This window comes from Vanellus vanellus (assembly GCF_965231255.1).
Source record: "Vanellus vanellus genome assembly, chromosome: 2".
NCBI classification, from domain to species: Eukaryota; Metazoa; Chordata; class Aves; order Charadriiformes; family Charadriidae; genus Vanellus; species Vanellus vanellus.
In genome coordinates, this window is record NC_138906.1 from 52,188,347 (window position 1) to 52,260,435 (window position 72,089).

Genomic DNA, 72,089 nt, shown 5'->3' on the forward strand with positions numbered 1-72,089 from the left:
ACAGAACATCAGCATTGTACACAATCCAAGGATTCAGCCCAAATGCTCAGTCTCACATGTCAGGTGGCCCTAGCTAATGTTATTAAATACTCCTGTAGGAATGCCAAGACCATATCAATTTAAGGAAGGAACAAAAGCCAGGTCAAACAGAGTTAATGGCTACTCTTAAAGAATATTATTTAAACTAGCCCATGATGATGTTAGAAGTGTCAGGTAAAGGATTCTCAGGCAGACTAAAACAGCAACAGTTCACACACCAGCAGTGGGTTTACACTTGGTGAGTGATTTGTGGGGAGTAGAAAGGAGAGCATAAGCAGCTCTGCCTTTGCCTACCCTTGTAATTTTCTTTTGCCATGCAGAAAATGAACTGTCACATTGGCCTTTGTTTTCCTAGCCCAATTCTTTACATTCCTGGACTTGCAGACATAAATATCATCTTACAATAACTTTTCTTTTCAAAACTCCTCCCAAAGCAGGACTCTTTCAACATTCATTTTGTTGTTCCAAATCCCACCCATGTGAGTATGTAAATACTATGGCAAGCATTTCCCTTCTGTGCACACACAATCTTTCAAAGTGGTTTTGACTTTCAAATAGTTTAATCACTAAATGTAAAAATCTGTTCAGTTGCCAGACTGTAAAACATGCTACCTCACGGAATTGTGTGCTGTGTGTTACATAGGTCCCCCTCATACAGATGATCTAAACCCACATTCTTTTCCTAAAAGAAAAAAAAATCACTCATTTTTATATCTGCCAGCTCTTGCTCCCCTTACATTATCCAAGCCCTCCTAATACCTTCTGTTATGATTGAACCATCAGAATATACTCCATTGGGTTCAGTTTATCTTTATTCTGCAATGTCATAGTTTCATTTAACTGGTTTAACCATTCAGCTGTTGAAAACAGCTCTAGCAAAAAATCTTGATTATTCCAACTGCTTGACAAATTCAGTTCAAAGAGAGCTTTTAAATACAGCCAGTGTAACAGAAATCTCACAATCTCACAAGAGTGAGATTCACTTTACAGAGGTAACTAGATATGATAAATTTAATGATTATGATTAATTTCAATAGGACAATCACAAATAATCTGAATTCCTTGCCTTGGTATGACATGAAGTATATCTGCATTTTCTAGCCTCGATATTTTCTAGCCTAAATTTCATATGCTACTTTTCTCTGTTACAGATTTGCATTGTTAATATGCAAATACTGCACAGTTCCAAACCATAAAGAAAAAGGTGATAAACTTCACAATACCTATAAATGGAAAATTACTGTGTTTGTTATAGCCTGCATATGTATGCAGCTCTGCATATTTCTCTCTTGTCTAGTCTGTGCTGATATTGCACTGCATCCTGCATTTGGGATAGATATTCCTGCTTGAGATGCTAATATGGTTTGAACTCAGTGGGCGTTCTGGAATTTAAAAGCAGCAAAGCCTCAAAATGTCAGCCAAGTCCATGCGGAGTCCTATTCAGACGGGGCATGGCACGGCCTGGAGGTTTTTAATGACAATACTACCACAGATGATTGACTCTGCCTCTGTTCCTGGCTCATCCATCAAACCAATGAGCTCCTCCAAGAGAAGCTGGGTGAGGTGAGACTGATGCTCCTTGACAGGAGGAGGCAGGCAGGATTTTGAAGAAAGAACTATTTTTAACCATAGTCAGAGGGTTAGAAGGCAAAAAGAAAGGAGAGGATACACCTCAGGACCCCTTCTTCCTTTCCAAAGTGTAAATGTCGACTTCCAAGCCTACGTGTGACTGCATTTTAGACACACCTTCCATCTTTTGCTCAACTACCACAATCCACTTGAGAAGATCACGCACAAACAGGTAGCAGTTGGCACCCACAGCATGAGGTGACAAAGTAATATGTTGTGTTATGGGAAAATTTCTAGACGTAAAAATGGTTTCACCACCTGGATTCACATACAGGCAAACTGGCTGAAACCTGTAGAAACACAGAGGATCACTCTTACTGTACTGCACTGGCAAGAGGCTATGAAAAGGGAGAAATGGAAATCACCAGAGTGACACTCACATAAATGTTGTGTATGATTCTGAAGGCTTTCAGAGGAAAATTCAAACTTGCTTGAACTTCCAGTAGCTTTAAGCTGCATGGTATTGAAGCTGGGTCAGGACAAATAGTAGAAGCCTAGCCAAGGCCTTCACACTGGTAGCTTCTCAACAGCTTGGATGTAAGCTAGCCAATGTAATTATTTATGAATTTGAGATTTCAGCACAACTAATGCCTTGATTTTGTTTGAAAGCAGAAGACTGAGAAGAAGCATCTCTTAGGGCTTTTACTCCTACAAAAGCTAGAAGCATGACAAGAATGACACAGCTTTCAAGCATATAATATACAACAAACTGCAACTGCAAGTCTGTGCTTGGAAATTTAAATGGGAGGAAAAAAACGTTAGATGAGTCTTTAAAGCATAAGAAAACAAGAGCATCTTGGAAAAAGTACAGTGCTAATTAGAAAATATCTCAGTTCATGGAGTCTGGTTCTGATTTGCTATAAATAGAAGGGATTTTTGATCTACAGTAGTGCATGTTTTGTTATTCAGTTTTAGTTGGTGGTGGAAGAGAGAGAATTAGGACTTCTAATCTTCCTTTGTAACACTTTTGAAGGATTTGCCATGGAGGAAGTACTGAACATCTAACTGCACCTCAAGCAGACTGTGTCTTACCTACAGTTCTGGAAAATGATGTTTCAGTAGGAACCATGAGTTATCCTGACATGGTTTTTTTTTGGAAAACACCTGCTTCCCAAAGCTTCTGTCTGATAAGAACAAATGATTATTGGCTACAAACACTTGATTGGCTGCCCCTTAAAAGGCAAGTGTAGACTAAGGTGATTTATTCAGACAGAAATTAATTCTTAGGCCTGTGACCTAAGGCTATGCAGCAGAAACATTGGTCCTCGACTTGCAGTTGATAGTCACAGGATTGCTACAGCTCTTTAGCTGTGACAGGCTCAATACGTCATGATGGTACCTATTGAATGGAAGAGAGAAAAATGGCCTCTAACCCAAAAGTTCAAGCCAAAACAGTGCTAACCAGAACTTTGAGAACATGGGGCAATCATACCAGGGACTGGTAATTCATCTTGAGGATTAGGTTAAGAGATGCACTCACTTTGAATGTCTCCAAGATAGTGTTGTCTTCCACAGTTTCAATTTGTTAGGTTTTTCTTAAATATATCCCTGATCTATAAAAGCAAACTTTGTTGAAAGTCCTTTTAGTTCTCTTTTTTTGTTATTAACCACTCCCTAAATTCAGCATTTTTCTAAAATATTTTCACAGTGTTTTGCAGTGTTTCTCTACAGCTTTCCCAAATTTGCTTTCATTCTGGACATTGAGGTACATTCATCTTCTTTTAACCAATCTTCTTTTAAAGGGGTATCTTCTATCTCCATTTCAGACATAGGATTTTATCCATGCAATACCAATCCCAGTCTTGATCTCTGCAATTTATAACTGAGATCGGTGTTTTACTTCAAAACAATCAGAAAGAATTTCCTTAGTTTATACTTTGTTCTAGACAATTTTTATTTCTAGATAAAGACAAACAGCTTCATAGGGTCAACCTATATTTAAGTATAAACTAATTTATTTCTGTTCCATATTCTCATATTATTAGCTAGATTAGCACTGACAGACACTTTAGTCCTGAGGTTTGACCAGCTTTAGCCATCAGATCAACATTTGCATTGCACAGAGATCATCTCTGCAAGCAGAGATGAGCCAAATGAAAACCATTAGCTAATTAGAAAAAGGACACTTAGTTGTTCAGTCAGACTTCTCATGCACGCTTGTAGTTTAGGATCATCCAATAACTTCTATAACTCACATTGATTAGCCAAAGCTAACAAACTCTGCTCATCACTCCCAAAAGGCAGACCTGCTTGGGTTACAAATGCCTGCAACGGACTTGAGGAGGTTTTGCAATGCAGCAGAAGACACTGTCAGCACTGAAAAGTCCCAGCACAGCCCAGAGGGCTACTGTAGTCTGTAAAGGTACAAGAAGATGTAGGTTAGTGTGAACTTTAGATTAGGTGCTGCAGCCCAAGATAAGATTTTTGTCAGATACTGACCAAAAAATAATCAGTCCTTACTGATAAGAATTACTAGGCTTCCTTTCTTAAATTGACAGAAAGTTACAGAGAAATCATTTTATTTTGATTTAATTTCATATATTCACCAAGTTCATATTCATATATTCACCAATATTCCATAACACAAATACCACAGAAAAACTAAAATACCAATTTTTGTGATAAACAGATTCACAGTAAAAATATCTGTCGGGTAGATTAATATTCTGTAATGTAGGCAGAACTTCAAGCAGAGGAATCTTCCTGAGCTTTCATAAGAAAACGCTGCAAAGCTTGTAGTTCACATGGCTTTGATAAGAAATTCATAAACAGACTCTTTTCTGAAGTTGACCTTGTATTTACAGCTTTTTCAGAGGACAGTTTGGCATTTTAACAGAAAATTGAGTTTGCTATCATGTCACAGCAATTTTAATATGTTGTGTTCTGAATTAATACTCATGCTTGGTTTGTGATTTATTAAAACAAAAACCTAATTCTCTCCGTTATTTGGTTTTATTTTTACAACTATTACTATATGTTACATAGGTCATTTTAAGAGTCTGTAAAAAATTAATTTTTCTGGAGAATTTGAAATTAAAGCAAGTAAATTGCTTCCAGGAAATGTGTTTTTTGAAAGTTGTATTATTTTTCCTTTTAAAAAGAAATTACTGTATTAATTTCTTCAGATAGTTTTAGGAACTATGTGAAAAGGATTCAAGTGATAGCATATGGCAAAGAAATAGCTGCACTGCTGTGCATTGTGTATGTGGCTGCACTTCATCCAAGCCACTACAGGCCAGAAGTAAGGCAGCAAAATACTGTTCTCTCTCTGAGTGATAAGACCTATGTTTATTGTTGATGCCAAGGAATGGTATGCAGAGAGGCTCTTGCTTAGACTTAGTGCTATAACAACCAAGGCCAGTGTCCTCATTTGAGCAATACAGGACTAATTTCTTTTCTAATACTTGGGAAAACTGCACTTTTAGAAGACTCTAGTGTCTGAATTTGTGAAAATATTTACTTTACAGCCAGCTATGGTGTGTGGATTTCAAGGTCTCAGTGTTTTTGAGCTCGCCAGGTACAGGGATGAGGAGGAGCGAAGACCCAGGCAGTTGACCCAAGCTGGCCAACAGGGTTATTTCATGCCATCAGCGTCACATTCACTATAAATTAGAAAGCTTGCTGCAAAGTTCCCTCTCTCCCTTGATGGCTGCCATCCTGAGAACTTCGTGCCCTGGTGCTGGACCCCTGGGGCCTTCCCTTCCTCCTGAAGCCATCGTGCTCACAGTGTCTGACATTTGCTGTCCACTGCTGGGAGTGCACAGCTTCCTACTGATAGAATTGGCTGAGTATAATCTTTGAATATTCTGTATTGGTGTCGGGATCAATATTGGTTCTTTAGTTCTGTTAATGTTAATTATCTAATCTCAGTCTATTAAATCTGTTTATACTTCAGCTCCCGGGTTTCAGTGTTTTTCCCCGATTCCCCTTCCTGGGTGGCGAGGGGTCATCAGGTGATAGAAGATTGTCTAAACAACAACAAATTGTTATGGGTCTCTCAAACCATAATAGCCAGCTAACATTGTTATGTGGCCCGTTGGAGTGTCGGAAGTGGAAAAGCGTAGTGGGGTCACACCTGTGGGGTGGAGCGGACAGGACAGGTGACCCAAAACTGACCAACAGGGTATTCCATCCCATCTGCCTCATGCTCAGTATAAAAGCTGAGGGATCAAAGGGTCAGCTCTCTTTCTTCAATAGCCGGCATCCGAGGAGGACTGTGTCTGTTCATCTGCCTTTGATCCTGATCCTGAATGCATATCCGAAACCCAGTTCCCTTCTGTCACTGAGTCCAGTCTGGGACTTTCCCAGTGCCAGCCAGTGATGTGATCGTCATCCTGGGAGTTTCACAGAGTTTTGTATATATTTCATTATTTTCTTTTCATTTTATTATTAATATTTTCATTAAATTTGTTTAGTTCATTCTAACCTCAAAAGTCTCTTTCTCTCTCTCTCTCCCTCCTCTCCTTGAAGAGAGAGGGGGTGAAGAGTATCTGTCACTCACCTCAGTGGCCAGTCCAGCCCAAACCACGACAGTAACAACCAGGACAAACATAAGAAAGAAGGTAGCACGTGAAAAGACAGTGTTCTGACACATTTAGAAACAAACTAAAATTTTGGGGAAAAAAAAAAGGAGACTTTACGGAAATAAGTAACTGCATTACAACATTTACAGACGGGAGTTCTGGGGAAAAAACCCACCCTTTCCTCAGAAGTACTGAGTGTTTGCTTAATAGTCATCCAAATGATGAGTTAGCATTGTCCTGAATAGAAAAGTGCCAGTTTCTGTAAAAACTGATGAACAGCAGGCACAAGAAATGGAAATTATTAGAGAATAACAAACAGTGAGAAAAGACAGAGAACTTTACTACTTTTATACTTGGTGAAAGCACAAATTTAAATGGTACCTCACATATGGCTATTGTTTTAAGACCTCATCCTCTGGAAGGAATCAAAGAGGAAATGTGTTGCCTTAAACAGAGGGGATAGATACAATGGAAGCTATCTCTGAGTAACATTTTGAAGAGAGTAGGCAAAAAAAAAAAGATATAACTGTTGATGGTATTGCTGTTATAACAGACAAACAAAGAGGAAGAGTTCAATGCTTATGACATTCACAAATTTCACTACCTGACCCACCAAAAGATAATTTGTTTCAAATACTCAATTCTCAACTTAATGACATGATACATACAATGAAAAAAAAATAGACCATTTTCTCATTTTGGAAGCCAAGAAAGACTCAGGCAATTTAAACCTGTGATGAGTAAATTACATGTTTTTAGGGAAAGTATTTCTTCCCCAATTTGACAGCCAAGCCACAGCAAAAATTTCGGACTGATATGCAAATTGTGTTGATGCAATCACACAGGTTTTGCCTGAAAAAAAACCAAAGTTATGCGTAACTGAAGCTTGAAAACTAACTGGGCAAGCTTACAGTCATGACTGACATGCTACAGTTATGAACACTGGGACAGAGATGACATTTGGAAGGCATATGTTTCAAAACTGATGGATTCCCTAGGGTCTGGTTCCTGTTTGTGGCCATAATAATTTGGTCCTCTGCAGTGCTGCTTAATACTATACCTACACTACTGCTGCAGTCATCGATTCTGCATTTGTTGCCTGGCAAAAGCAGTAATGCTGCCTTTGACACTCTAATAAGCCGTGCGGAGAAACTTCCATTGTAGAACTATTTGCCCCTCGCTATAGGGGTCCAAACAACAAACCAGGATAGTGAGGTTTTAATAATATCATCATCATCCATAACCACTGTATGAATTTCCTGAGCTCAAACCAGAAGCTCTGCTAGCACAATCCTAGCTGGGCTGGTAAGGCTTCTAGCCAGAGAGTATGGGGGAAGCTTTTACATAGAGCAGAATGGCAGCTTCCCCCTTCCGATTCCGATTCCCACTAAAAGCAAGCCTGTTTTCCACCTTAACCCACCCTAAGCCAGCTGCTGGTACTGCTGTTGTAAGTGTATTTCTCTGGCATTATTGGCCATGGCTCGGATCAAAACTAAACACCGGGAGCACAGAAAGCTTCTGGGAAATCTTTAGTAGTCTCCTTTCTACACAACAGGGTGTCATGCATGGTGCTGTGATTTCTTTGAACTTCTCTAGCTTCTGTTCATTTTTCCCTTAGGATCCCCGAGAAGCAAGATGAAGGCTTCCTAATTGCATACCATCTTTTGAAGTTCTTCACAGACGTTAACAAGTACTCCCAGATCCCATTCTCCTCATTCTGGATTTCTAATCATAAAATAAATAATTGCATTACATGTATATTTCCTTGCTGCAAGACAGGGGTTCTTGCAGCCTGTATTTTGTGTACTTTCTGTAATAATCCACAAAGCCACAAATAGTGGCATACAGCTGAATCAGACTGGAGCTACAGATTCAAAATATCTTTTTTGCTGTGTACCTGTTACAGAATATAGTGACAGTGAAGGAAACAAGGAATTATGTAAATAAAAATCCATAAATGGGTACTGAAATAAGAGCTTTAAATTCTCAAAGATTTTAAGGAAATTGAATATCCCTTTTTTTTAACAGACTGAGAGTCTTGTGCATTCAAAAGAACTTGCCAGATACAGGGAATAATTTAAACAGACATGATATCATTTACCATTGCTTTAAATTTGCACAGTATTCTGGTGACTCTTAAAATGCTGACACCACTGCATTTTAAAAATACACATATTCAGCAGCTAGAAAGTATCCTCATAAAAAACAGCTACAGGAATAGCCTCATGTTCGTAGCCTCTGTAAGATGCACAAGCTATAAGCTCTTCTAAGAGAAATTCTATGATTAATTTGTTATGGGCTGTCATAGAATAACATGACAAGTAAATAAACACAAAGTTGCTAAGCATTTTTATATTTTTCTCTCAAAACAAACAGGCACAGAAAAACTGCAAATAAGAAGAAACACATTTCAAGTTAATTTGAGGTGCTACAGTAACAAAATATTATTTTCTCTCTTTCCCTTGATGACAGCACAAATATCACAAGCATCAAAGAGCTAATATTGATAAAAGTAACAGCAAAGATTTTGTCATACAAAAGATAGCTGGTCTACATTGCTACTTGGTGCCCTCAGTAACAATGACAATATTTTTTAAGTAGTTCATCATGCTATAGGTGAATATGGTGGCTTTAGCACTATATCTGACTTTCAGGAAGAGAAATCAAGTTCTGTGATACAGCTTTATTGAGCTATTAAGGCATAAATGGAACAAAGCCAAAGCAGTACGTTATATTTTTAAGCAGGAAGCCTTTCCCAGTGAACCTTTAAAAGTTAAAAAATGTTATGAAATAGTCACAAAATCTGTTGTCATCAAAAATGGTAACCTAAGACGTTCTCATCACAGTTTTCTTAAATTTTTTCCAGGGTTGAATCCTGCATCCAAAAAAAACATGTTACTGCATGCAGAAGACTGATAATTGAGCTGTAAAAAATGTCTTAAGAGGACTTCTTAGGAAAGAGTTTATTAGATTTCTGAGGGATTTAAATTCCCTGCTAACCATCTAGGAGAGGAGTGGTGGGACTACAAATGCCTATGCCTTTTTCTTACAAACTTACTAAACATCTTAGTGAACTAAAACTGCAGAAACATGATCAGAACTGACATATGTCAGCACCTGTTAGTTATGTCACCCGGTTCTGTAGGAAGCTGAAGCTTTAAAATCAAGTCATGATTTTGAAGAATGGTTTCAACTTCTTCCCACTTGCAAAATCTGCTCTGAAGAGTATGATGAAATTGACTTGAGCTCTTTGTCTAGCACTGGAAAACTGACTTCCAAGACCCTTTTCCAAGACCCTTTTCCAAGACTTCAAAAACACGCCCCTTAGCTGACTCTTTTCAACAAAACTCTTGAACATGAAATGAACTTCAACAGAATAGTTGCCAATTAGAACTTGGTGGCTTAGAGTGTGAGCCATTTCTTAGAGCTCACAAAGAACAAAGCCTAGGGTTTTTTTGAAAAATCTTCTCAACATTGTCATAATCTTGTATCATGGATGTTGTCACACAATATTGACACAACGCATTTTATAATGACCCCCCCAAACTGGATTTCACATGACTCACTCTTCCCTTCTCTGCTCCTTCATTCTCTCACACCTATGTTTAACAGAGGTGATGAGGAAAACTGTGTGCAGAGGCTGATCCTACTGTAGCCACTGACTCCTCTGCCAGCAGACATTCAGGTTGCTGACAGTAACCATTTCATTTGTTTAAAGAACCTTCTCCTCTCTAAATTTGCAGAACACACAATGGGAAGGGGTATCTTTTGTTTAAATACTTTCAGAATTAGAAAGCACAGATGTATGCAAAAGTATTTCACCTTTTTACAAGTGCAACCATTCAAATCCCTCTAGTATCATCAGAGACATTATAACTAATACTAAATAACCAACTGAACTACTGAACAATTAATAAAAGCAAAAGCTTGTTGATCTGTTTTCTAAGGTGTGGTAAGTTGGCAGAACCATACTACTACTATAGGAAAGTTGTCCATCCACATCAGCCTCCCAGAACATAAACACAGTGTGAAAGAAACATTATTTTCCCCTCCTCAGATGTAGCTTATCTGACTATGATGCTACAGCAAAGAGCATCTACTGGCCTGAGAAAAGTAAGCAAGACCTGGATTTTAGTCAGGCATCACATCCCGAAATAAAAGGCTTGGATGAAAAAAAAAATAAAAAAAAATCCTGAAGCATGTAGTTTGAAGCAATATGTTAGAAAAACCCTACAAAGCAGCTAGCTATTGATGCAAAAAACAACAACTCAACATACTATTCAAATAAGAAACTGTTTGTTTATGAAGACAGCAATAGAAAACTACTTAACAGTAATCACTTATTCTGACACTGCCAAATAGTAAATAAGTCAATGCAGAGAATCTTATACATAGTCCACACAACATAAAATCAAGTTCAATTTCAGCATAAGATCATGTCATGAAGTTGAATCTAAAGACAGAGCAATCAATGATCCTAAAAAGACTAAGCAACTCCTATACCCTGTCATAAAATTTCCAACCAGTCTGATAGAATTTTACTGATAAGGAAACAATTTTTTTCCAAGTACTTTCCTATGTTTCCTTAGTCCCTGAAATGCTTCTAGGTGACATTAGGAAACACCACTATGACCTTGAGAATGTTTTGTCTGACAAGTTATCATCAAATATTTTTGATGAAAGAAATGTCCTAGGGAGACAATGAACAAGAAAAGTATTCACAAGAGCAAAACAGAAATCAAAAAAGAACCGTGGGATATTGATTTCTACCTACAGTTTGTCCAGAAATTTCCAAAGGAATGCTTCAGCATTATCACTGCTTTACAGCTAGTGGAGAGTAGCCTGCTGTTTGCTTATTTCTATAATGATACACCACTTCCCCCTGCTGGTATTTGTGCTTCCTTTAAAAGCCGCTTCAGCTGCAGACTTCTCCCGAGTTACTTGCACCCAGCAGCCTTCATGGTTATCATGCCAAGTTATTAATCACAATCACATGAAAGCCGTTGCAAGTCAAGTTTTAACGTAAATATCCACTACTATTATAAAACTTATCAAGCCGTGTTACAGCGACCCACCTGTAAGCAAAGGGAGGCTTTGGCTGGTTGAGGTACAGGCTGCAGGGGCTGGGTTGTCCTGGAATGAGTTTTAAATTTCTCCCCTCACTCCATTTTGCCTGCAGAAGGATCACAAAGCAAACCCCCAGTGTTGCTCATCTCCTCGTCTGAGGTATGGGAGACACTGGCTACAGTAGTCTGTTATTTGGGTAACAGAAAGCAGAGTTCACTAACAAACAGATTTTTGTATAGCATCTGCGCTGCTTCCACAACTTATTAATGAAAAAACAGCATGATCCATGAAATAAATTGATAGAAGTGTTATGCTTTTGGTTGCTAAGTGAGTTGATGATGATCCCACTATTTATAGGGGCTAGCTCAGGCAGAGCCATAATGGAAGCCATACAGTGGATTACAAGACAGTCAAGGTATTATACAGATGGTCAAAGACTAATTGCAAGGGAAGAGACTGGAACACCCCTCCAGTGCAAAAGTTGAGGGATTTCTTAGCAAGAAAAACAGAGAGCACAGGTTGCTAATTTGCACACAGCACTGGGAGTCTCACTTGGTTTTCATTTGCTGCAGTGAAGAAAATGGCACTGAACTATGCTCAAGGATAGTGGGACTGAGGCACACAAGTCTAGCATTGACTTATTTAAAACAGAGACAGCCACATCAGTTGCCAGGGCACGGTTTTGTCAGAAGCAGATAGCATCTATTAATCAATGTACCCATCAGACCTCTGTTAATCTCGGACTCTAAATGGGCAACTGCAGCCGAGACTTGCCATATTCCTCTGTTTCACAGGTCAGATAGGGCTTGTTAATAGTATGCATTTGTGACTCATGCGTTTCACCCAGATCATTCTGCTCTCCTTCTCCCTTGTCTTCAAGGACATAGATGCATTGATGTTTTCTCCAGCAGCAAGATAAACTTGAGGTACCAACACTCTTCTGTTTAGTGAAGTTTAATCCCACTGCAATACTACAGTTTATGTTCTCCTCAGATATGCCAGGTCAACAGGTTTGTTAAGGTGCTTGATGAAACAGAACTTTGAAATAATTCTGGTTAAAATCAAAGCCTTTTTTTTAATCAAAATGGATACAGGAACATGGCAGAATATGGAAATGGAGACATGAGGTTCTCTGGCTTATCCTCTCACCCAAATTCAGTGTAGAAAAGCTCTCTGAGCCTGGTAGGATTTTAAGATGGATTACTATGTGTCTGCATAGACTAATGTCCATAATCTATTCAGTTTTCTTCCCAAAAAGAAGCCCAGTGAGCAGTCACAACATGCACTTTACCAAGAAGAAATAAAGTTTCTAATTGTCTCACATGAAAATGCGTTGATTTTCAGAACTTTTTGGCTACCATGTAATCCTGCCGCTTCATACCACATGATCATTCATATTTACAAGTCCTGTTTTACAACCTCAGATAATGAACAACACATAGCCTCATCATGTCTTGGGAAGCAAACATTCTCAAAGTCTACTACTGTCAGAGGCATCAGTCATTACTTTCCATGCATGAGGCACAATAATTTGTGATTTTTCATACCACCTGCTGCTGACTTGCTGAAAAACTGATTAGTGGCCATTTTCAGCATAGGGTAATTCACTTTTAGGTGAAAAATCTGTTTAACATAGCCTTCTGGAAACAGAAATTATGTGGAACCTGGCCGGCTGCTGGACATCCACCCAGCCACTCTCTCACTCTCCCTCCTCAACAGGACAGGAGGAGAAAATAAGATTAAAAAGCTGGTGGGTCAAGATAAACACAGTGAGATGACAGACCAATTATCATTCCAGGCAAAACAGACTAGACTTGGGGAAATTAATTTAATTTATTGTGAATTAAAATGGAGTTGGATAGTGAGAAATAAACACATCTCTTCCACTATGATCCTCTCTGCAGAAGAAAGGGAAATACCTCCTCTACTGAGGTCCTCTCCGGGGACTGCAAGGGAATGTCGGGGAGCGGGGTGGGGGTGAAGCCCCTCCTACACACCCCCCCTCGCTCTCCCCTCGGGGCCGTTCCTGACACTTTTCCCCTCACCCCTCACCGCCAGGCAGCGCCTGCCCGTGCCCCGGCGGTGGGTCTGGCACGGGGCAGTGCCTGTCCTCTCCTCCCAGAGGCCACCCCTGTGTCCCCTTCTGCCTGCACTTTGCCATGCACAGCCAACACAAATGAGTAGCTAATGCTGGCAGCAACTGCAGTTGGGAAAAGTTGTCTCTGTGTGTCACTGTAAGCGCCTAGACCATGTAGTGCCAAACCATCGCTTGCACACAATATGCAGATTATGAAGATGCAAATATTTTTTTTTTAATTGCAGAATACTTGGGTCAAATTATTCTACGCCAGTGATGAGCACAGGTGTACCTGCCACTGCACAGCTTGCTGTGACGAGCAGACGGTGTGACAGAATCCACCACCAGATTCCACAGCACTGTTACAAAGTAGCTGACATACCACCAGTACCGGGAGGTATCAACCACACGCAAATTACAAGAAACCTTAAGCTGTCAGAGGTCTGTTAGAGGATCAGATTCATGTGTGCCCAAGACATACAACTCTAAGAAGGAAGATGGCAGTTACGCTGTTCATCCTTTCTCAGAGCATCTGTCACTTAAACTACTTAAAGTCAATACGGGACTACATATGGAACTGGGATTGGAAGTGGAATAACCTGACAGGTTATAATGAAAGCATTGTAAGCATGGGTCTCCCATGGGCATATAGGGCTCACAAGCTCCCCTTCCCTCAACTCCCATGCAGCATGCTCTGGGATGGAAAAGCTGTGCCATCTTGTGTCAGCTACACATAGCAGGTTTCTTTGAGAAGTTCTTCACTGATGTAATCTGCAACAAACCATACCAAGCCAGTTCAGACTTAAACCCCCTGAATCATCTTCCTGGACAAAAAAATAGGCTCTTTATGGGTGACAACCTGGAAGGCCTGTGCTTTCAAGTGTCAGACAAAAGCTGTATGGAAGATACTTACCTTTGACTAGTGGAGTACTGTACCACACAGGATAGCTGCTCAAAGGGCAACAGTCTCCCACTCGGGCCAGAATCTGTTCCTGCTCCTGCCTTGCCTCAAAGAGTTCTCAGCCTTCTGCTGGGTCTGATGCACAAACCAAACCAAAGCCACTCTGCAAAGAGCTGGAAAAATTTCTGACCTGCAGTCTTGCCTCAAGCCCCAACAATACCGCGCCAGTTCCCAATGCCAGGGGTCAATGCAGCAACTGTTCCTTGCAGCGTTCCCAGAATGGAGAATCACTGAATCATGAAATCACAGAATGGTCAGGGTTGGAAGGGACCTCTGGAGATCATCTAGTCCAACTTCCCTGCCAGAGCAGGTACACCTAGAGCTGGTTGCACAGGATGGTGCCCAGGTGGGTTTTGAATGTCTCCAGAGTGGGAGACTCCACAACTTCTCTGGGCAGCCTGTGCCAGTGCTCTGCCACCCTCAAAGTAAAGAAGTTCTTCCTCATGTTTAGACAAAACTTCCTATGTTCAAGTTTGTGCCTGTTACTTCTTGTCCTATCACTGGGCACCACTGAAAAAAGAGGGAGATCTCCACTCCATGTTCAACCTCCCAGGCCCTTCACTCCAACTTGCTCTCTGACACCAACATCTTGGGACCTACTGTGCATATGACAACCCTCCTGCTCTGATGAAGAAGGGACCGTCATTTCAAGGGGATGCTCATCCCATGTTATATGCCCTTTTTTTTCCTGTGGGATCAGTGGATCTCTTCACAGGCCAGATGGACCAGAGTCAGAGCTAAATGAAGACTAGAGACAAATCCAGGCAGGTGCTGAGGTGGAAACAGACAATACTGGGAAATCTGCCTTTCCATCAACCTCACTAAGCCCAAACACAATCCCAAAATGAAGCTAGTGCTTCCAGTGACTGTGCAGCACCGTTAGCACAACACCTCCTCCACACACATCCTTCACCAGTACCTTTGCTGAGAAGAATGCAGTTCCTTTTCCTCTCTGCTGCTTATTTAAGATGCATCTTTCAATACTTGCCTCTCAAAGACTTTTCTGCTCCCTGCTTGGGCAGCACCTACCTAGGTCCTGCCCTAACCTAAGGTCCTTTGTGGCAGGTCTCAGTGGAAACAACAAGAGTTTTCTCTGGCTGCAAAGATGTGTTTCAACTTTCCAGGCTGGACTCAGGCAAGGTGAAACCAACTATGAAACTTTTTCCTTTCTACATTAAAATATTTCATCCTCCCTTGTTTCTTCAGATGGTAAGATGTGCCCAAACACTGTGGCACCTCTGACCTTTGGAAAAATTACAACATCCTCTGTGAGGTAATTACTATTTTTTTTCCAGTTTTTTTTCCCAACGTAAAACAACTAACTATTCTCATCCTGTTAGGTCAACCATTATCAAGATACTACTATACACTTCTGTACTTTCACAGTACTGTTCTCTCAAAACTCCATTGTGCTATATGCACACATAAGACTGCTACAATTTTTTCTAATGAGATCCCCATATGATAAAAACCATTAGAGCCAGCAATGCATTGGATTTCACCAAGTTCAACTGTCCCTTACCGGAGGCAGGACAAACATATAGTCATCTGTACAAAAGGTGAAAAACAATTCATGAAAAATAAATAATTCTAGCAGTAGTCACCATCAAGGTTCTGTTACATCCATTCTGTTATGTCCAAACTGTCAACACATTGTAGTGTTGATAGTAATAAGGCTGCTTTTGCACATTCAAAGAACTAGAATGTGACCCTGCTGAAAGGTTCCAATGTTTATTCCATATTCATTGAACATTAAACTCCATGGAAAGTGATCTATATTGTCCTGGTTTGAGGTAAAACAGAACCAATTTTCTGTTGAGTAACTTTATTTTGCAGCTAAGCCTCTTATAACTACTGAAACTAACAGCATATTGTGCAGAAACTGTTCGCGCTCAGAGTGATAAGACTTATGTTTATAGTTGGTGCCCAGGCATGGTATGCAGAGAGGCTCTTGCTTATACTTATTGCTATAACAGCCAAGGCCAACCAACTTTGTTATTTGCCACGTTGGAGGGTTGGAAGTGGAAAAGTGTAGTGGGGCCACACCCTGCAGGGAGGAGCGGACAGGACAGGTGACCCAAAACTGACCAACAGGGTATTCCATCCCATCTGCCTCATGCTCAGTATAAAAGCTGAGGGATCAAAGGGTCAGCCCTCTTTCTTCAACGGCTGGTGTCCGAGGAGGACTGTGTCTGTTCGTCTGCCTTTGATCCCAATCCTGTATCCAGATCCGGAATCCAGTTCCCGTCTGTCACTGTGTCCAGTCTGGGACTTCCCCAGTGCCAGCCGGTGATGTGATCATCATCCTGGGACCTTGATACAGTTTTGTATATATTTCAGTATTTTCTTTTCATTTTATTTTAAATTTTTCATTAAATTGGTTTATTTCATTCTAAACTCCTAAGTCTCTCTCCCTCCCTCCTCTCCTCAGACAGAGAGGTAGAAGAGAGCATCTGCCATTCTGCCTGAGTGGCCAATCCGGCTCAAACCACAACATATATGTATATATTTCAGCTGAAAAAAAAAAAAAAAAAAAAAAAAACAGCCATGTTATAAACTACAGTTTAGATATCAACTACACTTACAGAGTTGTATCAGATTCATGGTCATCCAAATTTAGAAGTCTTGTAAACTTCACAGACAGCTGAAGTAATCTCTTCTGATCCATTACCCATTGCTTCTTACGATAGAGAATTCTGAAGAAAAATAATGTAAGCAACAGCATTTAGGCCGCTTATCTCAATGAGTATGTATTTTCACACATGTTCTCTGCTATTCTTGGTACCAACTAACAAATCACTGAAATGCCACATCTATACCAGTAAATTAGATACATCTGAGATATTCCTAGGCACTCAGGCCAACCAATGTGGAAGTGCTTATGTCTACACTAATAAATTCTCTCATTCTCCAAGCAGGATGGCTGCACACAAACAGCTCCCAAGAACATACCAACTCCAGAAGAATGCCCGGAAGTCCTTGAAAGTGCTCTACTTGACACAGGCCAACATTGTGCCAGCAACCATGTAACAGTTTACTAGAGCAGGTAATCACATTCCCTTCCCTGGGTGCCCTTTAACTTACTACCACAAATGTTGCCAAATCCTACTAGCAGGGAGCATCCAAAAACACTATACATGTAACATAAAACACTTGTTCAAATACACTTGATATACACTTGAGGGAAGGGATGCCATCCAGAGGGACCTTGACAGGCTGGAGGAGTAGGCCCATGTGAACCTCATGAAGTTCAACAAGGCCAAGTGCTAGGTCCTGCACCTGGGTCTGGGCAATGGATGGGGATGAATGGATTGAAAGCAGCCCTGCAGAGAAGGACTTGGGGGTACTGGTAGATGAAAAATTGGACATAAGCCAGCAATGTGTGCTTGTAGCCCAGAAAGCAAATTGTCTCCTAGGCTGCATAAAAAGAAATGTGGCCAGCAGGTCAAGGGAGGTGATTCTCCCTCTCTACTCTGCTATTGTGAGACCCCACCTGGAGTTCTGCATCCAGCTCTGGAGTCCCTAGTACAAGAAAGACTTGGTCCTGATAGAGTGGGTCTAGAGGAGGGCCACGGAAATAAAAGGTCAGAGGGCTGAAACACCTCTCCTATAAGGAAAGGCTGAGACAGTTGGGATTGTTCAGCCTGGAGAAGGCTCCAGGGAGAGCTTAATGCAGCCTTTCAATATAGGAAGAGGGCTTATAAGAAAGATGGAGAGAGACTTTTTCCAAGGCCTGTGGTGACAAGAGAAGGGGCAATAGTTTTAAACTGAAAGAGGGTAGATTTAAGTTGGATATAAGGAAGACATTTTTTATGGTAAAGATGTTAAGACACTTGACCAGGATGCCCAGAGAAGTTGTGGATACCCTGTCCCTGGAAGTGTCCAAGGCCAGGTTGGATGGGGCTTTGAACAACCTGATCTAGTGAAAGATGTCACTGCTCATGGCAGGGAGGTTGGACTAGATGATCTTTGAAGGTCCCTTCCAACCAAAACCATGCCATTGTTCTATGATTCTACACATTAGACACTGCAATCCATAATGGGTGAAGTAAGCTACAAGAACAGTTAACAATTAACAGTTGTCATTTTAAATTTTCAAATATTTTTGAAGCCCTAGATCAAATTTTTTAATGACATCAGTATCATAACTGAAGGTAGACAGTTTATATATGCTAATTTTAGCACTATTTGTATCATTTGCTTCTGAAAAGAGTTCTGAATATTATCTATCAATATATTCACCTTCTAATTTAGAGGAAATGGTAAACCATTCTTACAATGTTTCCACTTGGTCACAATGAAATGACCCAGAATGTTATCATGACAGATGCTACACTTAGGCTGATAAGTTTGTAAAAGTTTCTTTGAGCTGAGCACATCAAATGATAGTCAGTATGATCTTACTTAATATGGCACAGAGATCCAAGAATAAAGAAGCAAGTCCATAAAAAAAAGGGGGGGGAGGGGCAAACAAAAAAAAAAAAAAAAGAGAGAGAAAAAGATTTCATAAGAAAACCTGGAAAAAAGAAGTCATCCAGACAGACACTCAGAATCATTGCAGAAAAACAAGAGTGCAATATAGGAATCAATAGTATTTACATTATTGTGATTTACCATATTTCATTAACCTGCAAGAATTTAGTAGTATTGAAGTGGAACATTTTCGCATCAAATTTTTATCATGTTTCTACAATGATGACTGAAAATTATTGAAAGGTATTTTAAAATAAGCATCATAATGCATGAATCAACCACTGATCAAAAAATGAGTTATGCAAGTGTTTTTTCTTGCTCTCTGAATTGTTTCTACATTTAGATGAAATGCAAAACAGGATGGATATTTTAAGCATTGTTCTGAGAGTCACTGAAGTGATTTACATGAAGATTATGTGCAAGGCAACTCAGCATCATTTGCTGAGTTTAGCTGTGAAAGTTTAGCTATTATGCAAAAAAGATAACTGAGGTTCACAAGAAAACTACCAGAAAAAACACTCAAAACACCTGTGTGACACTGTCCCAGTTTAAAAATGGCAGATCACATAAAAGAGAGGATTTGCAACTGAACTGGTTTTTTTTAGAAAACGAGTTTTGAGAGCGTTCCCCCAAAACTATTCAGAACTGTGCTTGTGATGCAATGTCAAGTGTGTATTAGTAGCATTTCATCCATATTTTAGATTGCCAGCGGGTGGCATCAAAAGCACCATCAGCTCATGCTTTATGGAACAAATACTCTATTCAAAAAAAATCACAGAAGGACTAAGTGGTCTGTCACACAGTCCTACTGAAAATGCTGTGCATCATGGTCCACCACTTAGTTAACTGGCATGGTGCTGTGGCTGCACACATCCTATTACAATGAATTTTCAGCCCTTTAAGCACCACCAGCAACATACTAGAGCACCCAAACACAAAATTCATATTTAAAAATAGCGAATTAATTTGTTGCACCTCTGTTCATACAACATAAGTCAGCATCTAGTCTCTAGTCAGTATAACTCTGCGATATTAAGGATTACAATAAATTAAAACAGCTACCACATATGTGAGACCATCGTACTTAGTATCCTTACAGGTAGCCACTCAGTATCATCAGGCTGTGAAAGGCTAGTAGGTTCAAATCTACTTTTGAGACTGTAATGTAATTTGATAGCAGAAGTTAGACTAATGTAGCTTAGTCCAGCATACCTTGCCATTTTCATGATTTTTGTGAAAGAACACTGGCTCTTTCTTCTTTGACATTCACTGCTGAATATGCCTCTTCTAAGATCAACAACTGTACCCCATAGAATTTGCAGACTGATGTACAGAAGATGACTAGTGTCTAGGCCACCTTTTGGAGGAGAAAATTACAGTATAGATACAAATATTACAGTATAGATACAAATAGATATTTCCACAGTCCACCACTTAGAGGTGCTGGAAAACACAGTTGTGACCTATGAAGACTTTAAGGTAGCCATTGACAACTCAGACCAAGAGGAAATACACTTACTGATTTAAAGAGTATGATCACCCGCTCGTTCGTGAAGATACAAGTCTGCCAATGGTGATGCTAAAATTTTACAAGGATATGAAAACAGTCTGTTCAAAATGTAATCCATTTTCAAATAGCCAAAGTGTACCAACACCTGGATTTTTCTGCAGCATAGCAGATGCTGTCAGACAGAAATGCCTTTTACCCAGAAACTGCTCCATAGATGCTCTGTGAGGTCTCACACTTTCAGTGCTTGTTTGCTCTCTTAGTATGTATGTGGCAGAAGTAACTTTTAAATGTGGCCAGTTTCTCACATCAGACATGCTGCAAGGGACCTGTGCCATTCACTTTTCTGTGCATCTAAGCTACAGATGACGCTATACTTAGTTATCTGTTCTAGGTTCTGTTCCACCTACCTTCTGCCTAGAGACACTCCAGGTAAAGAGGAGGGTTTTCATGCTACTAACCCATGTAAAGAACGAGTACATGGCAAAAGGCAGCAGTGCTCTTTCCAGTAGTACCAAGTTCAGAGAATATTCAGCTTCATATGGTCATCCTCACATGTAAGCAAGCCTTTACAGAGCAGGAAGGAATCTCTTGGAAAAGCTGCACACTCCTTCCAGTGCCCAGTGTATTTCACAATTGCACTGATCTTATACCCCAGCTGGTCTAAGGTGCGCTATTTACAACTTGCTGTGCTACACACTCTGTTAGCCCAAACTAGCACAGGCACAGCCCCGATGGTTTGAAGACAGAACAGACTACGGTCCTTTGCCAAGGTTCTGTTTGTCTAGTGGGACGTGCTAAGATCCGGGCAACAATACTGTTAGCTATCCACACAATTAACCAACAATTTAGCAAATCTCTCAGATGATCAGGCTGTCCTTGGCTGAACAGGGATTACAGGGCTTCTGTCTTACAGGCTTTCCTCCCACAGTTCAAACACACAAATGAAAAATCCCCTGTATTTGTACTATTTGCACTCTCTTTTCACTGTCTAGCTGGATGTTGGTGCTTGACACCCTTGACTGCCTAGCAAATCTACTGATCTCATTTTTCAACTTGGTTAACATGTATGACATAAAAAACAACAACCATAACACTTAGGCATCACAAACGAAAAACTATTTAATTTCACATTCTAACAGAGAAAAGTAATATTCACACCACTTCCCCATTTTACATGTCTATTTTTTCTGTAAGCTTTTTTTAACTTGTTTTCCAATGGCCTAGACAATGTCAGTCATGAAGTATGGGGCCTGACAGAACTCCTCTACCTTAACAGGTCACTGTCAGGTAGATAACCTCCAACCTAAATCAGAATAAAATGGATTACAATAGCCACTACTTCTCTTATAAACTCTAATGAGGAAGGCAGTAAATATTTCACACACCAACACAATATTCAAATCACGGGTTGTGTTAACCAAACAGTGAACAGACTCTATATAAAAACCTTTCATACTCTTTATTTTTCCCACATCCAACCTATGTGCTATCATCACATTACTAAATACCTATGTTAATCAAACTAACCATCAAATCAAATTCTGTTTTTTTTTTTTTTATACTGATACCAAAACCAGACACGATCAAGACAGCTTTAACCTGGTTCAGACCAGGTCTCACAGAAGATCCCACCTTATTGTAGTGGCACACAGATAAGTGGAAAAATTGCTACTGTATCAGCCACTGGATTGTCAAACTAACTTGTTTGGCAGCTGAGTTGAGGGAAGGCACTGGCTCCTATTTTGCAACTTTGCAATGTAGAACAAGGCAGGGTTTTAATTCCGTTTTCCAACCTATTTGCTACAGACCACTGACAAATGCCAAATAGCAACCTAGTCTTTCAGAGCAACACAATGTGTTCTCAGTCCCCTAAAATCGTGGTTTTCATATTTTAAGCTTGCACTCCAAGGTCTTGAAGATATTTGCTTATCACAAGCTACTGCTACCACTTTAGAGTACAAACACTGTGCACTGAACTTAACTGTGCTTTATGCTTACAAACTATTCAAGAGCGAGAAATCTATTAAAAAGAAATCAATTGTTTCATGAACCTATGAGTAGCTGTGATTTGTCCCAAGTATGTGGCCAAACTGGAAATTTGAGCACCAAAAGCGCAGGTTTTAGCACTGTCTGATTAGGTTTTAGATGTTCACCAGATAAGGATTTGAACAACCATTGCTAGAAATTATGCTGGTATCTCTCACAGTCACCATCGGTTAAGCAAAAGCGAGAAACGCCACTATTACCAAAAATAAGTGCCATAGCTATGTCGGGAAGGGGAAAAGGGTAGAATCAGCCATCCCAAGGCCCGCTTATGTTTGCGGGTTTGCTGACGAGTAGGAGGGTGACAAACTTGGAAAAACCCGACCGAGCGGATAACAGCTTTCTCGTAATCTCGATAAACGACTCCAATTTCACCCCAGCTTTTCGGAAACACAAGAAGTTACACCTAAGACATTCCATTCAGACAGACGGCGGCACGCGCCCTTGCTCTGCCCAAGGCCTGGCACACCTTTGCTTACAGTCGTTCATCACAGCATTACAGACGGACTTTGCTGCGCCCGACGCCCCTGAGGCCTGCGGGAGCCCCCAAGCGCAACCGCCCCGTCAAGCACTTCAGGTAAAAGGCAGTAAGTTATTTAAATTATAAGTACGACGCCGAGGCCTCCGCCACCGCGAGCCCCAACGGCGCCGGGTGGCGGTAGCGGCGCCAACGCCCCGCCCCACGCCCGCCTCACCGCGCCCCCCCCCACCCCCCCAAAAGGCAGACTGGCGCCACGCCATGCCTCGCCCCCGCGCGGGCGAAGCCCCGCCCCTCCCCGTGCACGCGGCGCGCCCTCACGGGCTGCCACCGCCCGCTGCCACCGCCCCGCCCCGCCTCCTGCCCGCCCCCGGGGCTGCAGCCCACCAATCCCGAAGGGCGATGTGGTTTCTTGGCCTTGGGGGCGGGGGCGAGAGCTCCACCTCCCTCACTCCCCTCACCCTCCCCCCGCCGCCTCGCCACCTCCCCCCGGCTGCCAGGGCGGCTGCGCCTGAACCGCGTGGCGGCCGGCGGTTGGTGGCCCCCGGGCAGCCAATGGGGGAGAGGCACCTCAGAGCAAGCAGCTCATTTTACAACCGGTGGCGCGCGCGCCCGCCCGCCCGCTTCTCACGCCGGTCGCGCTCGCGTCTCCTGCCGGGGCGCAGCGGCTGCTGCTGCTGGGGCAGGGGACGCTGGGAACGCCGTGCCACGCGCGCCGGGGCATTGCGCGGTAGGGCCCCTTCGGAGGGGTGCGCCAAGGCCATTGGCGGCCGCACCGCCCGCCTCGCAGGGCAACAGCCAATCAGGGGGGCGCGGCGTACCGCGAGGGGCGCGGCGGGCCGGAGTGGAGCGAAGTGGGCTGGGCTGAGCTGAGGAGCTGGGCTGAGGAGCGGCGGCGGGATGAGGCCGAGGGGGCTGTGGGTGCTGGTGCTGCTGCTGGGGCTGGCCCAGATCGCCCTGCTGGCGCGGGGCGCGGCGGCGGAGGAGGACGACGACGACGGGGGTGAGAGCGCGGGGGTCTGAGGGTGTGCGTGGGCGAGGGGCGGGCTGCGTGCGGGTGAGGTGGGGAGCGGGCCGGCGGCGAAAACTGGGAGCGTGGGTGCCTCGGCCGCTGGGGCGCGGCCTGGCTCCCCGTCCCCCACACCCCTACCCCCGACGAGGCGCGGGTGCGTGGCCCCGGCGTCGGGCGCTGTGGGGAGCCCGGGCCCGGCGAGGCTCCGCAGGGGCCGGGCCGCGCTGGCGGGCGGCGGCCGGCTGCTCCCTGCAGGCCTCTGAGTTGAGCCGGCAGAGGAAGGGCGCTGATCCCCCTCCACGAGGGCGCGGGTGTCTCGGAGAGCCTGTCGGTCACAACCCTGTTCGTTTCTCCTTCGCCGTGCGGCAGCTCTGCCTCGCCTCTTCTAAACAGGGAATTAAAAGCTAGTAATTAGCTATGTTGGCGGTTACTGGCTTTTAAATTACCGGTAAATTTGCAATTTTGTTACGCGACGGAGTGCTCTTTTCGTTACCCCTTAATTCAGGGGATCTGTGCATTCTGTGTGTTTCAAGCTGATTTGGGTTTTCTTGCCCAGAAAGAAGGCTGTGTGTTGCTAGTTTATTGGTGTTTCTTCCCATTGTCTTTGAACTTAACAGACGAGTGTCCTCTGCTTTCCAAAATTAGCTGAAACAAAGCTGCTCTGGCTTAAGTTTAGAGCTTGTACGTAGGAGGCAAGCCTTTGAAGGTGCTTCTTTTCTGCTTTTAAGCGTATTTCACGTGGATTTTGAGAAATCCTACATCTTTCCTATTTCCTACATTAACACTGCTCTATGTTAAGTATTAGAGGGTGTTCAGGGAGACCGGATTATGAATGACCTCCTGAACTCTTGTCCTACATATTCTTACTCAGTGAATAGGCACTGAAACTTGAAAAATGCATTTATATCAGGTACCTTATCTGTGTGACCAACTGTATGATCTGTAGGATAAGGATCAAGAGATTATATTTTTTGGTAGGATATAGCGTCTGCGGTAAGGAGATACATGTATTTCAGCCTAGAATTAAAAAAAAAGCTTCACGGGAAGATTCTGTATTATATCTGTTTCCGTGCTTTTAGCTAGAACACTTGTTTAGCATTGCTTTGTAGCATGTGCAAAGCCCAGTACTGATTTCCCCTACTACCTTCAAATGATGAAGTAACACCTGTGATGTTGCAGTGAAGCCTGGCTGACAGCAGTAGCTCAGCTTCTCATGGGCGAGGCTCTCATCCCAAGTGTGCTGCTCTTCTCATTATATGAGTTTTCGGGATCAAAGATGCACAATGATGAAAGTATTTCCTCCTGTGTGCAAGTTTAACACTAATCCATTGCACAACTTGAATAATTTTCTTATTTCTACTGTGTATCTCAAAGTTGTATATAAACCATGAACTGAGCTCTACCAAGCTTTCACTTTAAAATGCATGTGGCTATTTTTGGCCTTGAAATGCAAACTTGTATGAAGTCAAACAAATTTACTTTGCAACAAGCAAGTAACCTTATGCAAACTGATGGTTCAGGAGATGAAAAATTCAGCTGAAACCAGGTGTGTTGCACTGTATGGTTTTGGAAGTGAAGTTTGGCTAGGGCAGTGAGGCAAATGTGCTTGAAGCCAGTTTTGCATAGGTCATGACTGTTACATCCTTTGCATCCTGATAAAGGAAAAGGAGGGGTTTGTGTAGAGGATCCACTACTGAAAAGACTGAGGAAGACTGTTTTCATAAAAAGGCTTTTGAATGCCCTAGCAACAGATTACAGGTCTTGACTTTCGTGTTTCTGAAAACTGAGCTCATCCAGTTGAGAAACAGACACTGCAGTACCCTCCTCAAAAGGAAATTTTCATGCAGAATCCAGAAGTCATTGATGTCGGGATGTGGCTTTTTCATGTGAGATTCACCCTACTTAACAAAAAGTTACTAGGCCAGACTTCCAATAAATGCTGGAAGTTCAGTGAAGTTACTATAAGAGTTAATTTTGGTTAGAGTAGCTGTCATCCTGAAGAAGGCCTGCCAGCCAGCATCATGCACTGAAGTCTTAAAATGAGTGTCATTTTCATTGTGGATTTTTGACTTGTGTAGTAATGTGTTGAAATTTGTGGAAGTGCTTTGTTGGAGTAAAAGGGAGTGGTCTATATTTTACTGGAGGGCAGGTTTTAGCCACAGCTGTCACTTGTTTTGTCCACCTGCTTTGCAAGTAGCTTTAAGAAGCAAAGACACTTCAGTTTGGGTGCAGCTATTTTATTTTCCTGAGCAGTCTTACGCAAATATTTATTAGTGACTTCTGCCATTTCAGGTGTCACAGTTAGACTTATTCTGTATATGTTCTCAGAGCAAAGTTTCTTGCTCTTTGTGAGGGGGAAAAAAAAAATAGTCCCACTCACTTCTCCTATACTTGGTCAGGTCCTTGAAGCAGGTCTTTCAGTCCCAACACTAAAGGGAACATTAGGTATCGGTGAAGCTGGAGACTACAGATGGTGAGTTTGCACACATAAGGACAAATCTGTAGGTATGGTTAGCTTTTTTTTTTTTAATGCAGGATTTCTGTAAGCCAATTGGGAAAAGCTGTAGTCCTGCTGTTAGGTGCTACTGTCCTGCCTCCATCTCTGAGGAGAAGGAAGTGGGCGTGTATAATGCCTGTGACAATGTGTCGCTGTAAAGGAAGTTTTATGTTGGCAGACTATACAGACACTTGCAGTGTCTGTATAGATACAGAATAATTTCAGTCATGGGTGTTAGATCTAGTGGCTTAACATTTTCCACTTGTGCAGTATGTTTTTGTAGGTGATGCTTTGTTCTCGGCTTTCTAAACCATGAGCCTATGCCACAGCAGTTGCAGTGGTCTCTTTCTCCTTTTTGAGAGCAGGTAGTTATAGTAAGCAGGAATGAGAGTTGCAGCCTGGTGGTTAGTTTGAGATGCATGAGCAGAACTGGCTGGCTAGTTTTGCTGAAATTCCTTTGTGTCAGGAAAAATCAAGTCTGAAGTATTTGCTTGGAAAAGCAATGGACATTGCGCAACTTGCTGGGAATTTGGGCACAGACCAACCACAAACACCCTGTGGTGAAACATAGCCCTCAAAACTGCTGGGCATGCATGTAAGCAGAAGTTTTGACTGGTGAAACCCCCTGTCAACTAGCTTTTTTACCAGTACAGTCCTGTAGGTACATGACTGCCATAGATTCATTTCAAGGGTGTTTGACCGTTCAGCCCTCTCGCTGCAAGTGCTCAGAGGCAGCAACACAGGAGGCATTGTCCACTTGCAAATAGTGCTTTTAGCTGCTTTGTAGATCAGATGAAACTGTAGTAGTTGTTAAAGAAACTTAATCCAGCTGACTATTGTTATGTGATAAATGATCTCCTGTGATCTGTCCCTGTATTGGAAGCTTTCATATTTTGGTGGTGTATAAAGTTGGGTTCTAAATAAAATTAAAGCATATATTGTTTTCTGAGACCATATAGGCTTTTTTTTTAATACCTCTTAAGAGAAAAATGGCTATTGCAATTTAATGGCATCATTTTGTCTGCAGTGAGCTTGTTCCTATTGTCTGCCATTGGTCTGAGAATAGCGGGTTTTGTTTTTAGCACTTTCATACCTGGGAACAACATATTTGTCATTCTTAACTCTCAAATTCCAGGTGAAATCAGAATATTTTCATGATTCTTGTCCTGAAAATAAGTAGCTTACGTGTACATGATTTGCTGTCCTACTGCTAACTCCTGTCAGCTTAGTCAAAAGCCAATTAAAGTTAAGTAGAGAATAGTTTTAAACAAGAAACCTTAATATTTTTCTTTTTGTAATCCTGGGGCTCCCAGTGGTTGAAAGGGCCTTAGCTTCATCGTTGCACAGTTTTCATTTGGGATGAGGTATTATATTTTTATTACTTGTTCTGTGACTGAAATTTCTCCAAAGTCATTCAGGAAGTTCTGCTTGCCTTGTATGATAGCAGTTTAAATAAAAAGTTTAAAGGAACATGTGAAAGATTAAATATTAAAGAAACCATCTCAAATTCCAAGCCAACAAAGATTGAAGCAGTTGAAATGTCCTGTTCATGTGCTAACTTTGCTTTGGTAATTTAGCAGCTCTGCTTTCAGTTACTTGAAAGGCCTGTTCTGAACCAGCAGTTTTGGTCTCCTTAAATCAAAGGCCTCCCCAAAAGTTCTTTGAAAGAGGTTTTCACTCCATTTATTTTAGAAGAGTACCTTGCATGTGCCAAGTGCATAGGAGTGGGTTTTCACAGGACTCCTGTGACAGTCACGTATTTGATTTTACAGTCACTTTGCAGCCTAGTGCTGATACAGAGCAGACTGATGCTCCTGTGGGTAGAAAGCCTCTTCAATGAATTGCAGACCTGAAACATTGCTGTAAGTGAAAGAAAGATATATTGAGGTGGCAGGGGTGGGATTGGGCAGTCAGGAACAGAAGCATAATTTTGAAGTGCTGCCTCTAAACCACCTTGGTAATACTGAAATGATAGCATTTGAGTTTATAGCAAGCCTGTTTGTTTATTTGACCTTCAGACAGCGAGTGCATAGCAATTATGGTGTTACAGGTGTAGTGGGTAGGGGTACAAGGGAAGCACTAGGGACAAATAACATTTGCTTTTTTGGTACAAGACACCTAATTTTTCCAGCCACAAGTTGCTGCATTTGAAGGACAGCCCTTTTGCTGCATGATGGAGGGCTTCTGTTTGAATTCAGGTATCATCTATGTGCCCTTCTTACCCAACAAAACATGTCTGGTGCCTCATTTCCCACATTTCAACAAGATACCCAACAGACCTTGGTAGCAATTGTCGCTTAGGTCTGTATGCATTAATTCTTGTTGTGTCTGTTTTGTTAGTTTGCTCTGAAGAGCAAAATACATGTTGACACTTTACTGATATATTGATATTGTTAGCTTGCATAGCGTGGACAGAAATGAAATGGGACTGGTCAAACATCAGAGTCCAAGCTCTTTGCAAACTGACATAGCTGTCATTGTATGTAGAGCAGGAGCTAACCTGTGTTGATACTTTTTTTAACCACAGGATATACTTAATCCATCTTTAACCTGGTAGTGTTATTTTAATGTTAAACTAGACACAATCTAATCTCTACTGCACTTACACTTTTACTTTTCCAGAATCTGTTACAAAAGAAGCTGATGATGATGGTGATGATGACGATGAAGATGACGAAGATGATGATGATGATTCTGAAGTTAAAGAAGAAAATGGTGTATTAGTCCTGAATGATGCAAATTTTGACACCTTTACTGCAGACAAGGACACTGTGCTGCTGGAGTTCTATGCACCATGGTGGGTTCACAGCCTGTGTTACCTCCTTAGGTGCCAGATGGGGTGGATGTTGGTGGCATCTCTGACAAGGCACACTCCTAAAAACTGAGCTTGGGTTGCAATTTTAAAGATGCTGTAGGAGTAGCTTGCCTGCAGGAGAAGCACTGGACTCTGCTATAGTCCAGGGTAGGACATGGTTCTGGTGGTGCAGAGATACCCTTTTCCCTTCACCTGTACCATGTTATAGACAACAGGCTACTCTTTCTCCACAGATGTGAGTCATGCTGAGGGATCCCATGCCAGGGAAAGCACAGCCCTGGTTCCATCCCTGCTCTGTGCCCATCAGGGAACAGAGACAATCCCAGTGAGCCCCAGGAAAGTTATGCAGCATGGTCTCGCAGGGTGCTATTGTGTCCTTGTGCTTGCCCACTGAGGACTTGTGCACTTCCTCAACTAGATGAAGGAATGGAGACTTCCCTAGTAAGGGAACTGCTAGAAGTTTTTCCTTCTCAAATTCAAATCTCTGTCCCTGCCAGAAAGGTGTGGTGTGAGTAAGGACAGAGCTTGTTTGTATTCTCAATTTAAGCAGTGCCTAATACATCTACCTAATGATGATATTTCTGCTGGCGTACCAGGGTACACAGAGTAACACACCAGTGTGCTCAGGGGACCTACAATAGATTTACCTGCATACAACTGAGACAGAATTTAGGCAAGAATCTTCTCTTGCATTCTTATGGACCCAAATAATAGGGATGGTTAGTGGGAAAACAAGAGTAGAATAGATTTGCAGTCAGATTGCTGAATTAGCGTTGCAGCCAGAACCTCTCTTCCTTTATGGCTTAGTGATATAAAGATGACTACTTGTTTGTCCTTTTGTAGTCTCTGAATAGAGGGGAGAATATGATCTTGCTTGACATGGAGTTGCATTTTAACTAATGCTACTTTCATTACAGACAATCCTATCCCTGCTTGGCTGCAGGTACTATTTCTGCAGCTGTAGTTTGCCTGCATGAAAACTGAACATGAAGCTTAATTTATCCAAGAAGAAAGATGTGTGGTCATCACAGACTAAACACCTCTCTTTTTTTCTATTCCACCTCCTGCTAGTTGAGAGGCTAAGGAGTATAGGCTGTCTGCTACACACAAGCTTCCCTCTTTTTTTTTTTTTTTTTTTTCTTCATTGTCTTGGTTTCATCTTCAGCTTGTCAAGCTATATTCAGCTTTTCTTATGCTGGTATCCTCTGTTGTGCTAGCTTTAGCAGCAGGAGCCTCTGTTCTTCCCAAAGAGTTCTGGTGTGGCCAGAGAAGAGAGCAGGTGCTGCAGTGCTATGGTGGGTGTGAAATTTCATTAGGCCAACATAACTACTGGTTCATTTTTCCTTTAGTTCAATTTAGGGTGCTGGGTAGAGAAGATGAACCTAGATTAGGGAGAAGCTGAAGTCTGAATGAGACCATATTTGGGAGTCAGGGAGGAGTGAGAAGTACAGTACAAGGTTTGCAATTTTGTTTTAAAGCTTTTGAATGGAAAAAAAATAGAGATTTGAAAAAACAGCATGTTAGCTACAGTTAGTCTCTACACCTCCATGACCAGAAAACATAGCAATACAAATATTCTTATGTTGATGTTGTGAATGTCTGTCAGAAGGCATCCTGGAAATGCAGAATAGCAGATGACCCTTGTGAGTCTGTTTTATGTTTATGTATCTGTTTGTCTTCCTCTGACAGGTGTGGGCATTGCAAGCAGTTTGCTCCTGAATATGAAAAGATAGCCAAAACTCTGAAGGAAAATGATCCTCCTATTCCAGTTGCCAAAGTAGATGCTACTGCAGCCACTTCACTAGCAAGTCGTTTTGACGTGAGTGGTTACCCAACCATCAAAATCCTGAAAAAAGGCCAACCTGTTGACTATGATGGTTCTCGGACAGAAGATGGTAAGCACCAGTCCTTTGCAATTCTCTGTAAGAAAGCAAAGTAGTATATGGTCTTGCTTCTTAATGTGACAATTTTGAAGGACTTTGATCTCAAGTTACTTTATCTTAGGCAGAATAATATTATGAAGGCTGAAATTTTGCCTATCTTCTCAATTGGCTGCATGCTAGAGGAAAAATTTATGGGTAGTGGGTTAGTGCTGTTATTGATGGAAGGTTTCTAGAAATATGACTTGACTAGAAGAGGAGGTAGCTGGAGGGTCAGCTAATAAGAAACATCTGGTCTGTATGTTGACTGTATATAAAAACAGTTGTTTCTTCTTAATGAATGTGTCCAGCTTCAGTCAGAGGGGAAAAACTATCTTTTCTGTCTGTTTTGAGATTGAATTCACATGCTGCGGTGCTGCAAAGTACAGATCTGTGCTGTGCGTAAGTCAGATGCTTTATGGGGTGAAGAGAAGACCTTCTTGGCAATACCAACAATGAAGTAAAGCATAAAGGACCTTGATTAAGAAAGTGTTCTTATGTGAGCATGACTGTAAGCTTTGGTCCAAGGTCATGCTTGCCACTCTGATTTTAAATTCCTGTTACCAACTCTTGCATTTGATATGCTACAGGTATGATAATGCAAACTTGCTAATTGGACTATTGAACTGTATTTCAGCAATTGTGGCCAAAGTCAAGGAGGTTTCTGACCCAAACTGGACCCCTCCACCAGAAGCTACCCTGGTATTGACCCAGGATAATTTTGACGACGTTGTGAATGGTGCTGACATAATTCTGGTGGAATTCTATGCTCCGTGGTAAGGAAGAAGGCAGTCACCTGTACTTTCCTACCACAGCTGGCCTGAATATGCTTAGTGAACTTGTTTTCTGTTGCTATGCCTCTTTTAAAGAGGCCTACCTTGTGCTGGTGTGTGTAGCTCTGGTGTACCCTAGTTCTAATCTGGACCTAAGATTGCATTACAAATCACTTGAAAACTAGACTGGACCTGTTCAGCAAGGAGGGTCTCCAAAACTTCACTGAAGAGTCTCCTTATTTCCTGATTTGGGAACATGTTGAGAGATACTGAAAACCAAAGGGTCCTTAGTTTAAAAATGGCCTCTAAAAATGAAACCACCTATAGTAATGTGGGGCCAGACATAGAGGCTAGCTTCAAGTTGGAGAGGCAAGTCTTCCTAGCCTGAAGCATCCTCTGTGGATTGAATAACCCCATTTCTACTTTCTCCATTCTGGAAGACTTAACTCTTCTAATTCAGAGGTAGAAGGTGCCTTGCAGGACTCATGGCTTGTAAAAAGTGCCTGTCTCTCTCCTTCCCTAGGTGTGGACACTGCAAAAGGCTTGCTCCAGAATACGAGAAGGCTGCCCAGGAGCTGAGCAAGCGCACACCTCCTATTCCCCTGGCTAAAGTCGATGCCACTGCTGAAACTGAGCTTGCAAAGAAATTTGATGTTACTGGCTACCCAACTCTGAAAATATTCCGCAAGGGCAAACCTTATGACTACAGTGGTCCACGGGAAAAATATGGTACTGCAATTTCTGCTATTTCTTATTTCTGAGGGCTTGACCACAAGTGTTTTGATCTATCTATAGGACCTGCAGACTTGTTAACATCATAGCAATGGTAGTTGGGGAAACCTGAAAAACTGTGCCGTCATATCTACATAGGCCAGCAGGATAAATGTCTCTAGTCTTTATAACGTCTTAATGGTGGTACTGTAAGCTCCTTTTAATGTAAAGTAAGTTAAATACACACGGTGAAGTAGTGGCGGGGCAGCCTTTAATTGCAGTGGAATGTGCTTTAAGGGCTGGCAAACTGCTCAATACTAGGTTTTAATAAGAGGGAGGACTTAAGGCTCTTCAAGTAGAACTTTGGCTCTTAGCAAGGTCAGGAGACAGTGAAGGGTCTAGAGTTTAGGAAAAGAAGGTTACTTGAAAGATAGCTGATATCCGTGGAACTCATGCTTGGTCACCTGTTTTGAAACCAACCTGAAAGAGAATATCCAGAACTACAGCTTTAAAAGCTTGGACTGAGGCTTTGCTGATTTCATCTTTTAGTTATTGTGGGAGGGCTGCACAGAAAGAAGGGTGTTCATGGAAAATGTGGTATTAAAAAATGTCATAGAGGGAATGCCTGAACCTTTCAGTTCAATAAATGTTCTAAGCAACTTTTTGGGGGTGGGTTTGTCTCACAGGTATTGTCGACTACATGATTGAACAGGCTGGTCCTCCATCCAAACAGATTCAGGCAACCAAGCAGGTACAGGAATTTCTGAGGGATGGGGATGATGTCATCATCATCGGTGTCTTTAGTGGAGAGAATGACAAAACCTATCAGCTCTATCAGGAAGCAGGTAAAGAATGTTTTAAAATACTAATGTATGTTTTGTTGAGATTCTGTCCAGGAGTTTGGGCATGGAGAGATCATTTATTTCTGCTCTTAGTTCAGTGGGGGGAGGTTGGAGAGGAATGAAGGAGATTGAAGGGTGGTCTTCCACTTGTACTCAAGAAAAAAGCTGACACCAGATTTTGAGGCTATAACTAAAATATCAGCTAGTCACAGGAGATACCTCCTCTTGGTACTCTGTCCTTAAAAACATGCAAACTAGAAAGCTGAGGAATAAATCACAACTTCTTGGCTTAAAGCCTTGCTAGCTTTGCCATCTGCTATTGCTTGTTTCATATCTGACAGTTCCAGAGACTGGTCTCTACTGAACATGTTTGGGATGAGGGGCCTGGAGAAAGAATAATCATCCACCTCTGGATCAGTTTAGCTAGACCATTCCTGGCAATGTTTATTCTTAAAAAGCCCTTTGTTGTGACACAATGATGGTTCTGTTAATATTTGATATCACACAGAACGGGTTAAGCACTTGAAGTGCTCAGTCCCTTTAATCAATCCCTGTGTCTGGCATGATCAAACTACCCACAGCCACTCTTGGTTTCTGCCAGAGCCTTGAGAGCAGTATGGGCAATTCTTCCCTGGCTATGCCTGCATCTGGGGCTGCCATCATTTATAGTTGAATTAGGAGCCGATTTGGTTGCTCCAGCTTGGCAAGGTACAGAACTTTTTCCCAGGCTGCCCCAAAACAAATGGATTGACTGGGTGACTTTGAGTTCCTTTCCAGCTCTACTTTTTGTTATTTGGGGGGAAGCCAAGAGGTAGGAGACTATAAACAAATAGCTGTTTCACTGTGTATGTTTTGGAAGCTGTTCAGGGTTTTTGAATATGTAGAATAACTCATCGAGTAGATGGGTTGTTGAACAGCACACTCAAATTCTATGCATTTTCACATGCTTCTCACACCTGGATGAGAGCTGTTCTCCAAGACTCTGGGTTATTCCGTGTCCCGGTGAAAATGGGAAGAGAGTTTCCTTGCAGTGCAATCTCAAGGTTTCAGTCGGAGGCTCTCAGTTCACTTCTTGATGACTTTTTCTTCTCTGTAACCTTAATTTTTCAGCTAACGGTTTAAGAGAAGATTACAAGTTCCACCACACCTTCAGCAGTGAGATTGCTAAACTGTTGAAAGCGTCTCCGGGAAAACTGCTTGTCATGCAGCCAGAAAAATTTCAGTCAAAGCATGAGCCCAAGATGCATGTCTTGGATCTTAAAGTGAGTAGCTGGTCCAAAGCTAGAAAGTTTGTGCACAAATTGAAGGTTCTCTTTCTTTGTATATATGAGCAATTGGCATCTTCCTGTTGGAAGCACTTCACTAGATATTTGAGGCAACATGTTTGTCCCCTGAAATTGTATTGCTTTGTTTGAGAAAACTTTACAAAATAAACCCAGAGGTTATGTATTCAAATAATAATTTACCATTACAATATTCAGATTGAAGGTAGAATACTAAATTATCTTTAGTGCTCAAGGATTTGAAGAATAACATGGCAGCATTGTTTATTCATGCATGCATCAATATTAGTTTCCAGTAGCGTGTAACAGAAATACTGCTTAAATCCATTTGTCTGAACTTCTTTCTTTATTTTTTAAACAGGACTCTACAGATGGATCAGAGATTAAAGAGCATGTGCTAAAACATGCTTTGCCTTTAGTTGGTCATCGCAAGCCTTCCAACGATGCTAAAAGATATGCTAAGCGTCCTCTAGTGGTTGTCTATTATTCTGTAGACTTTAGTTTTGATTATCGTGTTGGTAAGTTAGCTAAGATTACCGTTCTTCCACTTTGAGAGGAAGCAAGCAGTAACTAGAGATTACTAATCCTATTGTGTTCTGTTTTTAAGCTACTCAGTACTGGAGAGGCAAAGTCCTGGAAGTGGCCAAAGACTTCCCTGAATACATATTTGCTGTTTCTGATGAGGAAGATTATTCTTCTGAAATAAAAGATTTGGGCCTGCTTGAGAGTGGAGAGGATGTCAATGTTGCCATTCTGGATGAAGGTGGCAAGAAATATGCCATGGAGCCAGAAGAATTTGACTCTGCTGTACTCAGGCAATTTGTACTGGCATTCAAAAAAGGTACAGTTTTGAAAATAGGGTTCTCTAAGCCATTTGCTTTGTGTTCCCTTCCAAGAGGTTTTCCTGAGGCTATGGCTACGATAGTCATATGTGCAACTTTACACTTTTCTGCAGCTTAAAGCTTTTGGATGTTTCTTGTTTTATGATATTTTTTTAATCTCAGTTCACTAACTTTGCTTGGACTATGCTGTGGCATCTAGCTGTATTCTAACACTGAACATGTTAGGCAAGTCTAACAAGTGTGTTCTTGCATCTTTGAAGTGTGAGTTTGTTATTCGTATACGGGACTAGTATAATAAATCACTTTCTAATATATTGTGGATGGACAGCCATAAAAAGAGGGAGGAAAGTTCTAGAGAATTGTGAAGCAAATTGTTGCCCATATTTCACAACGTTATCTTGCTAAAATGTCACCAGCAAACTAGCCTGTGTTTCATGCAGAAGTAAATTAATTTACTGGTGCAATGCTTTTTCCCTGGCAGGACGGTGTACTTCTGCCCTTTCTTATTGGGGGAGATTGTAAGGATTGCTGTTACTGTATTCTAACAATGGTGTGTGTTTTGCTTCCTTTTAGGAAAACTGAAGCCTATTGTGAAGTCCCAGCCAGTGCCAAAAAATAACAAAGGGCCTGTGAAAGTAGTAGTGGGTAAAACTTTTGATACCATAGTAATGGATCCAAAGAATGATGTTCTCATAGAGTTCTATGCCCCATGGTGTGGACACTGCAAGAAACTAGAACCAGTGTATACTGAGCTAGGCAAAAAATACAAGAATGAGAAGAATCTAGTCATAGCCAAGATGGATGCTACTGCCAACGATGTGATGAGTGACCGCTACAAAGTGGAGGGATTCCCTACTATCTACTTTGCTCCAAGGGACAAGAAGAACAACCCTATTAAATTTGAAGGCGGAGACAGAGATTTAGAGCATTTGAGCAAATTTATAGAGGAGCATGCAACAAAACTCTCCAGAACAAAAGAAGAGCTTTAGATAAGGGTGGTGAAGAATAATTGTTTGTACATTGTAGTTAAAAGCAAGTTACAGACAAAACTGTGAGAGAAGAATTAAGCAGTTTGAGCAAGGAAATTCTTGAGCAGTAAAGCAATTGCAGTATCTTTTTTTTTTTTATATGGCAGAAAGTTTTTCTGGACACTGAACTTCTCTGATATGAATGTCTTACGTTAGTTATGATTTTGATCTTTGGAGAAAAATACATCCTTTATTTTTTGTGACTATCTTGAGCTTGATTATTTGACTCCAATGCAGCTGTTTTTTTAAGTTAAAAGATACAACCAAAAAGAGAGAACCCTCTGCCAAACAGATTTCTTTGTCTTATTTGTTGGTGTGGTTTCTGGGGGGAGCAGTGCTTTGAGCCAGTCTCTCTTCTGTTATATTTCTGTATACCTATTCATGTGACTATATCACTATATTCATTGCTGAGGGTAAGAATGGAAGTTTACTAAAGTGTGAATGAATTAGTCCTGTTGAGACAGAACACAGTGACTTGCTAACTAAATGTGCTCTAAACCTGTCTGCTTTTGCTTTGTGCCCCTCTGTAGAGAGGGTGATGTTAAAATAGCAAGTTTTTTCTAATTTATCTCTCAACTAGTCCATATTGGCCCATTTATATCTTAATCTTGCCAAGTATTTTTTGGAGTAATTGGAGTGTAGCAGAAAGAGCATCTAGTGGGTGGTAATGCTTGGATCCTGGTATCAGATCTGTGTGTCACCGTCTCCTTTCCTTTTGCAAAGAGGAAAGTTTGGTAGTGATTCTTCTTTGGGGAAGTAGACCGAGACCTTCTCATGGACTTTATTCCTGTAGCTATTACTGCAGGTACAAAGGACAATCACATCTACTCTGTGCTCCACTTGGAAGTTTGTGTGTTTAAAAGTGGATTTTGATTTTGAATGTCGCAGTTTAGATATGTTCATAAATTTATGTGACGTGTTGGTGTGGCAGGTTTATATACTTCAGAAGCACTGTCTGTCTCTTCTCAGAGCTGTGATGCTGCGGTGTGTGCAACTTAAGTGTCACTGAGGCAGTTTTGATGCATATTTCATTTAATGGGTAGCATTGCTCTGCTAGCAGCACTATTTTCTGTTTTGCAGAAGACCAATATCATCAGTCTTCCTTCAGTGTTTCCATGTTGCATTTGTTTTCAACTTTTTGGAGGGTGTGCAAATCTGAAATCACCACCCAATCTTTTTTATTCTGGGGAGATGCAGTCTTCTGTCTAGCAAGGGTAAACCCATGTCTGGGAAGTGGCTGTTAAGGTACAGTCCAAGGACCCAAAAGGGCCTGTAAGGGGGTACATAATCCCTGCACAGTTTCCTACTGCACTTTGCATCCCTGTTGAAGGGACGTGCCTCCCTGCTGCCTTAACAGGGGACTGGCTGTTAACCTATTCAGCAAAGTGTGGCTGTAGAATTATTCTTAGAGTTGTGTGAGACTGCATGAAGGCTTTCTCTTAACTAACAACAATTTATCTGAAGCTAGTGAACAAAGCTCACCAGATCGTGAACGAAGGGGATGGTATCAAATCTCCATGGGGTGCTGGGGTGTGCTTGAATGCTATTCAGTTCCTGTTTACCAGCAAAAGCTGGGAAGTGTTAAGCAACTATTCAGGATCAGATCTAAATTGCTGCTTTGTGTTAAAGCAATGTAATCATTCACTTCAGGACCTGGCATTGTCAGTTTCCTCTTCTCATGGTAGAGGGCTTTTTCTCTTCTGTCTTAAACACGTCTGTACATTTAAGCTTAGGCAGTATTTCACCTACAAGACCAAGTGCATCATCTTCCCATTCCTTGCCATTTCTGTTTGCAGCTTTTCTGTAGAGCCTTCAAAGACCATCAACTGTGATAAATGTCTGTGCATAGGCAACGGGACCAAGATCAGACTTAGCTGAGCACCAGCTTACATTCGAGGTGACTTTTTTCAACTTCAGAAAATAGCAAGCCAAGTAGCAAGCTCTGTCCTGCCTGCAAGTTGAGATCAATTGAGTTCTTCAAAGAAGTAGGCACAGACTTTTAAAATCAGTTCTTAATCAGCTTCTATACCTAAGCAAATGCCTTGTTTGATACTGCAGGGAAGTAAATTGCTCCTGCTTATTAGTCACAGGCTTGTAGGGATTTATTCCAAAACAGATGTCATCTAACCAACAGGAGGACACAGGATAAATGTGGAACATGTAGAAGGAAGGGTGAAAAGTCCCTTATTTGTGGTGGGCACTGCAGTCAGGGCTGAAGCTCCATTCTTCTCAGGACAATAATTGTCAAAGTTGAGCATAAGAGTTTCTTGCCTCTCTTCTTGCAGGTGCTAACTTACTAACATCATTGCCAAAGCTGTACTGTTTCTGTAGACTTCTTCCTCCCAGCAGAAGCTGACACTACTCTGGGCTGAAAATAACCTCTCCAGCCTGCTGGGAGCCCTTGTGGCATAAAAGGCACAAGGTCTAGGGGAGTGTCCAAGGTGTGTTTGCATGGTGCTCCTGCTGTCTTTCTCTTCCTTGGCTCTGCAGGTGGAGGCAACCTGGTACACGATTATTTCAGGGCTGTGCTCATAGGTCTGAATTTTGTTCTGGAGCAGCAGTGCTTGAGTCCAAGCTGAATAAGGAAGAGGAATACACTAGTTGTAGTATTGCTAACTTAGTTTCTTGACAACTGTGAGCTGCAAGAGGAGGCAGTGTTAGCCCAAGTAGGTTATGGATTTGGGTTATGAGCAGCAGAGGGAATGAGGATTTGATCTATCCTTACACTAGTGTCATCTGACTGCATTTCCTGCGAGTTCTTGGCTGTACCGCATACCTTATCATCTGCACCCCATAACTGGTATATTTGTCTTGATCACTTCCCAGCAAAGATGAGGATACTGTTTTCTCTCAACTTTTGGCAGTCATACTGGAAAGCAAACTGCTTTCCTTAGCTCCAGTATCCTATCCCCTGCTGTGTGTGCTATCAACATCACATCAGCTTTCTGTGAAACTCCCTGGGATGGCTACATCTCTGTAGAGAGGTAAAGCTCTTTACCTGAAAATTGATATTAATGAAATTGATTTTTAAGGGGAACAGGTCATACCATCTTTTTGAATTTTTTAAATGCATTATGCATGTCTGCTTTTCCCTTCCTGGAGCATTAGGATGCTTTCCTAGGTAATACTTTAATGGAATTTGGGGTACTTCAGTGCTGCTGACTAGCCTTGGTGTTCCCTTCTTACAGAAGAAAAAAAACCTGCATGCAGTGCAGAAGAACGAGGGAGCTCCCCTCACTTGCTCTTACCCACAGCTACATGAGCATCATTGCTGATTATAGTTCCAGGTGGAAGAAAGCCTGCAGTTTATGCTTCAGCATGGGACTGATTTGTGTAGTAATAACAGTTCCTGGGTGGGCTCCAAGGAGTCTGGCCTGGTGTAAATATCTCCCACACATGCATCATCTAGAAAACAATCTTTTTTCTGTATACTGTAGCACATCTTTAAGTAGTCAGACTTGAGACTTCTCCAGGGCCACTTCCTTTCCCTGAAGGGTCAAGGATTAAGGTAGACAGGAACTCCAGTACAGCTGATGCTCCTTGGAGTGAGTGTCTGTACTGTGTCTGTGGGACATGGAAGGTGACAGTAAATACTGGTCTGGGCTCTTGATGCTGCATGAAGTGCTAGCTTTTTTGGTACTGGAAGAGATTGTTGACACCAGAGGGACGTGTCTCTTTGCAGTCAAGGTTTTTACTTGGTTTTTCCTTTAAACAGTTTTGTACTTCAAAACTGTTAATTATAGTGATGCCTGGGTACGGCCCAAGATTTGACGGGTAGCAAGCAAGGCACTGCAGAGCTGGAGGCTACTCCACAAAGTTTTATCTGCTCACAGACTGCATTGGAAATGGACAATGCTGCAGTATCTTGCCTCAGTTGCCAGGCACTTCTGGGACTTCAGCTAGTAGTGCTGCACAGCTTGAGGCATGGAGGTGTTGCAGGACTTTTGGCATATTAGGGCATTCTGTCAGGGGAGGGCTTCCCTCCTTTTTGTACATGCACCCATGGTAGGTCACATGAAGCCATGCAGCCATGGGCAGGAGAAATATTTCCCTGGCATGCGTGACCTGTCTTGATATCTGTGCCCAGAATCCCACAGAGCTTACAAGTCAGCTTGCTTTCTCTCAACTTCTTTGGAGGCTGCTCCACACTGAAGCCTATTCCTTTAGACACAACTGTATGTGCTCTCAGGGCCCACAAACTGATGTCATATTAATGTTAGTGCTGGAGTTCCTGTGCTCTGAACAGCTGGTTTTGTATGAAGCCTCTGTGCTGTTATCTGACCCTTTGCAGCAGTGCTTTCTGTACCATTCCTGAATGTCTGGATGTTCTGTACACACCATGAAATCTAAATTATCATGTCTTTGCAGAGACTGGGTGAGACTGCTTGGGGTCTGGAAGGATGTGGCCATTCTTCAGTTTCATTTCTGTGTATAGAGAGGAAGAGATCTGGTCTGTGAATTACCATGAATCCTTACATTAGAAAGGTAGAAGTTTCAGAAATGCTGTTTGTTCAGATCACAAGCTGTGTGTGGCTTGATTAACAAAAAGGTATACAAAATAAAGCTACACTTAATCCAATCATGTAAAGAAAACCCCTATCACAATCAGTAACCTAATCTGCTGATGGATTCCACATGCTGGTGTTTTAAACAGCCAGTTGTTATTCATAGTGAAAGCTGATGCTTGTCAACCTGCTCTTGATTAATGCTCTGCTCCTTGCTTTGTTTAAGTTACAGTAGCCTTCCTGAAATTCAGGATGTTTTGCCTTATAGTAGGGGGGGAGTTGTTCAGCAATACAGCCTGATAAATTGCTGCTCAGAATGACAAGCAGAGTAAAAGAAAATACAGCAGAGGTGGGTTCAGAAAAAAGCAAATGGTAACTCACATTTCCATAAAGTCAGAGAAATCAAGGCTAGACAGGACCATTTGCTCATTCTGATTGCTTTACATATCAGACCACAAGTTTTCAGCTGTTTACCTTCCATATCCAGCCTAATAACTTGCATTTAACCTGTGTATCTGTTCCAAAAAAATGTGTGCAACACAACCAAAACTCCACAACTCTGCTAAGCGCTGATGCTGCACTAATACTGATTTCTGAACTACAGAATTCATTCAGGAAATGGAACATGCCTCTTGAAAGTGGTACTGCTTTGAGTAAGGAAGGCAATTTTGCATTCACTTGCCACATGAAATATCTTGTTACTTTTGCTGATGCCTTTGGACAGTAGATTTTAGTTGTATTTTAATGTGGGGTCTGGCTCTTTTGTGCTTTGAGTGCATTTGGTCTTTTACAGTCTCAAGGTGATCTAACAACTAAAGGATTGCCAGTAAGATGATCTAACAACTAAAGGATAGCCAGTAAAACTCCACTAGCTTAATTAAGCCACAGCTTTTCCCAACCAGCAGATCTTCACAGAGGGCCTGCTGACAGCTGGGTAGAGCTTTCTTCAAGATCCTTTCAAAGAGCAGTAATAGGGTGCATAACTACAGCAGATGCGAATCAAGAGAGGTGTTTATTGGTGTACTAACCAGTCCATTGAAAAGTGGCCTTACTAGTCTACTTGCCTCTTTTTCTGAGAGATCACCCTCATGTACAGTTTGAACAAACCAGCAAATCTTTAAATAGAAAAGTCACATTTTAAATAAAAAAAAAAAAAAAATCACAGTGGGTTTTGGTTTTAATTCTTTCACTTCCAAGATGTACCACAAGTAATAATGAGATCCTTGAAGCATGCTGTTTTCTATAGCAGTACAGCAGTGGATATAAGGGTGGCACTTCCTCATACTGGAACAGGTAAGGCTCAAAATGTCTGTCTTTGGTCACAGTGATGTGAAAACAGCTTCAGTGGTGGAGAAATTCGGTGTCTATTTTGTTGGGTTTTTTCCTAACAATGCAACCTGTTTTGCCGAGACTTGTAGGAATGGTCACCCTTCATCAGACATACAGTACGTACTTAGCCTGAGGCAATCCTGTTGAACTATGGGTATATAAGGGAAAAAGTCATCCTCTTGGCTGTGAAACACTGCACTTAGAAAGACCAAACCTAACTCATTGATGGAAAACATACTGCTTGAAAAGGAAAAAGGAAATTAGGATAATACGTAAAAATTACTATGTGTATGTAACCATGAGTAACAGGCAGTACCAGGCAATACAGCTAATCACCCAAATAGGCTAATAGCAAATAGGTATCAATAACTATATGAGTGCAAGAAAATTTGGGAAGACTTTTACTCTGAGAAATGCATCAGCTCAGAGGTAGAATAAGTAGAACAATATGAAGATGTTCTAGTGGGAACTGTAGATCTTGCATTACTGTTTGGGGGGGCGGGGGGGAACAACTGGTCTGGTTCGAAACCTTCCTCATCTTTATCTTATCAGTAACCAATTTAGACCACACATTTTTAATGATGTTAAAAGAATGAATGAGCATTGCCTGACTCAAGAGGTGCTCCTCTAGTAATAGGCAAAGAAACCAACAACTAAATTTAGTTGCTTCATAGACTTTGACTTCAGAGAGTCCATCAAATGCATTCAAAAATACCCTGCTGGATTCATCTGTTTGCCACCAGAAAGAAGTGGTTATTGTGTGTTTCTCTGTCTATGGCACTTCCTTTCTCCAAGGTCAAGTTTTCTTTTCTCTCTTTCATTAAATTGAATACAGTGTTAACCTTTCAGAATAAGAAAGACGCATCCAGCTTTATGGTGGCAACAAAGTTTTCCTCATCCCAAGTCATGATTTATTAAATCCAGTAAAATACTCTTACCTAAAAATTAGGTGACTTGTCCCTGCAGTGGAATGTAAAGTCTGAAGTTTGGGGTCTGGGTTGCACCTACAGGGGGAAAATCCTCCTGGATGGGAGAATTAAGCACCTTGGACAAGATCCAAAACAGAGTGGTAAGGAGCAATCACGCTTCAGCCAGCGGAGGATGCTGAGGAAAGGGCCTGAAAGCCACCTCTCTTTCAGGCTTAGGTAGATTTCTTGAGGTCATGGGAATGGACTTGCAGTTTGTTGTGATCCTCAGTGTAAAACTCCCTCTGGGAAGCAGGTGACTGACATGTTCCATCAAAGAATTTCTCTTTAAGCAGGAGGTTTGACCCTCCACAATTTTATAATGGTGGTTATAGCACCTGCCCAAGGTCAAGGAGACATCTTCCCTCTTCCCTAAAAATCCTCAGAGGTGCATCTCTTGAGATGATGCTCTAACTCTCTACCCATGAGGGCCAGGCTCTCCCTTCTGCTGCATCTGTTTAGAGAAATTAAAATTTGTCAAGTTAGAGAAAGAAAACAAAAAGTTACTGGATAGCTGATAGAGAGGGCCAGCTTACTGATCATCTTGATAGGGCAGGCAGGTCCTTCTCACCCAGAATGTAGATCTGACCTGTGTTATGCTGGAACAAGGCTGTGCAAGAGAGCGTGGACAGAGGCAATGACTCGGTCACTAGACCTGGTGCATGGAGCTGCTGCTCCCAGCCCACCCAGCCAATAGTCCATGTGGCTCAGGGGAGGTGGTGGGGTGCATCTTCTCCTTATCCCTGCACGTGCAGCCAAGCAGGTGGGAGAAAGGGTGGTTTGAGAATTACATCTCTGTGCTACTTGATTTGGGGGAAAGACTTCTGAAGGTAAAGGGCTTTAAAGAAAAGGGAAGGAAGTACGGAGCTGAGGGCAAGAAAAAGAAAAGAAAGGAAAAAATGGATGGAAGAGAACAAAGCACCAGTGAGAAGGGGACATGAAGAAACCAAGAGGTAGGAAAAGCAAAGATAGGGAGCGTTGTAATGCAATACTTAATCAGCTGACACGTCTTACTTTAGCTTCTAAAGATTATTTTTTTTTTCCCCAAAAAGAATTAAGTGTCATTTTCAGTTTTTGTTTGGGTATTTTCCCTCTGTAAAGCATGTATTATTTCTTTATGTCCATTAAAATATGAATTCACTCTTTATGTAGTAACTTTGAACTCTGCTGGCACATCCTTCTTTTCTCCTTACATGCCTGAACTATTGATACCTTTAATTTCCAACCCTCCACACCTGGTGATTTGAGATACATCAAAAGATGAAATGCACCTTTAGAAGTGCTCCAATGCACTCTGAAACTCCCTTTATCTGATCAGGTATACTTTCAAAAGTGAGGTTATTATACTGCTTCACAGAAATACTTAGCAATACTTTTAATTGTGCTCACTAAATGGTATGTATTTATGTTTGTATTCATAAAGAAGTGGGAGTTAGTTTTCAAAAACAGGTTAACTACTGCAGATATATTTTCATTTTCCTCAGAAATCCTTTGTGTCTTTCTGAGGAAGAACAGACAGGTCTCTGCCCATTACTTCAGAATTAAAAAATAGAAAAGTTAATCTCTACTGCTCTGTGCTGTCCAGGCTTCCTCCAAACCACCCTTAGCTTAGAAATGCTGTGAATTCCTCACAAGGTGCCTATGTTCCCTGAGCCTGCATTTTCTATCATTGACCAGATCTTCCCTTCCCACAAAATCTTAGAGTTTTTCCTGCCAAAAACAAACGTGATAAGCTCTCGGCTTTCCCCCGAAGCTCTAAAACCCCCAGATTTCTCACTCATTAACTCTCTTAATTGTGCTAGAGCCAGATTTGGCACCTGGACTATGCTATTGATTTGCTTCTAACCCATTTCCCCACTTGCAGCCCTGGGAAAAGGGGTGCGAAGGCCGGCAGGTGTGCTGCCTCATGTTAACCAAGTTAAGGGGAGGATGGTGACGGCAAGAAGAGCGTGCGCCCCTTGTGTCTGAGTGCGTCTCCATCTTCTCTGCCCCCTTGGTCCCCAGGCAGGCAAGAGGGATGCTGGCCACCATGCACTGCACTCAGCTATCCCAACACAGCGTTAGGAGCCAACAGGTGAGGTTATACTTAAGGTAGTGAATTCTGTCTGTCCTAAAGGGTCACCTCTGTCAGGAGCACTCTGCTGTGCTTTTGGCATGTCACCAAGCTAATCTAAATTAGCAGATTACATTCTGTGCTTTGGAGGCTGCAGGCAGTGCCAGCCAAACTGAACCATGGGGAATTTGGCTGGAAGTGTGGATATTGAGATAACAGGTACTGGATTCTTATAAATTTTAAAGTTCTTTTTTTTTTTTTTACTTTTGGGGGTGCTTTCCCTTGCACCAAGTCATAACTGAGGGACTGGAAGTAAGTGGATGAAAACTGTATCTGTGAGCTCTGCTGGAGGCGCAAAAGACTAGTCAAGTGCAGTAGTGGGAAGGGGGGAAAGAGAGAACGAGGAGATCAATCTGTAACTGACTGTGAACAATCAATTGAGATAACCCACTACCTTCGGACCAGCCGAAAAGACTTTTTCACCGCAAAGCTATTTATACCTCCCTCAGTCAGCTACCTCCTTAGTTACGGCTATTAGTGAAGAGGCGCTCCTAGTTTTTCTTTGGCAACGTATTTACATCTCTAACACCAACAGAGGGATGGAAGCCACGATTCCAGAGAAAAACCTGGAAGTAGAGCAACGAAAATATACGTTCCCCTGCCTCAGGGGCAGCCCCACTGCATTCTGGGAAGGCAGTATGCAAATCAGAGGCCCCGCCCCTGCACCCGCGGCGGGGGGCGGTGCTGGGGGGTAGTGCTCCACCTGTTTTCACTGTGTTTTCTCAGGAAAATTAAGCTTCTCCTGCCGTAATTGCATATGCGCGCAATTGCGTCTTCTTCCGTTAGCTGGTTCTAACGGCTTTGGTAGATGGGATTGCAAAAATAATTCCATTTCTGCCAGTTAAGCGGAAAGAGATGTCCGACTGGAAGAAGGGAGCTCCTGGGCACCCCCAGGGAGGGAAAAAAAAAAAAAAAAGGTGTTTTCAAAAAAAGGTATTTCCAAAAAAGGCCTGCGTCCGTGCTTCAATGATGGGAAGAGCTCCCTTCGGCGTTGTCCAATACCGAAAACTTGTACCAGCTCACCGAGAAACTTGATGAGCACCGCAGGTAACGCAAGCAGTGGGAGCACCCATGGTTTGGCCAAGTCGGGTATGGGACCACCCCCACCCGCCAGAAGCGAGCTGTTAGCTCTGCTCGGCCGCAGAAAGGAACTTCATGTCTGAGAAGCTCCCTCCAGTGTATTTTTCAGCTGCTTCTGCATGCAACGGACACAGATATCAATGAGCACTGATTCATGTAATTTATTTTCCCCTGGGCTTCCCTCCCCTTTCTCAGGAGGGCTGCTCTTCCTGTGGGAACACAGCCCGGCCCTCCTGCCCACGGGAACCCTGGGGGAGACACAGCTGAGTTCTCTCCTTCCCTAAGTGGAAGCAACTGATTGTTAATATCTCTTGTTAATCGCTACCTTTTCCCTTCCCTGTGGTTAGTGAAGGAAGATGGGGTTTCCTGCACTTGGAGGGCTTCTCTCAGAAGTACCTATGGGTACTTGTCTCCATTGGATGTTAGGTCTGCTGTAATTCTTCACTGGGAGTGTTTCCATAATTGACTTCACCAATTGTTTCCCAGCTGAGTCTCTCTTCAAACTCTTGAAAGTTTCCTTGGGTGCCGGCATACGTTCCGGGTAAAATCTTCCCTGGATAAAGGATGGTCAGGGGAATGTATGCTTTTATCTCCATGGTCCTATTCTGGTGGGTGTATAGTGAGATGTAACATGCCCAAGCTGCATTTCAGTGATTTTAGTGCCCACTGCAGAGAAGATGCAAGCATTTGGTTCTTTAAGCTCCCAATGCATACACAGGAGGAGACTTGACTATCTATCCCTCACCCATTGCTATGTTTTCATAATGTCTCCTCCTTGTTCCTTCCTAGAACCATGGCAGTAGGTGCTTTTTTCATCCTGTAGCCTTGCAAACGGCCACTGCAATTGCTATTGCACCACCCATTGAGAGGAACCCCTGTGAGAGTATGAGTCTGAAGGAATAGATTGTTAAAAATCCTAGTGGCTGCCTTGGGTCTGGAGTAATCCATGATTAGGGACAGTAACATGAGATAGGTAAAACTGAGTGTAACAGGAAAGGAAACTCATCACTCTGCCAAAAAGGCGGCTTTCAGAAGGCCTCTAATGTATACAAAGAAATCAGCTAGATGAACTCTCTCAACAGGAGTAAAACCTGAAATACAAAAGATGGTAAAGCAGAGAGAAATCCTGCAAGGGCTACGCTCACTGTACTTGGTTTGGAACCATATGATAAATGTTCCCTGCATTTTTCCCAGAATGTTTATTTTTTGTCATGCTGAAAATACCCATCTGTAAGAAGATACGTAGTAAAAGAGTGAGGATTAGCAAAGGATAGGTGCTTAAATGTTTGGGTGGATTACTGGTAGCAATATTTTGACTTTTTGCTTTGGATCAGGAACTGCAGCATTATTAGGTATTCAAAACTAAAACCTTCATATCTGATCTTTATCTCACATTTTCAGAGCATGGGCTGTAATTAAATATAGTCACAGATAATCACTGAGATGCTAAGCTCCTGCACTTTGATATCAATTTATTCTTTCTTCTTGTCTTCTATGAAAGCTTTGTTATGTGTCAGTACTACAAACTAAGTTCTGGTCGGTTTGATTTAGATTGGGTTTCTTTTTTGCTTGCTTATTAGAAGATGACAGATTCAGATCTTTATCTGACCAGCTTTCTCTTCTGGAACCAATTACAGGAACACAAATCAGGTCTGACTTGTTGCGTAGCCCTTTTGCTTAGAGAGTGAGAACTCTCTACAACAGCAGGAAGTATTGGAAGCTATTTGGAGTCCATGGTGCCGTTGTATTGGGTTTGCATACCAAGGTTTTGGTAGCGGGGGAGCAACAGGGGTGGCTTCTGTGAGAAGCTGCTAGAAGCTTCTCCTATGTCTGATGGAGCCAATGCCAGCCAGCTACAAGATGGACATGCCACTGGACAAGGCCGAGCCGATTAGTGACAGTGGTAGTGACCTCTGGGGTAACTTATTTAAGAAGGGGGGGAAACCTGCGCAGTTGCAGCCAGAGAGAGGAGAGAGAATATGTGAAAAACAAATCTGCAGACACCAAAGTCAGTGAAGAAGGAGGGGGAAGAGGTGCTCCAGGTGCCAGAGCAGAGATTTCCCTGCAGCCCATGGTGAAGACCATGGTGAGAGAGGCTGTCCCCCTGCAACCCATGGAGCTTAATGGTGGAGCGTATATCCACCTGCAGCTTGTGGAGGACCCCAGGCTGGAGCACGTGGATGCCTGAAGGGGGCTGTGACCCTGTGGAGAGCCCGTGCTAGAGCAGGCTTCTGGCAGGACCTGTGGAGAGGAGCCCACGCTGGAGCAGGTTTGCTGGCAGGACTTGTGACTGTGCCGGGGAACTCATGCTGGAGCAGTCTGTTCCTGTCAGATTGTACCCCATGGAAAGGACACATGCTGGAGCAGTGCAAGAGCTTGAGGAGTCTTGACCCTGAGGAGGAAGGAGCGGCAGAGATGTGTGATGAACTGACCACAACCCCCATTCCCTGTCCCATGCACTACTCAGGAGGAGGAAGTAGAGAAAATTGGGAGTGAAGATGAGCCCAGGAAGAAGGGAGGGGTGGGGGGAAGATGTTTTTAAGATTTAGTTCAGTTTCTCCTTATCCTGCTCCAATTTCATTGGTAATAAATTAATTTTTTTTTTCCCCAAGTCGAGTCTGTTTTTCCTGTGACGCAATTGGTGAGTGACCTCTCCGTGTCCTTATCTCAACCCACGAGCCTTTCGTTATATTTTCTCTCCCCTGTCCAGATGAGGAGGGGGAGTGATAGAGAGGCTTTGGTGAGCACCTGGCATCCAGCCAGGGTCAACGCACCACAGCCATTTTCAGTGTCTAGAGAAATTTTCTTAAAAAAAGAACGGATTGCAAATTGATTTTATCCATACTGTTTTGCTTCTCTGAAACTTGTGGTTTTTTTCAAGGGAATGTTTCACTGTGCTGTAGCTGTGTTATTCCAGCTAGCATGTGCCATAGGTTTCCATTTCATTTTATTTTTATACTTGCTGATAATTAGGTCCGTACCTTCAGTAAATGTAAACCGATATTGCTTTATTAACACCAATTACTGTTAGCTGTTATTTACATTGAAACAGCACCCACGTCTCAACAAAACCAGCACCCGCTCTGACAGACAACAGTACAAACAACAGGCAAGAGACACTTGCCTGCAAGCTCCTTAAGGCAGAGATTTAATGTGTTCTGATTTACATCAGCTACGGTCCTTGGAGTATTCACAGGGCTAGGACGGTGACAGGGAACGATGCACAGTTATTGCAGCGCGTTCTTAAAGTGTGTCTCCTTTACGTGTCCAACCCACCATTGTTTTAAATTGGTGTGACATGACTTCTTAAATTATAGATCTGTATTTTCAAGACAACGGAGAAAATTATTTCATGTGACACTGCTAGCAGCACTTCCTTCTGAGGCTAAGTAAGACTTGGTTTTCCCCTAGTCGGGGTTTCAGTCCTAAGAGAGATAACCTGTGAAAACATTTCATGTTTTCAGGGGTGGAAAAAACTGTGAAGTATCTGGAATTACACAACATGTCTTTTTTTTCTTGCATAGCTTCCATACAATTTAGAGTTTGGGAAGACTCTCTCCCCATTGGGAATTAATTAAAATTACTTTATTTAATCTCTGTGGACTATTTGTATTTGTATATTCAGAGTCTTCTAACACCTTTCCCTAGGGAATGCTTGCTGAAGAAATAGCTCAGCTTTTTCAGCAGAGGTAATGATGTCGCTTATTTGCAATTATTATTTCTTACACTAAACATCTAAGTTAATACTTCCAGAATTCAGTTTAAACAACAAAACAAACTTCTAGTGAAAGGATAACTTTGCCTAGAGAGAAGGTACAATACCTAACTGTACTTTGAGCTATGCGCCGTTAAAAACGTTTGTTTTGCTTTAATGAGAGAATTTTGTAATCTGTTAACCTTACACTACTTCTGTAAAACTCAGCTGAAAGAAATTGAGTAAACTTCACAGGAAACTTGGTCATTTCATAGGAAGATTATTTTTACATATTTTTGTTTACTACGTTTGACTCTTGCAGGTACATGGTGTAGATGTTGCAGCCAAAATGATTGTGATTAGCATCAAAAGACTGATGTGGAGGCTAGGAAGGCAACAGTTTTCTTTTTGCAGCTTGTGCTGGGGACAATTCTCCTGTGCAGGTGTAGATAACCCTTTGGCAGAAAAATAACAGTGTTTCTATGGCACACAAAGACAGACTGTCCTGTAGAAGGTAAAGGCATTGTGCCTGGTGGAGCAGCCACCGCACCGCACCTGCGTAGAGGGGCAGGGATGCACTGGAATCATCAGCTGTAAGTCTGAGGAGGGCACCCACCACTACACAAAGGCTCCCCCCAGTGCGTTACGGTCCTGGTAGGCAGAGTGGACTCTGCTGCAGTGAGGTGCGACTCCGTGGCGCTGCAGGAGGGAGGATATTTCCTTCGCTCCAGGGGGAAGGAGCTCTCTAGCATCCACCTCTGGGACTGGGACTAACAGCTGATGACTGGATTTTGTCTCCCCAGTGGAAATTTTGGTGGTCTCAATTAAGTTACCTTAGCCATTTTTTCTTGGTCGGCTGAACTCCGTGGGTCTGAGATGGAGAAAACCAGTGGCTCTGTAAATAAGCTACTTTGATCCTAAAAAGACCGATGAATCTGGGAGAAGTGATTAGAAGTTCCTAATGAAATTTCTACTTGGGTGGTCAAACTAAGAGCACATGATTGCCTGTGCCAATACCCGTTTTACTATCACTGTCCTTTGCATCACATTCATCTGTGTGAGCCTCAGCTGTTGCAGTTTATATCACATAGTAATAAAAAGTTCAATGGCTTTTGCTTTGCAATATTCTAGTAATTAATGCTCTAATAATTGATACTCTGAACAATTAATAAAATCAGTGTATAAAATTGCATTTGACACCTAGGAGCTGGATACAAAATTCGCAGGTTTGAAGTGTTATGAAGAGGTGGAATTTTCTAAAAAAATAGTCGTCATGCAAATATGAAAGACACTTTGTGGCATTCTTACCTTACATAAGGTACAGTGTAAAGACTTGCTGTCCAAAACATATGTTGAGCTGACAGTTGTGTTTAGTAGGAATTTATCTACTGATCTAGTCACTGCAAAGCCAGCCATGAGATTTAGTCAGCAGAGCTGGCTGATACTTTCTTAGTGGACTCCCAAATACTTAAAATCAGAAAGTCCTAATGTTTAAAAATTAAAACTTCAGATTTTAAATTCCTCCCTTGATTGACAACAGCTTTTCTTTTTTTTTTTTAAGGAAATTCTTTCAGGCTTTTTCCTACATTTCTAGTAACAGCATACATGCAGCCTTTTCTGTTTACAGTTATTGCCCGTTCTTCTGCTCAAAAATTGTGACCTCCAGGACATTACTGGAAACCACAGGGTAAACTCTACATTTAGGGCATACGTACTACCCCAAGTTTTGTACAGGCCTCCTAGATGGGGATGAAACTTAGTCATTGCTTGTGTTTGAGAGGAAGGTGGGTTGTTAAGGCCTTTTAAAACAATGTTAACACTGTTGTATCGTCAGAGGTTTTCTGAACTGAGTCACAGCTGGGATGGGTGCTGTGTTAACAGGGTCAGCAGAATATTTAACTTTCACCCCTCAATGTGTCTGAGTTTAAAAAAAGGCCTCCATGACTGGAAGAGCCAAAAGACAGAGTATGGATATTAGAGGGATGGCTTTTAAGCTGCTTGCACCCAATAGGAAAAGACATTAGAAACTTGCATTCACATAGTAGTAAGTCTTAAGAAACAAGACTGTATATTGCCTTAATAGCCAACCCTCCGAGAAGCTCAGTGCATCGGCAATTAAAGTGGATTCAAGGAATAGAACTACTGGCAATGACTAAAAGAAAACAACCAATACGCTATTTATGCCCAGAGATCCCTATTCAACCCTGGCAGCCAGCGCGGGTGCATTGTGATGACTCTACAAGAGAGGTGATGTGCCAGGAGGGATGGCAGTGATGTATGGCGTGCCAAAATGGAAGAGAAGATTGACCCTGCACGTGATTGCTGTGAGGGCCCTAGGGAAGATTCTGCTGGGTCTCGCTTATTTAAGAGGCTTTGAGTGTGCTTGCCTAGAGGATACAGCAAGTGGGAAGGAGAGTGGTAAGAAAACAGAATCGAGATTGGGTTGCCAAAGTGGGAAAAGGAAGAGAAAACTCCCTGTGAATGCCAAGCAGACTAGAACCATATACTGTGAAATAATAATAAAAAAATATTAATTCCTCTGAATGCAGTAATGAATAATGCAGGCGTCTTTCCTCGCATGCTGGATACTGCCTAGGTTTTATCAAATACCTCTGCGGTGACACAGATTTTACTCAGCACTTTGAGAAGAGTGGGGCGGGTCAGACATGGCCTCTCTCACCAGAGACGTGGCAGCGCTGGGCTGGGCCCAAGCCGAAGCACAGCCCAGCCAGCCCCACGTGGGGGGCCCATACGCGGGGCTGGCCCACTGAGGCACGGCTGCCTGCAGGTAAGGCTAAAGCAGTGGGGGGCCTAAGCACCGCGTCTGCCCGTCTTTTAAACACCTTCAGGGATGGTGACTCCACCACTTCCCTGGGAAGCCTGTTCCAATGCTTGATAACCCTCTCTGTGAAGAAATATCCAATCTAAACCTACCCTGGTGTAACTTGAGGCCGTTTCCTCTTGTCCTATCACTTGTTACGAGTGAGAAGAGGTTCACCCCCACCTTTCTACAACCTCCTTTCAGGTAGTTGTAGAGAGCGATAAGGTCTCCCCTCAGCCTCCTTTTCTCCAGCCTAAACAACCCCAGTTCCCTCAGCTGCTCCCTATAAGACTTGTTCTCCAGACCCCTCACCAGCTTTGTCGCCCTTCTCTGGACACGCTCCAACACCTCAATGCCTTTCTTGTAGTGAGGGACCCAAAACCAAACACAGTACTCGAGGTGGGGCCTCACCAGTGCCGAGTACAGGGGGACAATCACTTCCCTAGTCCTGCTGGCCACACTATTCCTGATACAGGCCAGGATGCTGTTGGCCTTCTTGGCCACCTGGGCACACTGCTGGCTCATATTCAGCTGGCTGTCCACCAACACCCCCAGCTTCTTTTCCACCGGGCAGCTTTCCAGACACCCCACCCCAAGCCTATAGCGCTGCATGGGGTTGCTGTGACCTAAGTGTGGGACCCGGCACTTGGCCTTGTTGAACCTCATACCATTGGCCTCGGCCCATTGATCCAGCCTGTCCAGATCCCTCTGTAGAGCCATCCTACCCTCAAGCAGGTCGACACTCCCACCTAACTTGGTGTCATCTGCAAACTTTCTGAGGGTGCACTCAATCCCCTCGTCCAGGTCATTGATAAAGATACTAAAGAGAAAGTTATGCGAAGGTGGATGTCAGATCATTGAGCAAACACACAGCCTCTCTGCTGGGATGCTGGCAGGCACAGCTGGATGGGCAGCAGGCGCTTGGTCAGCATCTCGGCGGAGGTATGCTTTGCATATTCACTCCAATAAATGGCATCAGGTTCTCAGCGTTATCCCTGTAGCACATATCCCTTGGTATTTTGAAGGGCCATGCCCCTGCAGTAAGGGAGGGGAGGGCTTGCAGGTGGGGAAGTTTTTGGGGCCCTGTGTTGGAGACAGAGCTAAGCATCAGTGCGGTGCTGGGAAAGGGAGCACAAGTATTATCACATTGATTAAAAGTGTTAAGTTAAATATTAATATGTGGCAAAGGAGAGTTACTGGAAGGCTCTCTTTGGCCCTCATTAAGAAAAAGCTTTCACACCCTTGGAGAAGGGACGTAGGGAGATACCTAGGGGTGAAATCAAAAACTGGTAAAGAAAATCCTGAAGGGAGGGGGAAAAAATATCTTGGGTTTAGATCTATGACAGCATGTAGGTTCCTACTAGTATATTCATGTCATTGGGGTTTATGGAAGGGTACGTAGTTCTTGATTTCCAGAGCTGTGCCCACAGCTCATGGTGCAGTTGCACTGTGTGAGCACAAGTGAGTTCTCACCACCTTTGAGAGCTCAGCCTGCAGACACAGCGAGAGGGAGACTGTGGAGATGGTGATAGGAGTGTATCGTGCAACTTTGCTGCTGCAGCTCAGTCTACAAAAGGAACCTTTTGTTTGTATGCTATGTATTTGTGGGGCTGTAAGGCAGTTATAAGATAGACATAGCTGAAAGCAGAAAATGTGGAAAAAGCTGAAAGTGGAAAAAACTTTTCCACTGCCTTAGTGGAAAAAAAACAAAGAGTAATGGAAAAGAAAGATAAAGAGAAACAATAGCATTTTATCTAGCAGGCTTCAATAATTGAGCAATAAATGCCAATTTCAAATAGATGAGAAATGCCGATATAAAGAACCTACAGGAAAATAAATCTGTAGTGGCTGGGGATATAGTCCTCTCGGTGCAATTAGCATCTCACAGCTGACAAAAAAAACCCAACACATAACCCCACTGTCTAGAAAGAGGGAACTGAGAGGCCTCAAGGCTGAGAGTTTCAAACAGCCACCTGTGGGAAGCGATCATCAAAGAAATATTTGAGGATCATGACAACCAAAAATTAAATACCTTTCTGCATAAAGTGAGGGCCTCCACCTTGCTCAGTTGCTATATTCTCTGGCAATTAAATGGCACGCAAATGCACCTAGAGCAGAAAATCTTGTCTTGTATGTGAAAGGTTTATGCAGTCATCACTTAATTTTTGCTATTTATCCTTTTGACCGTTACTCCATTTCATTAATCTGTGAAAAGCATGCTTGAACTTGTAAGGATGATATACTAGAAATGAAAACTATATAAGTAAAGCAGAATCTCAGTAACTCACTCCTCTGTCATCCTCTACCCCCAGTAGCAAGTAAGTCTTTCAGCTGCCATTGCAGAAATGCCTTTGAAGCACAGTGCTTGTGTTGTTAACAATGGTAAAAATCAAGTAAGGACCAGGCACCGGTTTCTCAGAGAGACTGGGGAAGAAAGCATAGTCTGTGAGGGATTAAGATTAAAAAATACATTCTATTCCAGAAAATCAAAGGCTAAGAGGCTGTCATCTTACAAATTAAAGAGAACAGGATCTACGGAAAATGTCAAAGTCACTAAAGAACTTGAAAAATCAGAGCAGGATGAGGAAGGTTGAATTACACATGTGTAGCGTTAGAAATATTCTGAACGTGGGCAGCTGCATCCCTGCTTTGTCCTCCTTGTTGTACCTCTATACAAATGTTATTTCTATAATGTTCGATTACAAGTGCTATTAAAAAATATGAGGAACTTCAGCAATAAAAGACTAGTCAAGTGCAGCAGTGGGAGTGGAGAAATAACAAAGAAATCTGTAACTGACTGTGATCAATTAATTATAAATACCACTGCCATCGGACCAGCCGGTATGTTACTGCTGCAGAAAAGCTATTTATAGCTCAGAGAATGGAACATCATTACAGTTATGATGGTGTTTGTAGTACCCTGGTTTTGAAAAATCATATGATTGCTTTTTTCCCTTTTAAGAATAATGCCGCTTAGCTCTCTTAAAACTCAATGTGTAATATATTTTGCATGAACCTTTTCCTTTAAGCAACAATGGACTCCGTTGCATGATGGGTAAGTTCTATGCAAATAAGAATTCTCGAGCCTGACAAAACTGCTGGAGAAGAACTGTTGTTGTCTCGTTCTTTTTGAAGCAGCGATGCACGCATTACAGGTGATCTCTGACAGGAGAAAAATAGCTGTTTTCAGATAATTTTTATCAAGTGAAGCGCGCAGGATTTACGTGAGCAGTCCTGATTTGAGTACTGCACTCTGCATCTGCATTTCTGCATCTGCAGCCCTCCACAGACAGACCAGCAGGGTCATGTACGTATCTATACTAATATATCCTTTCAGTTATGTCTGCTGTAGCTTGTAACACCACCAATACCCTTCTCTATTCTAGAGAGGCTGCTGAAGCCTCAGCCCCCTGCTCCGCAGTGTATCAGTGCTGCAGGTGAGGAGGTGGAGAGGCCAGTGGCAAATGGGCATGGATGGGATCTGGATCTTAACAGCTACTAAGAAACTATTCTTGCAAAACAGAAGTTTCCATTTTAGGGATAAAATAAATACTTTAAAAACTTTAAAAATGTCTTTTTTTTTTTTTTTTTTTTTTTTTCCTTCTTTAGGTTTTTCTGATGATTTTAGAGCCAAAGTTCTTCAAGGAAAGAGTGCATCCGAAAGGCTGAAATCAGCTGAAGAAGAATGCCCCAGCCACTCCCACGTCCACCTGCCCCTCAGGAGCGTTAGGACAGCTGTTTCTGCAGCAAAACCCCACACCCCTGGGAAACCAAAAAAGCCTTGTAATATGTCCTGATTAGTGCAGATCAGCTCAGCCATACAGTTCAGAGTGCAGTTCTCCAAAAGAGCACAACTGCAAGGGCAATGAACCACAGCACCGGGGCAGGAGTTCTTCTGCCCTCCAAACTCTGCATCTCAACTCACTGCTATTTCATTGTGTTGCCGTTCTTTCCACTGGTCGCCTAGCCCAAGAGACCTTGCGCGCAGTTCTACAGGCTCTTCTGCTGACCTAAGTCTAAGCTCCTGAGGTCACTTTTTCTCCACCATACCCTGGTTGCACAGTCCCACCCTCTTCCCTGCATCAATACAGCTAATCCAGGGAAGTGATACAGTGGCAAATAACACTTCAAATGTTACCTTTTCAGCCCAACGACTTCACTCTGCAATTGCACAAGGACAGTAAGGAAACAAGGGAAAGACGGAATTGCCCTGAAAAATCTTCAGGAGCCTGATTTTAGAATGTCTTTAAACTGCTGTTTGTGCAGTGACTCCCTGTCTCGTCTGAGGAGGAGGTTAAATAACCCTAAAGAAAGCAAATATCAGTCCTATTGATTTCAGAGAGATTGGCTTAAAATTTTCCAGATGCTCAATTCAGCTTGATGTCTATGACCTATCAGGCTTCTTAGGGCCATAACAAGTGAAAATACAAATATTCCTTTCTCTCAAACAAAGCAGGTTGCCATAATAGAAATGGAATTTCAAGATTTGGCCTATTTGTCCAAATTTGGCCTCTATTTATACTACTAGTTTGGAACTGAAAGAAAATGTTTCAGTTTTATTGTAGAGCAGTACAGGTATCCTGATGGCATCACAATTAATGGATTAATTTCTTCAGAACGGTGCTGTTCTTTCATTCCAATACTCATTAAACACCAGAATTTTTATATTCTGAAACCAGATAAACCAGGAAGTAACGAGTCACAGCTTTATCCAAATTATTCTTTCTGAAGGTACATCAGTCTGTTGTGCTTGAGACTTGGTTCAACTTGGGTGAGGGAAAGCTTAGCATGACACAAGTAGGGGCACTGAAGCAGCATGTCTTTCATGGGAAAGTAGTGTCCAGCCAGCAACAACATCCAGATCTCTTGTCTTTGGTCTTCTTCCTCAAACTCAGGAACTTTTTTCCTGGTTTGTCAGGAAATCATAACTGGCTTTTTTCCTCCTGCAGAGTTCTTTTGGCTACATAAACCTACTGAGCAGAAAGGGGGGGCAGGGGGGAAAAAAAAGAAAAGAGCATTTCATTTGCACATATTTTACATCAGTAGTACTGTATTCAGTTCCTCATCTAACAACATCTTTTTGGACTGTATCACAGTTGGAACTCATTTCACTTGCTATTACTTCAAAATCTGTTTTGCTGTGGAATTTATTTTCTTCAAAAAGTTGCAAAATTGGGCTACTCTCAGCTGCCTCTCAGTGTTTTTGTGCCGTTGCTATGTCAGGCTCCAGCAAGTGAATATGCATTGGAAGTAATCTCTGTTTTCACCCTTAAAAAGGATTGTATATTTTCCTTGAGTTTTCATACCCCTATTTTCACATATATTTTTTCACAACAGGGCTTTACCTTCACAGATACATCTTTTACCTATTGCAGAGATTTTCAAAGGATGACAGGATTAGACCTGTAAGAATAATTCCTTATCATGACAGAGACCCAAAATACTTGTAAACCCTGGCAGACAACAGAAACCTTGGACCAGCCCACAGGATTGGTCCTGTGCTCGTTACTCCTAGCTTCTTCTTTGACCTTGTTCCAGCCACATCTCCATGGGCCTCATATTCAGTATTATTTTAGCACACTAATTAGATACCCTGCAGTATGATCTGGGGTTCAGGGCTGAAGTAGGGAATATATGTCATCTTCTATACCACCTTTTTCTGATATACATGTAATAATACAGGCTGGAGCCTTGCTATGTGTTCCAGAAGACACCATCTACAGTGGAGATCCACTTTGAATGTAATAGGACGGGTTTTTTGTAAGAGCTTAAGAGGATTTCTTTATATAGCTTATGTTAATTTGTTTGTTGTGAACCACTGCTCTTACAACTAGCCCTGTTAACTTTAATGCTGTCTTCTTCCTCCCATTATCCACTACGTGTGTGTTTAGCTGTCTTTAGAGACTTAACCTACAATCAAAATACCTGACATGTTAAGTGGGAGAGTTAATGTTGCTACAGAAACCTTTACGATTACTTACATATGGTTACTTTTAATTAAATTTTGACGAACTGAAAAAAGGTGACAAAGATTCTACAGTGTGCTTCAATTATAGCCCGCTACACAGCATTTCAACATCTAGTGTTAGGCATTCACTAAAAGCAACAAATGACCTCACCTGACACTTCAACACGTACTGTAAACCACACTCCCAAGAGTGCTTGAGGAATGCAAGAAAACAGACAATTCAATGAGCATGTTCAGGTCATCTTTACATCTGCCAATGTAAAGAATAAGAGGAGTCTCCTTCCACTGTGTAGGAACAGAAAAGTAATTAATGTCAGTCAAAGCATTCTCCTCAAGAAAAATAACTTCTCATTGAGAAGAAATATTTTATCGATATTGCTGATCTTAGCAAGCAATAGTACAGCTCATATCTTGGAAAGGAATTTTATTTGTCAGGACACTCATTCAAAGCACTGAGAAGTAAAACTTCCTTGATCTCCAAACAGCCTTAGTCTATCTAAAGAAAATATAGGACTCTGGAGCCAACAAACCACCCTTCCAAGTGATGTAATCCAGCAGTAGGGTTTAAGTGGGTGGAGATAAGGTCCCAAAGACATCTCTTTTCTCCCTTACCTTATATTTCCTAAGAGCAACACATGGTTTATTTTTTGTAATGTTTTCCTGAACATCTCTGGACTCATACAGTTTTAAAAAGTGTCACAATTGTGACAGTAGTAAAAACACTGTTTGGTGATGCAAATTTCCCACTGATGGCTGAGCTTCCTGGTCAAAATCAACCAACTAAATATGATAGTATGGCATTCATTTTCTTTGAAATAACTTCTTTTTGCTTTCTGCACCACGCCAGCAAGCTCCCTAATTCATTACAGACTTGCAAGCGTCCACTGAAGACAAAGGGATGTCATGAGTCTAACTAAATTTCTTCCTAGCATATACTGCTTCTGCTTCCTTCCGAGGAGTTTTAGTAAGTCTGTAATACTTCAGAATTACCAGAAACGACAAGTAGCAGCAGAACACTGCTCTGATTTTTGCTTTTGTCTATAAATGCAGTAATAAATAGCAGGATATTCCAGAGATTGAAGGAGTAATCAGAACATGATGTAGTTGGGCAGAGGGTTTTTGTTGTTTCATCTAAGGGAAACCCTATAAATTGGCAGTTATGTAATTGGAAATTTGAACAGAAATACCATATTTTGAGCATTTCCAGACATGGAGAAAAATGTATTTCTAACTTCTCACTTTCTGGTTTAAAGGTACAGCATGATTCAGTATGCTGAACCAGCCAAATGTTACAATTTATTAAGGTTATTGATTCAGAACAACAAGCTTTCCCACCTCTAAAGGCAAGAGATCATGACCAAAATATTTAATGACTTCTAACGTTCATGGTTATTAGCTTACTTGAAAATAATCTCTTCAGAGACTAAAGCTAATTTGATTTGCTCCTGTTCAGACAACTTTAGGAAAAGTGACCTGAAAATTGATTTCTATCAAATTCAGACTAGAAGATTATCTTACCGTTTATTTTGTTCTGACAGCCCTGACCATCTCTACTCAGAAATTTTTATTTCAGTTTAAATTGCCTACCAATATGTCTTTGCTAGTCTTTGTACTTCATCTTTCTAATCCAACTCGTTCATCCAAAGCTGAATTGATATTGCAATTTCCTAATTTACGATGACACATCATCTTATTCAGGAACCCACAGATGCTGAAATCTTAATACAGTAGTAATGTTGTGCCCTATATAAGATGGTATATCTATTACATTTGTCATTTGGAATATTTTGTTGAATTTCTTTTGGTAGGCCTGATCGGGGAATAAGATTTTGTCATGGTGAGAACAGGGATTTAAATATAAAAATACAAATGATGGCCATGGATGCCAATACAATCATGTTCCAAAATATCTCTATTCCAACTAATAATGACTTATGGTTGCCCCCGAGAAGTGCTTAGCACATCATGATTTTATCTTAGCGTTTCAAATAATCTTCACTAACAGTACTTAGCACTTAGCTGGACTTCAAGTAAAAAAAAATAAAATAATGGATGCCTCTTTACATAAGATTTTATTTACACTACATGTTTTTATTTAGGTTACAGCCTTTTACTCTACAGTCAGTTTATGACTATAAGCAAGTGGTTAAATGATTTACGGCCAAGGGCTGCTTAGTCAAATCTCATTTAGTAACAGTGTCAACTGAAGTTCTGATCTAGCAAAATATTTAAATATTGTCAGTACTGTAAGCATGCAGTTATTTCTTTGATGTTGAAAATATTGTGCATAAGCTTAATGCTGGATCGAGGCCATATAGTGTTTCATCTGTTCTGGTTGTCTAGACTCTGTTACAGATGTTTTCCTGCAAAGGCTTCAGCACAATGCTCATTTGTGCTACAAGTGGAAACCAGTCCTCCTCTTGCCCTTTTCTCAGTAACCCTCCCCAAAACCATACTGTTAGAAAAGGCCAAGGCTTAGAGACACAGGAAAATTTGTATAATTCAGTCCTTGGTTGGCAGGTGTGGAGTGCCTCCTAACTTTTGTATGCCTAAATGCCTCTGCAAAAGTGGGTATCAATGATTTGCTGAATGGCTTTAATTTCCCCTTCCCTCTCCTCTCCCCTGTACCTTGAGAACCTGCAGCCTAGGTTTCATGTTGACATCCAAAATAAGGCATTTGGTATGCTAGAAACTCAAATAACAGCTACTTCAAAAATGCACTATGGAATATGAAAGCAGTTTTTTTGAAAGCCTTCAGTGCACTAGGAAGCAAGGACTCAAAGTTTGGAAAGATACTGTTTTTTTTTTTTTTTGTATCGGGGGAAAATAATAACCGGTATGTTACCCTTAAACTAACAGCTTCATTTTTTTAATTTTTATTCAAAGGTGTCAGTCAAGGCTAATGAGGAATTTTAACTTCAGTTGAAGGACCTCTGAGAGAGATGAAGTAAAGTTATGTGATCCTTGAGAAAATATTTTAATAAGCTATTGAATAGCAAGCGCATACACACACATTACTGCATATATTCAAGCACAAGTAATGTTTATGTTGCTACAACAGTCAGGAATGACCTAAGGGGGCCACATTTGGATTCAGTTTACATTTATAGTAATGTAGGCTGTTATCCAATTTCAAGCCAGAGATTCTCATTCCAAAGGTTTTCCTTCCAGACTTTCTCTTCTTGTATTGTAAACCTTTCTTAAGATCAGTTACATTAAAACTGGGATGAAAAATTGAAGTTCCTTTTGAGTTTTGGTTCAAACCACAGCATTTAGGAAGGTTTCAGTACAAAAATCCCTTATGTTTGTGGTCATTTTCTCCTCTCCTCGAAAACAGTATCCCTGTTTATTAAAAGTGTTGGATTCTTGCCTGTGAGAACATATTTTATTATTTTTGTTCAAGCTGAGTGAACACCTGGAAACATAGTTTTTAGATTATCAGGTACAATACTAACATTTTCTTATTTCCACTATTTACCTGTTAGTTTAAAGTTCATATAGAAACTGGTGAGAACATCTAATGTAGAGCCATTAAGACTGCTTCCTTGTATTCTTGTAATTTAGTTCAGTAAAAGGCATAAACCACCTTACGTGTTTACAGCATGGGCTCACGGCTGTTTTATAACATCAATTTTAGATTGAAGCTGGTTAGAAAACTTAAACTTTCTACTACGGATAAAGCTTGCTATAGGGTACAGCCCCAGTATCCTCCTCAATGCAATGAGTATGTGGTGAGATGTAGTTTGTGGAGTGTACCTCAGCTGTAAAGAATTACCTTTCCCAGTGTTTCAGAATTGTGATCTCTGCTGTATTGCACCACTATTGCAAGTAAAAAAAGATATTCAATATGTTTCAGACTACTAACTGTGAAGAATTTTCCTTTATGTGTTTCTATTCTATTTCCCCCCCTACCTAGCAAATGTTACCTGACACTCAACTGCTGTGAGGAGAGCCAGGTTAATTAAGTAAATATACTCAGCTCATTTTACTGACAGTTTTTCCTGCTGTGTTGGGAGTTTTCTCTAATTTTACATAGTGTTCCCTTAATCATCCTGACTTCCAGAGAACAATGTAATGCCCGACAGAGAAAATTCTCAAACTAAAAATCACTGGAAAAATTGAAATGTGTCTGAGGAATGAAAGATTTTGAGAAACAAGAAAAGTTTTTCTGAGGTCTACAGAAAACATTTATCTGGTATGATAACTCATAACCAAGGCAAATAATCAAGAGACCAGTTTCTACAGAAGCATGCAAGAACCTCTAATCAAGACAAGGATTTTTTCTAATCCTCCTTAGCTTTTTGTTGTGGTATAAAAAATGATCCTCTCTGCAAGCTCATTACCCACATAAATGCCACATCAGTATTGTACTCCATCTAATCATGTCCTCTTTTCTCTAAACAGGCCCATCTTTTCCACAAATCTTTTACTTTCCCTACCTGACTTGTTTTGTTTCTATTCAGACACCACAGGTGGATTTCAAGTTCCTTTTGAGGAACGGGCTTAACTTATAGTTTGCCATGAAACATGTTAATTTCCTTTCTTTATAGATCCCAAACATTCATCCACATGCGTAGTTCCTTGCTGTCAATGGAGTAGACACTTCCACGGAATTACCCACTGCATTGCTTAGGTTTCCTATTTTGTTACATGCACTTTTTTCACCAAACAGTATACATATGATTTCTTTTGGCTTCCACTGGATCATCCTATCTGCATTGGTGTTTTGTAGGCCATTCATAGGGAAATAATCAAATAGGTCACCATGAAGACATCATTTGGATTTTTGTATGATTTTAACTTTTGACACAGCCACACTTTGAAATCTTTTAATACCAGGCACAATATCCTCTCCTTAGGTCTTGGTCAGACTGTGACCCCATGTTATGGTTTGAGAGACCCATAACAATTTGTTGTCATTTAGACAATCATTCTACCACCTGATGACCCCTCCCCACCTGGGAAAGGGAAACCAGGAAAAAGAAGAAAACCCGGGAGCTGAAGTATAAGCAGATTTAATAGAATAAGATTAGATAATTAACATTAACAGAACTAAAGAACCAATATTGATCCCGACACCAATACAGAATATTCAAAGATTATACTCAGCCAATTCTATCAGTAGGAAGCTGTGCACTCCCAGCAGTGGACAGCAAATGTCGGACACTGCCAGCGCTACGGCTTCAGGAGGAAGGGAAGGCCCCAGGGGTCCAGCACCAGGGCATGAAGTTCTCAGGATGGCAGCCATCAAGGGAGAGAGGGAACTTTGCAGCAAGCTTTCTAATTTATAGTGAATGTGACGTTGATGGCATGAAATAACCCTGTTGGCCAGCTTGGGTCAACTGCCTGGGTCTCGCTCCTCCTCATCCCTGCACCGGGCTAGCTCGAAAGCACTGAGACCTTGAGACCCACACACCATAGCTGGCTGTAAAGTAAATATTTTCACAAATTTAGACACTGGAGTCTTCTAAAAGTTCAGTTTTCCCAAGCATTAGAAGAGAAATTAGTCCTGTGTCGCTCAAACCAGGACACCTCATCCAATGGATTGCTCGCTTGATACACCTGAGCATCAGTAAGGATGTTTACCCTTGGCCTGCCTTTCTCGCTTGCTGCTCAAAAAATCTAGCAAGGTAAAAACAAATGAGGTAAAGTAATAAACTCGCATTACGGAGTAGAAGTGAGGAGGAATTTTAAGGCCAGGTGGCAAATTCACCACCACTGTCAATATGACTCAAACTTGGCCAGAGGGGCAGTCCTGAGTCCTGAGACCTCCAGAAAAGCAGCCAGATGAAGAAAGGGCAGCATTTTTTGTTGCATTTCTTTTTGTCTTAGAAATTATATAGGGCAGCTGTGACTGATGCTAGAAAAGTATATCTACCTTACAATCTAGGTCATAATAACACAAGCGTTATAAACAAATCTAAAGCATGGCTTTTGGGGCAGACACTAGAAAATCTTCTGTAGGGTGATAATATAAATAAACCCTCCATTTTCATTTCAATCCTCCTGCCCTAGCAGACCTTTTCACAGCAGCAGAGGTACACAGCCGGAGAACGCGTGGCAGCAGATGACAAAGTGGATAATTTGTCATCATGAACACGTTGAGAAAGCCACATATTTATAATTATTTCTGTTAGACGAGAATCCTTTTGCTGACTGCTGCTTGTGGATGGAATTTAAGTGCCCTTCTCTGATTTTCACTGAGGCTTAATACTTAGGTCTTGTCCCAGTGAACATAACCCGTCAACTTTTTCGCCACATAGGCGGTAGCACTTGCAGTCTCTTCTCTCTCTAATGTCTGTCCCGTATAACAGACCCATACCCTTACTGGTCTCAATGTCAGGGAGAATTGCATCAAAGGAAAGGGATTTTTTTACACACTCATGATACTACCATGTAAATGTTTGACATAATGGTTAAATTGGTCATCTTGGATTTCTGCAAGTACATCTTTCTTTTCTGGGTTCTGTTCACTTCAAGACTACAGTTTAAATTGCTATTCATCTTTCAGTGACAAGAATTTTTTATTTTCTAGAATTCGTTTTTTTGGTTAAAATCAGCTGTGGTACTTTTTTTTTTTTTTCTAGTCATCTTGCAAAGATAGAGAAATCAGTCTGTGTTCTTAAGAAATCCAAATCTTTAAAACAATCATACAGGTGTGACCTCCCCTACAAAATCTCTTTCTTGAATGCTAGTAAGTCTTATTAGAGAGCAACACTTCTGCAAGTTCTACGCCCTTCCCCATCTTTCACCATCTCCCGTCTGGGTGTAACTTGTGTTCTTCTGCCACAGTATTTCCTTTCCAATTCTCCTTGGCTTTTTAAAAGTAAAAGTCTTTATTTCCCTGGTTCTATCTTATTCTCTGCAGGTTAAGTAACACTTACTGACCACCTAAATCTTACCCAGGTGTAAGTACTACTTTTTCTTGTTGCCTTTAGATAAAGCCATCATCAGTACCCTTTTGTATTCAGAACAGAGAAACATAAAAGTTGTACTTCAAGGGAGATATAAAATATTGATGAAGTAAAAATTTACCAGGAAGTTATCAACTAATCTTAATAAAAATCTAAGCTTTAAGGGAAAAAAAAAAAAAGTAGTTACCCGGGACAAATGGCAGAGGATAGTAAAAAAGCACATCTTTGCAGGGTATTATACTATATTACCCACCTACAGAAAACGCTGTCATTCATTGACTTCAGTGGGATTCATCTATGAGCTCAAGTGAAGCACGCAGTCACCTTCATAGGTCCAGACCTGTCAATAAGAGATGTCTTGCTTCCCCTGCCACTGGAGTGCGGAACTTCTGCTGTGATACCTGGCAGCGGCTTAGCTGCAGATAGCAGCACCGTACAATCGCTTAAGAACCTTTTGAAATGTCCAGGGAAATTGTATGAATCAGGCAACTGGGGTTAATCCCTAGGATTTTAATTTGGTCACATAACCAGTTTTATCATCTCTATTTTTAGGTCTCCTTTGCTAACTCTTAACACCTAGAGTTCCTAGACACCTGAGTGCCTAGAATCATGGCTTTATTACTTCTGCTAAAAAAAAGCCCAAGAAATTTGGAAATTCAGTGCTCCTTACACCATATGTGGAACAATTATTTGCTTTTGTTTCAGAGGCAAATGCATCACTTACTGAACTATCTCCTGTAAAAGTTAGACTAGGTAGGGAGAACTGACAGTCACAGCACAAAGCGTCTGTCTGAGGAGATGCAGGTCACTTTAACAACAGACTAATAGAAGTGGCTAGTAGCCACATTTTTTCCTGTTAGGAAAAGCAGGTGCCCAAAAGGCCTGAAAAAGACCAGTCAAGGTTAGCAGTGGGGTGGAATATAGAAAGGTTAGTTTAACTAACAGTAATAATTTCTGGTAACCCACTACCATCGGACCAGCCGGAACGCTGTCTTCTTTGGCTTTTATATAAATCTCTCAAATCACTGTTCCACCCTAATTAGGATGATCTATCTAAGTAATCCAAGCAAAGAAGATGGTTAATGTACAGTATATACTTTGCATCATGAGCCCCAGTAAGCAACCTGTCTGTCCCCTTGCCACATTTCTTTGGCAGTTCAGATGGCAGAACTAGTTCTTGGAGTGCAACAAATTTGCATGATGGGAAATATAAGCAAATGACTGACCTGTAAACTCTCTGTGCTATGAAAACATTTGAGTTGAGCGAGTCGACTATCGAGAGAGAGGTGTGCTTAGTTACTGAAATTAAAAATAATCAGGCACTTTGAAACTGGTGCGGAGAGACGGATTTTGTGGGGCTTGTTCCACTTTCTGAGCTCTTCCGACTATAATTAAGAAAAAAAAAACACTCCACAAGCCTGTTGATAAAATGCAGCAGATGGCAGTAATGTACAAAGGAAACATGATCCTTTGCTTATCTCAGGATTACCCTGAGCATACAGACTTCACCCTTCCTCACGCTGACTGGCTGGCCTAGAGCTGCTAAATGTCTCCATTTTACTCATCTGGATTTCGACTTGCTTTAGTCTATTTGTCAGCAAGTGTCTTAAATCACGAATCAGACAGGAAGATTCAAAGCTGAATGCCTTTACAAGTTCAAAAGAACATCACCGAGATGCTGTCAGCATAAATAAATAACCTGAAAAGAAATACCTGCTGATATTAAGACACACCTACTCGGAATAAGAATGTCATCTTGACTTCATTTTAGCCATATTTTTAAAGCAACGTGCCAGCAATTAAAAGGGTGAATCAGATAAATCCAATTTTGTGTCTTTTCAAAAGCAGTATTTCATGGATTCATGCCTATTTGAAAAAGATAGAGCAGTACAGCTCTCCTGAATGCTATCGATTACTGAATTTCATCACATATTTCCTGCAAAATGTGTAAAAACTTTCAGCTAAAATAGGGTACATCTTACTGAGAAACATTAAGTATTATAGACATATTTCAAGAGATGATGATATAATTTTTAGCACCGCAAGAATATTTGACTAAAAATGAAGGGGAAAAAAATCCCTCTGTTTGATGCTGCTCAGAAGACCTTTAGGAGGGAGGTCTCCTGAGTCCTTCCTACTCCCGGCTTCCATGATGCCCGTGCTCATTCCCTTTTCTGTCAGATTAATAACTGTGGGCTCCAACTTGCAGCCTGTGGGGTTTGCGCTGGAGCAGTGCAAGACTCAGCATTATATTATAGACAGATTCGGCAGAATTAGCTGAAAAGTGCTGCATCTGATTTGCAGCCACTGATGAAATATGTATCAAACCCAAGATCAGTGATGCTTTGTGTTAATATGTTGGGCTGTGACATGTGACAAGGGGGTTGTGGCTGCCCTGGTGATTTGGCTGTGGGGTGGTGAAAGCCAGCATTGCCAGAGCTGATGAGCTTCAAGGTGGCTTTGGACATGAGTTGTCATAAATAATGTATTATGGGTTTATGTATACCGAGATTTCAGCCCCCCTGTAGCTGCCTTTCAGAATGCACAGGATTTATACCCCCACAAATCACACACTACCAATATGATCTTGGTGCACATTGAGGTGGGTGTTTTCATCTGCAGCAGTGGCTGAGACATCCCTGTGGCCAGTCCCAAGAATGCAGCCATCATCAATCAGTCTCCAAAAAAATTGTGAGCGTGGCTTTGGGATTAATATTTAGGAAGAAGGAGCGTTAATTGTATATACTTTGGTTTTCGGACCTCTTTGGCCCCGTGATTTTAAGTATGTTAAGGATGGAAACAAACTGTTGTGAGTTGGCAAAGCCCAGGCAGTAGCTAATGAAGGGTACTGAAGTTCCCTTGTTTCTCCCCAACGAACCTGCCTTTGATTTTAGCCATGAGGGCCAGAAATCTACTTTAAAAAAGGCAGATGAGATGCATTGTTAATCACAGATCTCATCAAAAAAACACGCATAAGGAGTTCATTTTTTCTGCCTGCCTCTTTCAACATTCCTCCGGCTCAACTGCAAGGTTTGCTTACACTTGCCTCTCTCTTGGGAATGCCATGAGTGACCTGTCTTTGGGTAAAGCTCTTTAAGACATAGAACTGAAGACAATATTGGATACTGTCTTTCTTGAGAAGTATTTTTTTAAAGGAGCAGTAATGCTTTTTTCTCCTTTATCAGTGACCAGGAAAGTAAATGAATAGCCCCATCATCATTTATTTTTCACAGGAAAAAAGTTATCTTTCTTTTTTTAAAATGAAATATAACACTTTTTTTTTTTTTCCACAAAATCACTGCCACAGCCAACACCATTGCAAAAAAAAATTACAATCATTAGACGACAATAACAATACTCATACTGAAAGCCAGGGGTGACTAAAATATGCTAATAGAAACTACGTTGCAGATCAAACTTAAGAATATAGAGCCCATTTTCATTAGATCAGCAACGCTAGTGGGTGAAATACTTAGGATTAAGTGTAAGCAAAATTGTTTTGATAAAGAGAAACTGATGTAGCAAGGGTCTTGTAGAATTCATGCCACCAGACTGTAACCGTTGCATTTCAGAAGGGAACCAAGGTCTAGTATGACTGTTTCAACCCAGAAACTTGAACACAGAAAACCAGGTATTTTTGCTGGCTGACTGGCATCAGCTCAGATCACTGGCAGTTCAGGTCGTAGTGTGACACTTTGTTTTCATAATGAGAAGATGGTGTTCTTAAAATGATTCGTACTTTTCATATATTTACATACATGGTGTTTCCCTTCATGCAAAACATATCCTGGAACAAACCTAGCCAATGAAAAGGAAATGAATTATTTCATTACTTTAACAATAACCTGGGGGACAGCCTGTTGGCATCCCATCTAATTACTTCATATGACACCTTTTATTCTTAGGGGGTTAATTGCTTAAAAAGTATACTGTACTGTTATTTCCACTTGGAGAGAAAGCAAAACTCTATTTTCTATCAGTATTGTGATGGATGTAAAGGAATACTACCAGCTGTAAAATAAGTTAATTCAAACCATGTGAAAACCGGTCTTGTTCTGAACTGTATTCAGCACAAATATCTAAGCGCTTATGGAAAATCATCTACAGATTTCACAGTAACTACAACAGCAGGTCTTTAGCCTTTAAAAGGAAGATGTTACTACACTGTATGTATCAAACGCAGGGAAGATATGAAGATTACTAGCATAACCTCAATTATCTTGGATATGTCCTTAACATAAAATTTAATCTTCCCGTTCTTCCCAGCCAACGAGGCATATAGAGTATGATCTGCTACTGCTGGCTGAATGCTCAGGTACACCTGTGTTAAGAGAAAACGTTCTTCCTATATGTTGTGGATTTTAGTTTCAAGCTATGCCTGCCACTTTATTGTCTTTTTATGGCCTACGTTTTACGATGTTTTCTCAAGACCCTGACCCAATTATATTAAAAGAGGTATCTGAGTCAAATTTGTAATCTAAATACTCTCAGTTTTTTGAAAAACAATTCAAAATTTATGTTTTCCTTTTAATATGGTAAAACAGAAGTGATCTGACAGGGATAAGCCATACTGCAGAGTCAGTTCTTCGGGTGATTCTGTGTGTAAGAAATGAGGCAGTGCTCAATTTCCTCTGCAGATGAATACAGAGATATTAGAAAGGAAAATTACAAGAAATAGTAACTCAAACAGGGAGAATATATTCTCTTGAAAATAGCAAAATACCAAAAGCACAATTAAAAAAACCAAACAATGAAACAACAAATGTCAAAAGTAAAATAAATAAAGATAAATTATCATCCTAGAACTACATGTTCCTGCATGTAGACATATCTATTCATGCTCTGTAGGAAGCAGGAAAAGATAATAAAAATGTGAAACATATTGGATTACAGGAGTTTGTTAATGTGAAACATATTGGATTACAGGAGTTTGTTTTGTGGGTGAAAAAGGTATGCATCATGGGGAAATTTTTTCTGCTTATTTTATTACTGTTTTAACTGTTTTACTTTAAACCATGGCATATACCATTTAGACAGGCTTAAACAGAATATTAATTAGAAGTGACAGTTAAGCCTGAATATAAATCAAGACCTTAAGTGAGTAGTCTCAGTGGACATTTATAATTGGCATTTGAATGTGTAAGGAGATATTAATTGCAAGCTACCCAAAGAACTGTAGAAAAATATATAGTTTTGAGTATGAAGAGGTTTGGATTTTATATTATTGCATTTACTCATGCAACACAGTTGGATAAATACGTATTCTCGCAGCTCTCCGTTCTCCAGAACCCACAGGAAACAGGTTTTCTTAATGTCTGTCAAGGCAATGACTGGGGTTTTTTTCTCAGTCAAAAAAGAAGGTGGCTAGGATTTCCTTGACCCCAGGATGTTGTACGGCCTTTTTACAAATCCTCCACTGAGAGCAGCTGTGTACATGCCAAGCGGTATTCGAGCAACATGTTTAAATAGAGTTTTGCTGACTGCACCCCAAGAAGACCATAGCACGAGTGCCCAAACGGAGCCTCGCGTTATCTCTGTCCCTGTCATCACATGGCATTGCTTACTGCAGTCTGACAGTGCTCCGAGTATTCGCTGTGCTTCACATACTGCCACTGGTAGGAAGGGAATTAGAATATAAATGATAATTTCATTAGGGATTCACAAGTCTCAATAAAACCCAGCTGATTCTCCATCAGCTGTGCAGTTCTGTAGTGCTAACAGTAGTTAAGGGTCTATTTTTGTCTGCAGTGCAAGCATGTAAAAGTCAGGGAGAAAAGAGATACATCATGTAGTAAAGTAACAATTTTTAAAATGTTGAAAAAAAAGACTTAAAATCCTTTATACTGTCCAAATATCAATATATCATAAATATAGTGTTAGAAAAATAATACTTTAAATATGAATAAAAACATTTTAACTGCAGCTTTTTGTGAAAGTATTCTTTTTCTAGCTAGAAACATGCTTCCAAATCAGTATTTTTACATTGCTTTTTTGCCTGTACTAATAGAAGTCAAAGTAGAAAATAATATCATTATTAATTTAATCCATTGTCATTATTACCAATGTATAGCTTGCAGTAATTTATTGCATGTGTTAAAAATACTACTTAATCCAGAAGGAATATATTATAACACACTATGTGATTTTCCTGCATAAAGCAGTAAAATAGAAACTTACA

General features: G+C 41.5%; 1 protein-coding gene across 1 annotated transcript; it reads left to right on the forward strand.

Annotated features, from left to right (window-relative positions):
• Positions 1–23,660: 23,660 nt before the first annotated feature.
• On the forward strand, positions 23,661–36,728 carry PDIA4 (protein disulfide isomerase family A member 4). The gene is made up of 10 exons (XM_082499436.1): positions 23,661–23,803; positions 28,932–29,106; positions 30,814–31,019; positions 31,681–31,819; positions 32,340–32,545; positions 33,214–33,372; positions 34,480–34,631; positions 35,014–35,170; positions 35,260–35,493; positions 36,068–36,728. Exons 1-10 carry the CDS (start codon positions 23,701–23,703, stop codon positions 36,481–36,483), a joined length of 1,947 nt encoding a protein of 648 aa, XP_082355562.1. The 5' UTR covers positions 23,661–23,700; the 3' UTR covers positions 36,484–36,728.
• The last annotated feature ends 35,361 nt before the right edge of the window (positions 36,729–72,089 follow it).

What these genes read in the sequence shown, in the direction of transcription:
- PDIA4 (XM_082499436.1), top strand. Translation starts at nt 23,701, where the DNA reads ATGAGGCCGAGGGGGCTGTGGGTGCTGGTGCTGCTGCTGGGGCTGGCC. An exon ending in TGGTTCTCGGACAGAAGATG is followed by an intron (nt 31,020 to 31,680) that starts GTAAGCACCAGT and finishes ACTGTATTTCAG; the next exon opens with CAATTGTGGCCAAAGTCAAG. An exon ending in GTGGAATTCTATGCTCCGTG is followed by an intron (nt 31,820 to 32,339) that starts GTAAGGAAGAAG and finishes CTCCTTCCCTAG; the next exon opens with GTGTGGACACTGCAAAAGGC.